The 60,948-nt window shown below is 43.5% G+C and overlaps 1 protein-coding gene across 3 annotated transcripts; it reads left to right on the top strand.

The window, feature by feature from the left end:
• Window positions 1-9,308: 9,308 nt before the first annotated feature.
• On the top strand, window positions 9,309-60,372 carry TMEM86A (transmembrane protein 86A). Of its 3 annotated transcripts, none has more exons than XR_004000103.1 (4): window positions 9,309-9,464; window positions 41,600-41,864; window positions 51,671-52,634; window positions 60,360-60,372. XR_004000103.1 is itself a non-coding variant. In XM_030560543.1 (3 exons), exons 1-3 carry the CDS (start codon window positions 9,444-9,446, stop codon window positions 52,096-52,098), a joined length of 714 nt encoding a protein of 237 aa, XP_030416403.1. In that variant the 5' UTR covers window positions 9,309-9,443; the 3' UTR covers window positions 52,099-59,637. The 3 variants fall into 3 exon arrangements, 1 of the variants encoding a protein (XP_030416403.1); XR_004000104.1 differs by lacking the exon at window positions 60,360-60,372 and adding an exon at window positions 58,682-58,691; XM_030560543.1 differs by lacking the exon at window positions 60,360-60,372 and having other exon boundaries at window positions 51,671-59,637.
• The last annotated feature ends 576 nt before the right edge of the window (window positions 60,373-60,948 follow it).

Raw genomic sequence — 60,948 nt, forward strand, 5'->3', positions numbered from 1 at the left:
TTGCATCAAACTTAGCTGTGTATATCGGAAAGGGGCCTGGAAATCCGAGCCCGAGAGGAAATGTGCACCACTGCAAATGATGTTACTGCAATGAAAGGTTATCTGATTATTTCCTTCTGTGCAGGGTCTGCAATTATTATATTGGTACCTAATATAGCAGGTGAATGTGTGTGCAAAACACACTCCCAGTACAGCTCCTGTGTCCCTAGGGTGACCCTAAGGAATTGTTAATATTCCATTAGTAAGGAGGTAATGAGAATGTGTGCAATAAATGGCTCCTAAAAATCAATGGAAATCGAGCTGGTATAAAATCCGTGTTTTGCTTGTTGCTGCTGGTGTATTTCTAAAGGAGAAATATATTGATTGAATTTTTTTTTGGTAGAATAGCTTGTATGAACTCATTAATGGCTTGGTTTGACCTCACAGTGGCCTGAAAAGTACCTACACTTGCTCCAACATCAAGATTTTCAAAAGTATCTGATGATTTCAGATGCTGTAATTTTTGGATGTCCAACTGAAGAAATCATAGAAGGGGGCTGTAGTGGACTGGCTGGAGCAGCAACCCCTTGTGGACCTTCCAGAAGAAGTCTTGGTCTCTGGTGTCCACCGAGGTCGCTGGTGTCCACCAGCTAATTGTCCCTTCAGTCCTATGTCCTTCTGCAGCAGTTGGAGGGACTTAGCAAAAAGCAAAGCTAACTCACTATTGGTCTGCCCACCAATCCTCCCATGCAGGCCCTCTGCTGTTTCTTTCGAGCTTGGTTCCCAAACAGTCCTTTATTAGTGCATCACTTGGTTCTTGGAGTCTAACTGCTCCTCCCCAGTGGCTGCTCTGGCTAGCAGGCCCATCTCCACACATCTCTGCAGGTAATGCTCCCTTCAGCCAGAGAGGCAGAGCTCCATTCTCCTTCATGGCAAGCCAGCCCTAAACTGAGCCAAGTTCTCTCCTTTAATTCCACTTCCAGGCTTGCCATTTGTTGCATGTATAGCAGGGATGAGGCTAACTGGGCCTATAGGCTCTCCTTAACCACTCCTCTCTGCCATATCATAGGGCCAGATTTTCAGAAACGCCCTGCACAAATCAGGCCCCCTGACGGTGTCTCAAGCCAGACACCCAAAATCACTAGCCACTTTTGATAATCTTGAACTAAATACTTCTGTTGCTTTGACAGCCAATGCATAACTTTTCTCAGTCTTAGTTTGTTTCCCCATCCACGTCTTCTTGTGCTTATTGACTCTGAACCTCGGGAAGTGTTGTTCTTCTGTGAGGACAAGAAAGGACTATCTTGGGCAGCACATTGTTTCGCGCTGGTATCTCCTGTTTTCTCTACGTGCTCTCATTCCCTCTGTCCTTACAACTGCAGTTTCTTTCCTCCGAAGGCTCAGATGGATTATTAGTGTTTCTGCACAATTCTGAGTAGATTTTTGTACAGTAGTTGTCCTGCTTTTATTCTGCTTTTCAACTTAAATGTTTAACTGCATGCAATCTTTATTCTTGTATATTGCTTGTCTGAGACAAGCCCAGCCTTCACTTCTGTTTGTCTTGGATGAGCAGTACAGCAGTTAACAGGACTTGTTGAGAATCATGTGGTAACTGAATCATTAGTGTACGGATAATTCCCTACTATCTGTTGTAACTGTAGGTGCATTTTACACAGGGAAATGGGGCACAATTTTTTTAAGTTGTAGTCAGTTAATCTTAGCTACCCATTTGAGTATCAGTGGATTTATTTGGCATGGACTGGGTTTACTCTGTTTATTTTGAGAGATTTGCAATTCTTGTCAACCTCCACTGATTGGTTACCTGTCTGTACTTGATTTGGAAGGGTAATACAAATATATCTGGTTTAAAAATTTAGATTTTTGAACCACTTTTGAGCTGGAAAAGAAAGGTTAAAAAAAGTGAATTTCCCTTAATATTTTTTTGTGGGAGGGGGATAGCTACTGGAACAAAATCTAATTAGTAAGCCTGCAGTCTTGATCAGGTTCAACTGTATTTGTGTGATGGACTCTAATCTTACATATAAAGATAATGTTTTTAACACTCATGGCTGTGAAGAAAACCTTTCAAAAGTGAACATATACAGTTATCGTCCTGAAGCTGTAGACAACCTAAAGCATTGGTGTGAACTTGCATTGCCCCCCATTCATTTTGTCATGGTGTTAAGTTGGAGTCTACACATGGCACATTATGGTTCGGTTTTAACTACTTTACTTTGATCATTTTAGCAGCTGGAATGGGGAAGAGGATGGGAGTAAAGCTTAAGGGGTGGAAATTGGGAAGGAAGAAAGGAGGAGAGACATAGGCAGGGAAGAGGGAGAGAAACAAAAAAGGGAAGAAATAGCACTGGTTCTAAAGATGAGCATATTTTCTCATTGAGTATCGCTGAAGTGATAAGAAGTTACTGAACATATAATAGATGAGGGTAACTAAGGGCATGACAATTGCCTGTGTGGAGCTCATAGAAGGATCAGGGTCCAAATGTTTAGGTACTTCACAGGGTCATAGTCCACTCTTGATCCCATTCACATTGTCATCATGGGAGTTCTGCTAAGGTAAGATGAGGTAATTTCCAGATTTCTCTGGGCTTTGGAAAAACACTTGGTACAAGAAGGAATAGCTTATAGTTGCCCTCTAAAGGAGAAAGCACTAGATTTCGTTGTAGAATACAAGCATATTGGTTGGTATAGAAACTGAAAAGAGTTTCATTGGACTCCAATGGAGATGGATATAATTAAAAATAAATATTTTCTATAATGTTTCCTTGGATAAATCCTGCGGGCCCTAGCATATGAAAGTAGTCTGGACTTCAGTAACAAAGTGCTCCAAATAACTGATATGAGAAGTCAGGAAGCAGCAGACCAAGGAATACCTGGCAGATGATTCTTTAAATAAAACATCTCTAGTACTTACTAGATCACACATCTGTTTTTGCTTTCTTCAGTGGTTTTGTTCCCAGGAGCTTTAGTATTAATAATAGATTTGAAAGTCTGAAACAGAATGTACACCCCTGGCGATGTTATCAGAAAACATAGCTTGTTCTAGCAGAGCTTGGGACTGCACACTAGGAAAGCTTATGGGACTTCCATGTTCTCAGAGGCACCTGGAGATCAGAGGTCTGTTGCTACTGCTTTAGCCTGTAGCTAGGGACAATAGATACCATTGGATAATAAGAAATTTAAATTGCTGGATTCTTATTCTCCAGCCGCTAAGAGTTCAGTTACATAAATATTCCTAGCCCTTCATATTACTAAGATAACCATTGTAATTTAATGTAATACATAAGCTCTTTGGGGTAGGGACCGTCCTTTTGTTCTAGGTTTGTGCAACACCTAGTACAAAGGGTCCTGGTTCATGGAGCGCCGAGTGCTAGGGTAATATAAAGAATAGCATACTCTGAGACTGACATGCACCATTATGGGCCTTATCCAGTGAATTTCTTTCACTGACTTCATAGTGCTTTGGATTAGGCCCTGTGTGCATGTAATTGGGAACCACCATTGACTATTTAGCCTAGAGAGACTAGCTCTCAGGTCAATGCTACCTGGATCCACTGATTCCCCACATAGGAGTCCACCAAGCGGAGAAAAGTAGAAGGAAAAACTTCATTATGAGACCAAAAAACAAATTCTTAAGAGGTAGTTTCTCTCTCTTTTCATAACCCACAAACACGGTTCACCAGAGTCATTTCCATACTGTTACACACACACAAATCCCTGAAGTTCTGTTTTGCAAACCCTGACCCAGTAAGTGTATGATCACATGACTATGATTGAACTCTGTTCATGCTTACTGTGAGCATGTTTGTAAAGAAAAAAAAATCAAAACTGCAATAAATTTCCTATTCAAAAATTCCCTAAAGCTGTAGTTTAAATAAAATGTTTGTTTTCGTGTGGCTCATCACAATCTCTCCTGCATCAGTCAGAAAAGTAATCCTAGAAGGAGGAATCCAGTAACTGCAACAACAACAAAAAAGCTACTCCCACATTCCAAGACCAAGTTTATCTCCTCATCAGCTCATTGCATTCTGTATTCCTTTTCTTTCCTTCACATACCAGCCAAAGTGACTCCAATGGTTGCCTGACATGCTGTTTCTCCAAATGGAGGGTGTTTGTGTGAAGATCTGTTCTGTGAGTGTTTTCATTATGATAAGCAGAGAACGTTAGTCTGGTGTTCCAAACCGTGATTTCCAGAATTGTACAGGACGTACGAGGAATGCTCATTTTACATTAGCACTTATTTTGATACCTTAGAAATAGACATTAAAGTGTTGGGAATAATGTATTCGGTGTCATGAAACTGGTGCGCTATTAATAATGTTGGGAAACAGTATTGTTTCATCTTATATTTTTATTGTAAACTCTTTGCAGCAGGGATCATCATTTCATTATGCCTGGCACAATACTTCCCTGACTGGGACTTCTAGGCAACAACCCATAACAAATGAATAATAGTTCTTGCAGGAAATTATCTTAAGATGATATGCCAGACCCACTGTATGCAATTCAACCAGATCATGTAATGCCCCATGCTAAAAGAGATGAGTTTTCACAGTACCGCCCTGGAATTGGGTAGCCAAGACATTTCCCCAGTGTTCCCCATCACTTGCAATAAGTTTCTTTGAGCTAGTTACTAAAATAATAAACCCATGTTACAATTTATACTATTACAAAGAACTATATTGAGTAGCTGCATGAATGGAGCAATACAAGATTTGCTGGATCAGTCTTTAGCCACAGTTAATATCCAACAATCCAGACAAAGGTAAAAACCTCACAAGAAACAATTAAAAGATGTACAAATGGTGACCCTGGTAGGCCCTTTGAGTGTCGTACAGCAGTAAAAGCCAATACCAAAATGTACAAAATAATGGAATATCTATTCCCTGCTGTGTTGGGCAAGTAAAGGCTCAAACAAACAGATGAGTTCGTCTAAGAATCAAGGGCCAGATTTTTGACATCACCAGCAGGCACCTACCTGCATCTTTAGGCATCTAAAAACCTTTAAAAATCTGGCCCCTAGTTCTGTTCCTTTGAAGAGGATAGCAAGAGTCAGTGGGGCTGGATTCAACCTTAATTGTGCAATGCTGTATATTGCAAAGAAATGTCTTCCTGATCTCTCTTCAGTTAATGCCCTGAACAATGAGATTTGATTGCATTTACCTTAATATATAGCAACTTATCTAATTAACTAGCCTAATTAAAAATCTAGCTAAAGTATTCAACTACCTAACCACCCTTTGTAGCAGTGAAATCTACATGTGATTTCATGCTGTGTGGAAAAGCATTTATTTTTGTTTATTTGATATTTACCTGTTTCAAATTTCATTGCAGAGACATTTTCTCTCTTAGTACAGATTTCAGTTCATTCTCTCTACTTGCAGAGCCCATCTCTAATTGGTAAATAATGCAAAGTGATTTTGGAAGGGCACATTCATGGTTCTGTAAAAAAGAATGAAACATTCCTCAGTTATACCATGTGCTGGTTGGCAAAATGCTGCCCTCAGTCTTTCATTGATATCAGTGGGTTTGCATGGATGTAACTGAGAAAAGATTTTGGCAATGAACAGCAAATTTGTTACCTGCTGACCTTCTGCCCTCAGTTACACCTTTGCAAGCCTCTTATAGAGTTTGCACAGGTTTGATGTGAAGATGGTTTTATGTCAGTGTGGTAGTCTAGATAATAAATATCCAGACTCCCATTCAGCAAGGCACATAAATAATCCCATCCTTATTAAGCAAAGCACTTAAACAAATTTGTGATGCCCATAAAGCAACTTTCTGCAGTATGTACTGACCTCAAAAAAGTAGCATCAGTGCTGAGCTGAGGGTACATGTAGAGAGAATCTGTTGATATGGGTTTGTTCCTGGTGTTTAGAAAGTGAACATCAAACACTAAAGAGCCAGAGACTAGCTGGAAAGAATAGACTCAGTCACATACCCAGCAGTAAACAGCATCAAAACACCCTTGTCTCTTTAATAAGTAAGACTGAAGGAAGAGGGAGACTGGTTGTGAACTGAGAAAAGAAGTTGGAGGAGAGAGGGAGGGAAAATGGGATACTAGTAGGAGAGGCTATGAAACGTCAGTCAGAGTGAAGAGGAAAGAAATTAGGACCACTGAGATATGTAGGCAGGATAGAAGTGGGGATTATAGAGAAAAAACAGGGTGCATGAAAGGCATGTTGGAATTCATGTGGAAGGTGGATGTATAAGTAAGGAAGGGAAGAGGGACTGAGAATTTTCAGGGTATTGAGTGAAGGAGATTAAACTAGGCAATTTGACCGAGGTTGAGGAGAGCAATGGGAAAATAAAGGGAGGACAGAGAGAAGGACATTTAAAAATGAAGAAATATTGGGCCTTGTTTTTCATTGCCCTGTACCTTGCATTGTCATATACACCTGTGTAAAGCGGGAGGAAAATACTGCTGAAATGAGCGGTGGCCATTCATATCAACTATACATTTACTTTGCACAGGTTTAAATGGCAACATAAGGTGCAGGGCAGTAGGAAATCAGGTCCAGTCAAGTTAAGTGGAGGGGGAGAATGAAGGTAAAACAATAAGTGGGACTCAGAATCCCCACTGAAGGCTAGTGCTAGTGAAGACCAGAGAAGCACAGATAGGTTTGGATCAAAACTTTTAGGGGGAGAGAGAGCACACATGCGCACACAAGCAGGAAGGAATGTACAAAAGTACTATGAGCCACCTATGATGGGAAGGTGGAGAGGGCAATAGTTCTGCTAAGGGACATCTTTGGACTCCCAAACTTTTTTTTTTTTTGGCAATTTTATCTGCTTGTTGAAGTCCAGGTCAACCATCTAGTTCTTACTCAGAACACACACAATTTGCCAGCTGTGATGCAGGTGTATGTGACTCACCACACTGGCACCTCCTGCTGGCCATCTAGGGGATTAGTTCTGCAGGTCAGTATGCCCTCTCCTGATGTTGCTTCTCCCACCATCACAGAAGCTTTCTAAAACACATCACTCCAGGGTCCGTGGCATCCTCTTCATGGCACAGCCCTCCAGCCATGTCACCATCTGTGCTCCCCCTTCCAGGGTTTAGTACTGCAGTCCAACTGTCCAGCCACTTCTCCAGTGGCAAGTGCAGGGGACCAGAGTGGTGGGTCTCAACCCAGGGACCCTGTAGATGACAGCCATATACTTTGTCCCCTCTAACGTCTCAGCACATTTCCCTGGGCCACTTCCTCACAGCCCCAGCACCTTCTTCACACTTACCTCAGGGCCTAGCAGTCAACCAGGACCTCCCTCTCACTCCCCCAGTCCCTGTTAGCATTGCTCTGTCCATGGTACTAGCTTCTATCCACCTGTTAGGAGTCTAGGCCTCCCTCCTTGAGTTCCAGGCAGTGACTGACCCTGTTCTGCCCTGCAATCCTTCTTATATGAGCCTGCTGGGCCTGGATTGATTGTTCCTCATAGCCTCTCTCATAGACCCATAGACTTAAGGTCAGAAGGGACCATTATGATCATCTAGTCTGACCTCCTGCACAATGCAGGCCACAGAATCTCACCCACCCACTCCTGTAACAAACTCTTAACCTATGTCTGAGCTATTGAAGTCCTCAAATCGTGGTTTAAAGACCTAAAGGTGCAGAGAATCCCCCAGCAAGTGACCCATGCCCCACACTGCAGAGGAAGGCGAGCTTCTCTTATTGGCTGCTTCCCATGCAGCCTCCCTAGGGCTATATTAACCCCTTACATGCCAGTGGGGGCGGATGCTGATCACACAATCCTTTACTGTTTTCCAGTTTAGGTTCTATTAAATATATTTCCATTGCTGAAGCTTTTTGGCTGTAGCTGAAACTCCATCTTTCCATAGTCACCAAGCTGGAGTCTTTCTAGACTACAGTAAATTATAAAAATTTATATTAAGAAAATTCACATGCTGTTTCTGTTAAGTGGAAGAGTCAGTTTTCTGGTCTGCTTTAAATGAGTAAGAAGGAAACCTGTTTGTATAAGAGAGCAGATCATTTATGACACATGGAAGATACATTATGTTGCAGTGGCTGTGATTGTACCATTGAGCATGTCTAACAACCTATGACTTAATGGATGTTTACCAGGATTTATCGAAGGATTGTAATTGAAAATAGCAAAGGAGGAGTTATTAGACTTGACATTATCTCAGAAACACCGATGATAGTATCCTGAACATAATAGTATATTCACCATGTGGGAGATAAAAACAGGAAGAGTAATTATTTAATTGATGCTTATAGAGTTGATATTCCTGTTTATCAAATCTCGTTTACATACTAATATCCGCAACATTGCCCAATCCTTATTATGCAGCTTTTAACCTTCTTCCGGCTTCTGATGTCCCCCATTGGCCTCACTCCATCTTGTCCTAAAATATTTCCTCAGTTGCGCTTTGCTCTGCAAATTTCACTTACAATAACCTATCCTTTAATATATCTATATTTAAATTGTGACCTCTTCTGGGTATGCATCATGGCTTTCCTGATCTGTAGTTTGCCTAGCACACATTTGGTGCATATAATAAGAAATGATAACTTACTGATGGCCATATATCTATTGTGTAATTCAGTTGGTGGTCTAACACATAATGATTAATGGTGTTATTTTAATATCATTTTCCACTATGGTTTACTTGAAAGGATTCTCTCACATATGAGCTCCTTGTTTTATGTATATAAAGATTGGCAAACTATAAGCAGTTTGGAGAGTTGCGCAAAAACTGGCAAGATCTGGATCTACTTTTTTGTTGCCCTGTAGCAACTAGATGTGCCATATTCCAGGAGACTTTGGCACACTAGTAGCAGGTGGGTGAGCCCTTTAGGAAGTGGAATTTGGGACTCTGAGCACAAAAACAGCAGGGTCCATCAGAATCCATGTCTAGAATAAGTTTTTTGCAGCACTATGGTTCCAAGATGTGCTGGATTCTAGAATTTTTTGGCACATAAGTAGCAACTGGACTGGACATTTTCTTTATTTGGGAGCTGGGTTGTGAAAATCAGCAGGCTTTTCTGTGAGTGTATGTGTTTATGCAGGTGTCTGTAAGCGTACCCATGTTTTTGTCTGTGAGTACGTGTGTGTATTTAAGCCTACTGTGGACATGAGAAGGGCAGGAGAAGAAGGGTAAGCAAAAAACTGCAAGCCTATTCCTCTCCTCTTATGAGCTGAGTCTATTCAGCTGCAGGTTGTGAGCCTACAGAAGAAGGCAGAGGGAGGGGCGACTGAGACAGAGCTACCCTGGGATCCCACCCCTAACCGCTCTCCCTTCAGCCCATTGGCTCCGGCCTTTGTGATGTCATTGCGTTCTAAAAAAGAACCCGAAAAACAATCGGCATTGAGAAAAACAGATATATTTTCCCGATCCTATTTAAAGGGAAAGCGCCAGGCACTGGGAACCAGCCGCAGAGCCAGGGTCAGGGAGTGCAGTTCAGCTTGAAGCCTACCGAGCAGACATGGTGTCGCCGGTCACAGTGGTGAGTGCACACGGTGCTTTGCATGGATTGGAGATGAAACAGGAATATAGTAACAATGAAACCCCCAACTTTTTTTTGAGAAGGGGAACCTGTATACATGGGGCGGAGTGTGGGTGGACGGGGACTGGCCCCGTGCTGGGTTGCGTGAAGGATCGCTGCCCCACCAGGGACTGGAGTAATGTGTTGGGGCTGCTGCCTTGGGTTGGTTAAATCGGAGTCTCCATCAGCTGGTTGGCTCTGGGGAGAGGAACGGAGTTGGGGCCAGAATCTAATTTCTTAGGCTCAAGGCTACCATCTTGTCCAGCCTGTGCTTTCCTCTGCTGGGATGTGGGGAGAGAATTACCACCACCTTTAACAGGGGACGGGTGGGGGGAATCCTGCGAAAAAGTGCATTGGATGAAAACACCGTGCACGTGACTAGGAAGCGTGACTTTGTTGATTTCATTTCTCTGGTCTCACCGGTTGGACGCTGTGATGGGGAAGGAGAGCCGTGCTCGGTCAGCCCCCCGCAGCAGCCTGAGCAGAGCTGCCCCATGATTTCTTTAAGGAGCAGCAGGCACTGTCCTATTGCTATTCGTGGTATGTTTGTGATTTATGTGACTGGGCGCGGGTCTGTCAAAATCCCTGTGCGCATTGCACATCTGGGAACCTCTGTGCAGTGTGTGCGCTGTCTGCCCCTGTGGGAGGGATGTGCAAGGTGTATGGACCAGCTCTCTAGCAGCGTGCCTGGCTGTGCATCGTAGGTGTAACGCAGCTTTGTCCACTCACCAGGATAGAGGGATCCTCTGGGGAGTTAAAAAATAAATAAGTTGGTGTCCTCCCTTCACATTATAATCATTTATCCCGATGCATTCTTTTCTTCCTCTCGCCATTCAATCTGGACGAGTAGCTGCAATAGTGGTGGTGGAAGAGGGGATTAGACTCTGTGCCTGGGTCGGCTAATTATCATGACAATTTTGCAAGGCTGATATCATGTTTGTGGCTGGCTGTATGTTTAGGCTTTCCAGTACTACAAAAATATCTCTCTATGCCCAGTTAAAGTAAACTAAAATATTCAGAAAACACTTAGTATTAGCCAGAAATGCTCACCAATATTTTTACATATTCTTTGTATTGTTTTTATGCAATGTTCAGACCATTAGTGAAAAACAAGATACTTAGTGTACCAGATAAATTTTCAGTTATACAAGTATCAATATAAAATATCAATACAACATTCATTGGAGAGGGTATCACACACCCGTTTCATAATGGGATATTCTATTTTACTGCACTTCGGTTCCTGTAGGATAATTTAAAAAATGCTGCATAGATGAAAGACCTTTTTTAACCCTAAAAAAGAAATCATTGTTAAATTTCAGTGTTTATTAACATTAAAGTTTATTGTTCATAGGGGATCATGACTGTATTGTCAATTCTATACATTGATATATCCTCAACATCATATGTTTGTCTAGCCTTTTGACGGGGGGTAGGGAAGGAAGCAAAGAGCAGACTATAACTTCACTTCATGTCAAAATATGAAAGAAAATGAATAATTATAATATATATTGCTATGAACATAAATAGAAATAAAAATATTGCTAGGAATGGACAAAATTATTACACCCATAAAATTAAGAGCAAAATTTGGCCCATAGTATGTGTGTAAAAAAAAAAAAATCTGAAAAACATTTCAGGGTCTCCCTTTGTAACTGACTCTTGCCCATCTTGTTATTTATTACTAGCAGAAGCCAGTATTAAGATGCCTAGTTGTATTTTTCTCTTTCCATTTTCTTTTGGCAGAGTCAGTGTCCTCAAAATATACCTGGACCTGAAATATTGCTTGCAATTCTGCCAGAGACGGGATTGATGTATCTGTTCCTTTTGCCACCTGAGTAATTGCAGGGGTTGAAAATTCTCTCTCTCCTGCTGAACATGATTCATAAATGCTCAAGACAGAAGTAAAAAATAGGTAGCAGCTGTTATAGGTAACTTTCCTTGCTGCCGTCTCTATATTCAGAAATCTTGTGTATTCCATCAGACAGAGTTGCTGTGATAGATCTGCTATTTTCTGCGTTTCTGCTGAGATTCTCTAGTTCCTTTCCAGTGATGTGGGAACCCTTTCTAAGTATAACTGAGTTTCAGTTGTTTTAGTAATCAGCTTTTATTGCCCTCTTCTCCCCCCCAGTGGCCTGCTCCCCATTTTATTCTCTGGACCCCTTAGTTATGTCCATGTTCCTTGCCCTGCCTTGGTTTTCCAAGTCGTTTTGAGCTTGGATGCTCACCCAGGATGCTCTTTTTTGGTAAGTCCTTTCAGAAGGAGACCATTTGGCTTATAATTTTCCTGTGGACTTTTGCCTTCACTTCTATGTCCATTTGTGGTTCTCATCTGCAGACTCAGTTGTCCAGATTATCAGATTTCTGACTTGACAGTTCCTCTGCTGCTTCTTCCTTAGAGACCAGTGAGGGCTGTGTTGCCTCAAGTTCACCTCTAATATTGCTCTTTCTCAGCTGTAGCTGGTCCAGATGGCGTTAGACAGCTGGGTACAGGAAACTCCTGTCTTCTTCCTTCACCAAGCCAGAAGCAGCAACATGGCTTTTGCTTTTTTTTTTTCCCCCCCAAATTACTATTATTGAGGCTTTCATCCTTTAAACTGATCAGAATGTCTATCTTTGAGACTTGGTCCCCGTCTTCCTCTTGTCACAAGGCATCTTTGGACTTTATGCACACATTCATTGGTGCACCCAGTATCATAAGATACACACACATGCACATGTAGGGACATATCTTCCACTACCTTGCTTTAATTTAAATAGACAACCCCACATTTACCCTTACACTAGTATACTAAAATAAATATATCTACCTAGTGTAATGGATTGGATTTTCCTAACATAATCAGTATTTTCATGTACTTGAGTGGTTCACAATTCAGTTGAAAATGGGTGAAAACCAAATAACTCTTGAAACCCCAGATTTTTTTGTAAAAATGAGTAAAAAAAGCAAAGGGCCTTGTCTATGTGGAATAGGAATACTACTACTTGCCTGTCTCACCTGGTAATCAAGAAGCTTAATAAATATAATCCATACTAATACAGTGTGCAAGACCACATGTAGATGTTTGCGTATGAACTATTAGAGCTGGTTGTTTAGAACTGAAGTAACAGTGGCTGTGGCTTTAAGATCTAGAAGTCCAGGTTCAGTCCCTACAGATGAGCCAATATAGGGTGTTATTACTTTAATGTGGAAAAGCACTTTGTGATCCCAGGATCAAAGAACCTCTGTGTATATCTTATGTGCCTCTATATGCCGTCCTCTTTCCAGGAGGCACAGAGTTTATCTGAATGAGTTTAACTGACAAATCTATAACTGCATCAGGAATAACTGTTAGTCAGCAGGTTAAACAGTCCCTTCACTACAGCACATAGCCCAGAGATATTAGGCACCAGCAATTGATATTGATTTGTCATCTTCCCATTTTCAAAGTACTCTGGCCAATGGCTCTCTTTGAAGTGATTCCCTTGTGCTTTACATCAAAGCTGGAAGTTCTTTGATCAAAACACTTCAAAAGCAGTAGGTGCAACAACTCTTTACCCCCATCTTTGCCAGGCCTGCACAATAGTTTCCTGCCTCACATTCCAGTGACTGGCCCTTGCAGTCAGTGCAACAGTAGTGAAGAGGTGAATAGGTCTTTAGAGCCTGAATTAAAATAACTTTGCAATATCTTGAAAACATTGTAAATTTCTCTTTTTACACTCTTAAGGGGCAGCCTTTGAAGTTTGCTCTTAGTGCGTTTGTTCTAGAACATGTTTAAAACCAGACTCTGTAGGCTAGGTAAAGGGGGCGGCTGCCCCTCACTGGCAGAAAAGGGGTTAAAAGCAGCCCTAGGGAGGCTGTGCTGGAAGCAGCCAATTAGAAAGGGTCTGAGAGGAGTAGCCAGTCATGGCCTGGAAAGGCCATATAAGAAAGGCTGCAGGCAGAGCAGAGTTTAGTAACTGACTGGAATGCAAGCATCTGGGACACTTCAGTGCTGTGAGCAGGGACTAGAGAGCTCCTGGCTGGCTGAGGTCCTGGGGTAAGGGCAGAAGAGGGTACTGGAACTGCATGGGAAGTGGCCCTGGGACAATGAACTGCAGTTGTCCCTGAGGGAAGAGGCTGGGTGGAGATTGCGGGTCCCCTGGAAGCGGAGAACGCAGTGTGGCACAGCCGGAGGGCAGTGTCATGAAGAGGATGCTGTGGTCCTAGGAATTGTGTCCAGGAGCAGAGATGACGGTGGGTGAGACTCTACCAGAAAAGGGTGCAGAGCTAATTCCCAGGACCACTAGTAGGTGGTGCTGCAGTGGTGAGTTGTACCCTGTCACAATAATACACAGGTTTTTCCTAAAGGAATGTTGGTTTACCTCAATTTACATATTAGCAACAAACAAAACCATCAAGCTAAACCAGTGGAAGTTATCCTCAGACTGAACTTGCGAGGCAGAGAATTAACATGGCTCCTGCACCCCAGAAGACCACTGGTGCCTGAATCCCCAGGAAGCCTTCCTGACTTTCAGGACAAAGACCATTCCTTTGGAGGAAGTATAAGGGAGAGAGAGACTCCATCTTTATCCTCCACTTGAGGAGACAAAGGAACCAAACACTTTGTGCTTGGTGTGTTGGTTCCTGATCAGAGGATCTAGTCAACCATGCTGGACAAAGACTGATTAGTGAGAAAACTACCTTGAGCGCTGGCTGTAGCTTGTTAAGTTAGGTCTTAGCTATTAGAAAGTGTATTTTTACTTTTGTAACCATTCTCCTTTCTACTTGGGATCACTTAACCTTGCTGAATTTTCACTGTAATCCAACCCTGTGCTGTGTTTGAATGGTAAGGTTTGTTAACGTCAGCTAAAATGATAAGCTGTACTTTTGTCTCTTTAAAGGAGCAATGAACCTTGAGTGTTCCAGGAGAGGGCTGGCGGCTTCAGGGCAGATGGTTTGTGGGAACTTCAGAACTGGGGGTGTGTTGGTCACCTTTCAAGCACTAACCATAGCTAGTGGAGACCTGGGTGGGGCTGTTGTGGTATAGGCCGGTGGTTGGGGCCAGAATGCAGAACCAGGGCTGCACAGCACACACAGGCGCAGGAAACTACAGGCTCATCTGTTGGAGATCAGGCTGTGAGCCACAGCAGCAGAGCATTTAAGGCACACAGGGCAGCTGGTAACACAGCTTCACTGGTCTGTGTTGAACCCCAAAATGTTGCACTGTGTGAAATTACATCTTAAAAGTGAATTGTGGAGCAGAAAATATAGACTAGGGGCCTTCAGTTGTGCTTGTGCAATGATAAAGTCAAGCGTTTTTAAAAGTTGTTTTCTGCTTGTTTCCCCCTTGAAATACAGTCTTCATTCATCTCCTTGTTTGCTGGAAAACTTCAGTAAAACCTTAGGACTGGAACAGTGATAACACATGAAGCTGTATCCAGAGCAGCAGCTGCTCCACTCTACAGTACAAGTGGGAAAGGAAACTGCCTAAAAGTCAATGTTGTGCTTCTCCACTGATCTTGTAAAAGTTGGTAGAAGAAAACAGTGAATCCTTATATTTCATAAGGGAGCAGCAAAGTCAAAACCAACTGCTTTGCAGTTCACCTTTACCAGCCACTTTTCACGTTCCTCTTTTCCCACAGACTTGGGTAGTGCAGTATGCTGGGATAGCTGACTAGCAGACTGAAAAGTGGATGTGGGATATCCTGGGCATATACCATAAAGGCATTATTACCTGATACAAGACCAGAGTAGCACATGGAATTGCATTTGGTTATAATGCATATCATCTTTTGCCTGCCTGCAATATTGGCCTGGGTTGGGAAAAATATTTGAATACAGCAGTTGATATGATTTTTCTCTTGTTTTCTTAGATGATCTTTGTATGTTCATTCCAGATGCAGCAATTGTCTTTGGCTACTCAGGAGTATCATTTTCTCCTAGTTTTTATTTTCCCTCATACTCCTACATGGAATGAAGCAATTTGTTAAAGAGGGAAGAATCCCCGAATGCAAAGAAGTTGGAATATTGGAAGTTTAATTTCCACTGCCACCACAATTTATTGCTTAAAAAAATAACTTATGGAGGCTTGGTCCTGTAAATAGGACATTTTCTCATACATACCATGCATATCTTGTATGCAAGTTATATTCTTAGATAACATAAATAAGGGTATATGCTGCAAAATATATTATGGCATAGAGTCATAGACTCCAAAAACAGAAAGGACCACTGTGATCATTTAGTCTGACTTTTTGCATAAAAGAGGCCATAGGAGCATGTTACAGATACATTACAAGCCATCTCTGCTAGAATCAAGTCTGGACCAGATCCTCAGCTGGTGTCAATCAGTGTAGCTCCTTTGACATCAATGAAGCCTCAGTTGGTGTAAAACAGCATAGATCTGGCCCAGAAATGGCTCATCTCTCTGCCAGGCCTATCCACTGTTCTTCAGTATTTTGACAATTCTGTTGTAACTGACCCTGTTGATGGAAGTTTTCTTACTTACTCTGGGATGCTGTTCCTCCCCACCCCCAATGTCTCAAAGCAATTTCTTTGCCTCCGTGGCATATACCACCTTCCAATCTTAACAGGTAGCTCTTATAGTCTCTTTAGGTATCTCATATCCTCTTGGCCTTTACTTGCTTGTGGTATAGCAGAAGAGAGTTAGTTAATGGAGGAAAGCCAAGATTCTGACCACGCTGGGCAGGTGAAGATTGGGCACATACTGAAGAGATGGAGCACATAGATTGTGACCACTTGCTTTGTGAATTGGGGAGGAGAAGGCAGCATGCCAGTTGCCCCACTGCAGATTATTACGCTAATGGGAAGAGTTAGTAAGTTCTGCCCTTGTTTCTGGAAGGGACTAGTACAGCAACTATTAACACCAGCCTTATGGTGGGTTTGTAAAACTGAAGGGAAAGCCAGCAACAAAACCCAGACTGAAGCGCTGTTTCCTTGGTCTAGGCTAGGATGGTCTAAGGGCCCCTTCTACTAGCAGAAAGAAAGGAAAACTAATGTAATGCATTACATGGAGAGTGTTTGTTTAGTAAGTATTTGCTGATTAATTCTATTCTCACTCAGTAGCCACTGCCATCAGTCTCAATGAAAAGAATGCTTTTTGAAAACGTATTGAAAGAGGTTTTGTCCTCTCCCACTTAAACAGTTTCCAGTATGGGTCTAGAGGGGCTCATTACTGAGAGCCACTGTCAGCTCATGCCTTCTAGCAGCCTCAGAGCCCCTGCTGTCTCTGGGGCCAGGGTATTATTTAGGCTTGACCTCACCCACCCACTGATAGCCTTGCTAGCATAGCTGTAGCTTCTAGACAGAACACTTTGACTTGTAGCCTGTGATTTTTCAAATGATCTTAAAGACATTTGGCCTCTAATGGGATTTAGGTGCCTAACTCCCTTAGACCTCTTAAAATCTAGTGCTGCTCAACTAGCAGCAGCAATGGTAGACTCTGCAGAAGGTTTAGGCAGTTTAACCCTTGCCTGTACTGGTGTTTCCCCCATCACTACCCCTGGCGGAGCATCACAGCTCTGATTGTTCCCTGGTCTTGACAAGGCTGAATTGGTTAGAAACCATTTTCAAGCATAGTAACACTATAATATGATGGGCCAGTTGGGGTCCATGTATGTTGTATCAGGGTTAAAGAACAGGTTACAACTGTATTTGAAGCCATGTGATAGGCTATGTAGCAGGTAGTTGGTCTCTAGCTCTGTTTTGGGGACCATGTTCAAGTTGTACTCTACACTTGTGCTAGCAATAGTGGTGGAAATCATGGCTTGCCAATATTATTCATGCCTTAAGAACTGGTGCCTAAAGAAGCCAACTCAACCTGCACTCCCAGGGCTTCTGCTCTAGTCCATTTAGGTTCATATACTGCACCCATCTCTGTGGTAGTGGGAGTCTTCCATTGATGTGTCAAGCAACATGACTAGCATCTGCCATTTGTGCTTTCTCCTCTATCCTTTTACCTCTCCATATGGCTGTACAGCAACATTGACTGCTTCTGCACAAAGAAATCAGTACCCTTAGTTCTCCAATGATAGCATCTGTGGAGTTGGGTTGGTGGTGAATGTATAGTCCTAATTTTCCCCTAGGCCAGACAAGGCCATTGTGTATGGTTGTACTGTATGCATAGTTTAGTTTATGGTCTCTGCACACTTGCCCTTTGGGGACCAAATCTTTAAAGGTGAAGAGTATCATGGGCTCCTAAAGTCAACTCCTATTGAAGTGGGATGCTGGTATCCTTCAAACAGTGCTCTTTGTCCTCAGAATCACATCACAAGCACTAAGTCATATGCTGAATAGCTTTTAAATTCCCCATGGGGCACCTTGAGCTGAAACCTACTTGTTTGCTCATGAGATGTTTCATGGTCTCTGCATGACTAAGGGAAGCAGGGTTCCCTTCCTGTGACCTGTTGGTACACACAGTTTTACTTCAAGGTCTGGAAAAAATAAGAACGAGGCAACACAAGACGGTTACCGAGAATTGCTGAGTATGTAGTGCTGCATATTTCAAAGGACTCCCATTTAGACAGACTGCACATTGGGCTTGCATGAAGGAGGGCTCTTCAAATATTTCCCTGCCTGGTAACTTTTTTGAATGTTTAAATGGTCTTCCAAAGCGCCCCCAAATCATTTCCTACTGTTAGTTGCAACCAAAACCACTTTGAGGCAAATGTTCATGCAGGCATGAACGTGGCACTTGTAATAGCAACACTTCTCACTCCACCTATAGGTGAAATGGGACACTTACCACATAGAAAAACATCCCCACACTGGGAGTCACTGCAAACAGGGCTGTACCTTCTCCTAGGCTAGCAAAAGCATGAATGAGTTTGCCACTGGGCATGCACTTCTCTTTTGGGAAAGCAAGACAAATCTACTATGGTTTTTCTCCCCACAGGATCCTGACAGTAAGTACCTGATGCTTCAGAAGAGCCAACTCCCTTGAGTGATGCCCCTAACTTAGTGCAATATAATACATGGGGAGGAAAGGCACATTCTTCTGTGAGCTTGGCTTGTGATCAGCCTGTGTCCTGATGAATATTTGTAGGTTGTTTTAACCAAAATTCCAGGCCCTTCTGTAGAGAACCTAGGATTTGTTTGCTTTGATTTAAAGGCAGTCATCTTCCTAGGCTACATCCCCTTCCTCAGAAGAGGAAAGCAGTAAAGGAAAGACTCTTGGAAAAATCCATTGCAAGTCTAATGGTAATTGGATTACCACAGTAGAAGGCTAGATCTCATTACAGCTGAAACCTTGTTTTTGTAAACATACATGACAGACGGGAACTACAAAGCATCTGATGGAGATAACATGTTGGGCCTATAAGTATCTAGATAGAGAGAGCTAGAAGCACTGTACGGACTGGTTATTCATCTTCCCATATGTCCTGGGCATCACCAGATCCTTCCAAGCCAATGTCACTGATCAGAGCCCGCTGACTTTCCCTTATTTGTGCTTGTGTGTACATGACTGGTGTTAATTTCTGTGCTTAGAGAATAAACACTGTAGAAAAGCGTGTTTCAACCTGTGGTCTGCAGACCCCTGGGGGTCCACAGACTATGTCTAAGAGGTCTGTGAACAGTTGTCATTACCATAGAACAATGGTATTTAACCTGGGCTCTGCAGACAATGTCTAAGATTTGTAAAGGGGTCAGCACCTCTGAAGTTTTTTAGGGGTCTGCAAGTGGAAAAAAAGTTGAAGACTACGGCTGATACACAATCTTCTACAGCTGTAATATTTATTGAGAGATGATTGAAGTTGTGTAACCAAACAACTCCTATTGCAAAGACAAAAACAGGGTTTCAACCTGCCTGGCTATGTCATAGGAGTGTCCCCATTATTTTTTTTACAGGGACATGTATTGATCCAGTGTTAAGGTTGAGAAATTAAACACTAATCTCAGGATAAAAAACGAGTTGTGATGGAACACAATCTTATTTCCATCTTGTTTATATCCTAATTCTGTTTCACTAGAGGTATTGATAAGTTTTTCCATTCATTCAATATACAATACAAACTAGATTTTTCTTATGCAGTAAGTTCACATAGTTACAGTAGTTTCCAGAATTGTCTTAAGGCTCAGAATAAACAACAAGCCAAGTTTAAACAAAAATGCAGTAAGCTTTTTCTTGACAGAGCTCTAATTACTGCACGCTTCCCTTTTGTAACTTCAATGACACAATTGTTTATGGATATACCTAAAGAGCCCTTGTCACCCTAGCTGACCTGCTATTGAGCAAAGCTTCATGGGCTAGATTGGAACTAGGCCAGTTTTTACCATCTGAGCAGAAAGCCTTATGTCATGACTTTAAAAGATTAGTTATCACTTGCACACTTTTTGCTATGAGAGTCATAACTTCCTCCCTTCCCACCCCCGTCTAGAGAGTGGCTCATGACTGAGTGCCTACCTCAGGACAGATTGTCAAAAACAGGGCAGACACCACAAACTGGTGATGTGTTCTGTAATTAAGTTGCACTAACTCAGTAACAAATGTGAACCTCTGGATCACTTTACGTCTTACCGTGGAGTCACAGATGGGTCCACTTAGGCTCTCTAGTCTGTCTCGCCACCCAGGCAAGCTAGACTTAGTGATAGTCACTTACGCATGAAGTATTCAGGTTGCTTCCAGTCCCAAGAGACCAGTCACTTACCGCAGGTAAATTTTGTATCTTTAATCTCATACCAAAGACAGCACTTATAACCAATCCTATAATAGTTAAACTAACTAAAAGGTTTATTAAGAAAGAGAAATTAGTTATTTACAGGTTAAAGCAAGCATATACAGTGTTACATTCAGTGGTTCCTAAGGATGACAGACGTGGTAATCTAAGTTTAAAATGTCTTTCAGGGGTAACCCACTGGGGATCTCTACCTTAGTTTAAGGTCTCCATCCAAGTGAGAGTTCAAACAGCAAAGAGATGAAAAATTTTCTTGTGACCCTGTTCTGTTATCTTTTACATTTGGCTTCCAGTCAATAAGACAAGCTCCCTTGCAATAGCATTTCCAAGGTGTGATAGAGCCATTCACCAGTCCTTTAAATTGTGATGTCCCTTAGTGGCCTGTTTAATCTTGATAGGCCTCTGAATGGGTGCGGCAACAATCCCCATGGCCAGGTTCACATGTTCAGAGCAAACATTTTCAAAGTTATAAAGGAAAATTTACATATTTCCTTATGGCAGGAAATACAGACATTACAAGTGAGATTAATGCATGCAGCAACTGGCAAGTTTCATAGAGTCTAAACACTAAATACGTTCTTATACGACTAATACCTGTTTTGAACAAAACCAACATACGGGAGAGCTGGTTTGGTTTCCAGCTATGAGTTTGTCAATTCTTAGCTAAGTCCTACTGCATTGGCCAGAGCTGGCACTTGGTTTATCAGCCTTACACCCCTCATGACAAACAACTAGCCTTAGTTATGAACAACTGAAACTGGAGAGTTATAATTAGGGTGACCAGATATCACATTTTTAAAGGGACAGTCCCATTTTCAGGGACTTTTTCTTATATAGGCACCTTATATATCCCCCACCCCCTGTCCTGTTTTTTTCATAGTTGCTATCTGGTAACCCTAGTTATAATAGACATTGCATTTATACCTTAATTAAGGCTGTTGCTCCCGCTCCCACTGTGGTTACATTTTAAGAAATCGGTGCTGATCACCACTGTCAACAATGCAGTGGAATTGAATTGCTTCACTTGCTCAAGTTTTTTTAGTCACATGCCCATAAATCTAAAAAAACCCAGAACTACAAAACACGTTTAAAGGATCCGGGTCTGAAGTCCTTAGACAAAACTCCTTTAGGATGGCTTTTCATATTCATTTTGAAGTATCTATATCCAAAGCAATACCTCAAGGGTCACAAGGGCTTCAGTCACCATAAACTTTGCAGATAATTGCACAGGGCTGAGAGCCATCCATGTTCTGTGGGAAAAATCCACTTAGTTAATGAGAGCATGAAGGGGTCCCATATCAGGGCTCTAATCCAGCTCGCCAGGTAGAATGAGCTATGCTTTCCTCTTGGGAGTTGTATCTATTTGGCTAGAAGTAGCACATTTGATAACCATTTGTTAAACACAGAGTCACTGATGTTTCCTGCAAGACTTTTCTACGTTGTCTCAACTATAAAGTATTTAGTCATTTAACATTTAGTGACAAGTGAATGTAAGACAGCAGAACAGTTCTCCATTTACACTGGTTTTAATGCCATGGGGCCAGATCCTCAGCTGGTATAAATGGACATAGCTCCATTGATGTCAGTGGTGCAAGTACAGATTTATATCACCTGAGGATCTGCCCCATTGATGGCGGTAGTTACTGAGGTTTACCCAGTTGTGAGATTAGACTTAGGCACATGAGGTTTAAATATCCTTGCAGTCTGGGTTTAAAACAATAAGGAATGCCAAAGCTGAGACAACTCATTACTAGGCAGACCATTTTCCTTCGGTGGGCTGTGATGTCCTCTTTCATTAAGACAGCAAATTAAATTACTCCCAAATCTGTAGTCTCAAAGGGTGAAGGGAAACTGGGCCAGCCATACCTTTTTAAATAAGAATTGGTGAAGCGGTATATTGAGCCTTTTGTAGTGTTTGAATGTAGGAAGTCCCTCCATACACCACCCAGAGCCCAACTCTTCATGCAGACAGACTTTAAATCATGTGAAATCAGAATAGGGGCTTGGCTACACTGGAGAGTTGCAGCGCTGGTGGTGGGTTTACAGCGCTGCAACTTAGTAACTGTCCACACCTGCAAGACACATCCAGCGCTGCAACTCCCTGGCTGCAGTGCTGGCTGTACACCTGGTCTACTTGGGGTGTAACAATTGCAGCACTGGTGATGCAGCGCTGCTCATCAAGTGTGGCCACCAAAAGCACTGTTATTGGCCTCCAGGGTATTAGGAGGTATCCCAGAATGCCTGCTCACAACAAACCGGAAGAATGGCTGAACTCTGAGCTCCCCAGAGCTACTTATTTAAAACACAAACACAGCTGCTCCTTGCTCCAGCGAGCGAGCAGAGGCAGGGGAATTGCTTTGGAATGTTCACAGCTGTTTGCTTGAGGAGTGAGGGGAGTCTGTGTTGAGCAGCTGCTTATGTGGTCTGAAGGCTATTTAGGAGTGCATAATTTGCATTTAGTGAATAAGAGAGGGGTGGGGGAAGGGGTCAAAACTTTTTAAATGATTGAAGGTAGGTGCTGTGTATCTTCCAGTCCTTAAACTTGCAAGGCAGGGAGCTGAGAACGGTGTCAGCTCCAAAAATCCACTCTCTGTCTCCCCCACGCTCCCTGTCAAACTCCACCCCACTCGCCAGTTTTGAAAAGCACGTTGCAGCCACTTGAATGCTGGGATAGCTGCCCACAATGCACTACTCCCAACAGCGCTGCAAATTTGGCCACACTGCAGCACTAGTAGATGTCAATGTGGCCACACTGCGGTGCTTTCCCTACACAGCTGTATTCATACAGCTGTAACTCCCAGCGCTGTACAACTGTAAGTGTAGCCATACCCTAACTTGGCATCAGGCGCAGGAATTTCCAAAGGTAACAATATACATTCATGCTAATAGCAGGAAGCTCCAGGTGACCTGTTGCCAAAGATTACAGGTAACTTTCAAATCAAGAGATACAGCTGAACTTCTTTCAGTGTAGAATGGATTAAAGAGACAGAGGGACAGATCCTCAGCTGGTGTAGGTCCAGTGACTTCAGTAGAGCTATGGTGACTTAGTTGTGGGACTGGCACAATTTTCTGCCAGGATCAGTAATTATTTTGTTCCTTGTGCTTTTGTAATAAATGATAGAAGTGTGATCTAAGCCCAAAGCAGGGAGCTAAGCACTCCTAGATTCTAACTCTAGCTGTTACATTGATCCCTTGGGTGGTTTTGGGCAAGTTGTGTAACTTCTGTCTATCTTCCCTTTATCTGTAAAGTGGGCATGATGAGGGCAGACTGTGTGGAACAACTAGCTGTTTGCAGGGCTGGTAAGGATGTTTTGCGCCCTAGGCTAAACTTCCACCTTGTGCCCCTCCTCCACCCCAAGGTGCCCCACCGCCCCCCACGGCAGCTCCCCACTCTGTGCGCTGAGGTGCCCCCTTGCGGCAGCTCACCCCTGCTCTGCACACGAGCACCCCAAATACACCGTTGCTGCTTCACTTCTCCTGCCTCCCAGGCTTGTGGCGCCTAAGCTGATTGGCGCCGCAAGCCTGAGCGGTGGGAGAAGTGAAGCAGCTCACCCCTGCGGGGCAGGGAGTTCCCCTGCATTCTACCTCCTCCTCTCCTTACTTGCTGCAGGCAGCCCTCCCAGCGCTCCCCTGCTCCAGCTCCCTCCGCCTAAATGCCAGCGGCGACCAGGGCACCTAGGTTGTCTAAATGGTTGCACCGGCCCTGGCTGTTTGTGAAACGCTAATTATGTTAGGATTTGGAACATGCACATAGCTGCACCATCTCATGAGTGCAGACCCCTCTCTGCCCCTCTTAAAGTAGTTTATTACCCATGCACATAATCATTAGAATTATTACCTGCAAAACCCACTGGGGTCAGTGGATTGTGCATGTTCAAAACACTCATTGCACTACATTATTGAAAGTGTTTGCACCTGCCAAGCTTGGCTACACTGGGAGGGGAAAGGGCGCATGAGAGGCCTGATGCTATGTCCACCGAAGTCAATGGCAAAATTCCCCACTGACCTCACTGGTGTGAGATCAGACCCATGCAGAGACTAGTGTCTGAAAGTGACTTGAACAAGTCACAGGAAACCTGTGGCAGAGTCTGGAAATTAAAAATCTATATCCCCAATGCCATACTTTAACGTCAAGACTGTCCTGCAAGCATGTCACAGTCAGGTCAAGAACAAAGACAGCTGCCATTTGTTCCTAATATTACATCTCACTGGGATATGCATCTATTGGGGCGCTTCAGTATTTTGCTCTCATTTTCTTCAGCACCACTGGCTTTCTGTGAGAAGAACGTGATCTGCAGTTAAAGCATCTATGCCTGTACTAAGTGTACTAATTCTGCTCTAAATTGGGAACAATGCAATCTGTGCTTCACTCCTAGTATGTATTTCCTATAACAGTGAATCACAGCTTGCTATTGACAGATTCTGCAGATCCAGACAGTACCCTGGTGCTAGCACCTTTACAGTAAATCTCCTTCTTTTACAGCTGTCAGCTCTGTAATGGCTTTCATCACCACTGAAATCCATTATCACCTTTCTTCCCTGTATATCAGATATCTCCTTTAACTTGCAAAGTCCACAGTTGCCAGGCACAGTGTGTGTGTGTGAATTCATTGTGTTAATCTAACAGAAGGAATGTTCCTTCAGCAGTCCCAGAGTCCGGCTAGAGAAAGTTTCACAGAGATAAGAGACTCCTGGCTTTGCTAGGGGAAGAGAGTCTCCCTTGGAATCTTAAACAGGGCTGTGATATGCCATTAGCATACAGTTCAGCCACGTCAGTATTTCTGTAGTCTGTCTTATGGGAAACTGCTATGTGTGTGTTTGAATCACCATTTTCACAGACTCGAATCACTTCCCATAGAATGTACACAGCAGGGACTTCCCAGTTTGGGATGGCCCCATTCCGCACAGAAAGGCCTCTCTTCCCTTTGTTTTAGGCCCCCACTCAGGCCTGTCCATGCAGGGGAACAGTTCTAACTTACACCAGTGGAGGATAGGACATAGTGGAGCGCCTCTCTGCCCTGCTCCTTCCTAACCACGGGAACACATTCCATGCCGGCCATGCCAGAGGGGTAGGGAGCGTACAGGTAGGGTAGGTACAGGAGCGTTCCCCTGCACGGTGGGGGAATTTGCTGCTTATACAGTGCAAATCAGACAGGAGCATCTGGTCTGAATGTATGAAAGTGGCAAAATATAGCATTGCAGCCTGGAAACTGAAATAGTGTATATGTAGAACAGGCACTGCACAGTTAGTAGCAATACAACTATCACCACAGCATCATGCTGTGTCCCATTGGTGAGACTGTAGTTTTGTCGTCTTTTTGTAATAATTCTTTGCCTTCCTATTGACCCTGCCAACAGATGCCAGTGAAGTGCCTATTGAAGTGGTTTAATATATGCACCTGTTCTAGTAGGAACATGGAGACCAAGTTATATGTGAAAAGAGTGATGACTGTTTCATTGCCTAATTGGTCACCAATAACTCAACAACCTAGAAATTAGTCACCTATATTCACCATTTTGATCCAGCAACCTAGAAACAGAGGCCTTATTCTCCCTTAAGTTAAGGCCCTTTTTACATCATTTTGGCATTGTAAAGGGGCCTGAAAGAGGGCAGAAATGCTCCCTTGAGAATACTCCTGCAGACAGCCTTCTCCGCTCCTGAAGAGGTAATGTAAGGACTCTATGGTAGTCCTGCTCCCAGACCCTGGCACGAGTGTGGCCAGAGTGTCTATAGTGTAGTGCAAGCTCTGCTTTCCAGGGGCCTGAGGAAGCAGAATGTAAGTTAGAGCAGCCTAGTTACACTGTGGACCAGACAGAACCCTGCACAACTCAAGAATATGGTTAGTGCAAAGTAGCTTAAAGCCATTGCTGCTCTCTTCCTCCATCCATGCTCAAAGTACAGGCTTACAGTTAGAAAGCAGGCTCTGAAGCTCTGTATCCCATTACCACTTTCTTGAGCCTTTCAGTCTTCTGCAAGGCAACATTTAAAAATTACATGAAACCTAACACTGCATATTTCTTTGATAATGTAAAATCTGTGTTTTTTGCAGAAGAATGTGATTATAAATAATGATGAGTCTCATGAGAACATGTGCTTGTGACCTGAAAACTCTCACCACACTCCTCCAGGAAGATTTTTTTTGTTCTAGATTGGCTTGCCAGGCAAAATGTATTTTTTTTCTGATAATGAAATTATTTTGAGGGAAAATGCACAGCATCTTCCCTGTGATTATTGTAAGCCTGCAGTCTGGTAGATGGCTGCTTCTGGCTCTACTGGAATTTATCATTTGCATTACATTAGTCCTCTTGGGTCTCAGTCAAGAACTCAGGTCCCTCTGTGCTAAGCACTATACACACAGAGCAATAGTCCCTGCCCAGAAGAGCTTAAAGTCAGCGTATGATGAGAAACAGGTGGATAAGCAGATACAGCTGTGGGTGTGTGGAGCACACAGTAACAAGACAGTTATGGTTAGTGCAGTAAGCAGCAGTTACAGCACATCAGGTCTTTAATCATTTCCAAGCTTTTTTCTTTTAAGGTATCACAGCAGAGGTGAGTTTTTAAGGAGAGATTTGACAGAGGCTAATGTACTGGGTTTACAAAAATATAATCTACAAAGCAAGAACTTCTCCCATGCACAAGGGAAGGCATAGGAAAATGAAAGCAATTCCTCTCCCACAGCATTTCACCCAACTTCGTGGTCCGCTAAGATAGGATGCAGTCTTGCTAACACCACTTTCTGGTGCTCAGTTTCCTATAACTGATTATAACCATTCAGAAAGTGCTGATTTGTCATGAGCTCACATACCTCTGGAGGTGGAAGGGAAACAGCAACACATTTTAATTTTGCTGGCTACTGGAAACAGTACACTGTTGACCACATGCAATGAATACTACCTCGAAAACTGACGCCCAAAGGATTGCGAGGGATCAGGAGTTAGGTCAGCCCCCCTTCCAATCATATTTCTGCTGCTGGCGAAAAAGGGTTTTAAGAGCCCTGTTTACAGTAGTACGTTAGTCCAATAAGTAGGATAACGTGACATTTGGTGCAGATAACCAGGTTAAGTACAAAGTGAAATGTGTGTTTCTGATAATCTGGCTTTATGAATCATTAGCCACAAAATTAAGGCTTTATAGTTGAGTCATGTTGGCTATACTTGAAGGCTTTCCTTCTCTCCCATTCAGGACTGCCCAGAGGGGCGGGGGGCAAGTGGGGCAATTTGCCACAGGCCCCGGGCCCTGCAGGGGCCCCCACGAGAATATAGTATTCTGTAGTATTGCAATTTTTTTTTTATGGAAGGGACCCCTGAAATTGCTTTGCCCCAGGCACCCTGAATCCTCTGGGCAGCCCTGCTCCCACTAAATTGTGGACAAATACGATAGTTACTTTTGATGTGGAAAAAAATTGAACTAGGCTGTTAAATTCTCATAGCAGTTTCTATGCTGCCTAATGTGCTAGGTACACTGGTCCCTGTTAAACAGCCAATTGTTGCTAAAAGTCACCATACAGTGTTAGCTGAGATACCACTCTTTCTTCCCATATTAAGAGAGGAAATAATTGACAACTGTGGTACCTGACATGGTAACAAACACTGACTTATTAAAATAGTGACACCTGGATAATCCAATGCCTGGAGTCACTGCATAATGACAGTACAGCTGCAACTTCAAGAAATGGCAGTGAGGTGGTTAACAAAGCAAAAACTGGTGGCAACTTGCATGCTATGTAATTATATAGGGTAATCTTAATGTGTCAAAATGGGGTGGGGTGGGGGTGTATTTGTTTAAAGTACAGAAGGTCACATTTTGGCCCTAAAGTAGTTGTACTCAATGGGAGAAACTTCCTCTAGCTTCTAAACACTTGATTTTGATTCCATGCCTGCAATTTTGCATCTGGAAATAATTGCAGCTATAGTTTTACAGGCACAAATAACTACAGATACATTTTCTAAGTCAGATATGCAACTGCCTGATTCCACCCACAAATAAGATGTTATATAAAATATGTACTTTTTTCCGAGTTAGGAAACTGTATGGACAAATCATAGGTTGAGCTGAAACCTATTAAATCAAATATTTTCCCTTTCTCTCATATTCCTTCAATACAGCATAGTAACACTTTTCACTCTCCTGACGCATCTAATGAATACCTGTTCCTTCCCTTTTGATTTAATTCTCCTCTAAGAAATTAGATACCTAACAATCAGTATCAACACAACTATCAGATTTTACCATGATGGTGCTTATGCTTGAGCACTTATTTGCTTTGTGGAGTAGTGGCAGGGCACATCCTGCATAGAGTCTAAGCAGCAATAGAATCTGCTACTCCTTCATTACTAACTTCTGTTACTACAACAGTCCTATCTCTGATCACTATACAAGGAGACCCATTAGTAATCTTCAATTTGTAGGCCTTTGGGCAATCCCTCCAAGCTTGTCTGACACCCATTGTCTCCTCCACTCCTCCTCTAATCCCATGTGCTATATATTCTGAATGGTGTCATTTTAAAAAGAGATGGAGACCTACCCTAGCGGAGTCCCTTTCAAAGATTCATTATTGATATAGTAGAATCACTGCATAAGTTTACCTGGGTGAGGAGAGGCACATCCTATGTAAGAAAGATATTGTTTGTGGTAGACCATGCCATCTGGTACCCTACCCATGAGATGGTTGAAAAGTACCATGCGTGATATCTTGGTTGGGGTTCTTGGATAAGGAGAGACAGCAGGCTCTCTTCCCGAAAAGTCTGAAAGCACAATGGGAGAAATTGACATCAAGTAACAGATGTTCACAACCACATTCCCCTTGGTCTTGCAATAAAGTAACAGGGATTAATTCCCCACTGGCATCAGTGAGTGTTGCTTCTTTGATTTTTAAGGGAGTTGCATTTGTAGGTTCCCCAGAGCTGACTCTGGTTTATAATACTTGATTTGTGACATCACAATCAATTCCTTGCCGGCAGATTGGCACCCCCACCTCACCCACCCACAGTATACTTAGCCTTTTCAATACCATCTGTCAACATTGTCAGGGCAGTGAGAGGCTGGTGTTTGGCAACACAAAATTGAAGTAGCTATTATTGCTGAGTTACACTGAGTTCCAACCGTGAGGTCGAGTGGCCCAGTCCTGTGGGCAGACATTGCACAGCCACAGGACAGTAGAGTTGACAATAGAGATTGTCTTAGTTTGTTTCCTCAGAGCTATTCTGCCAGAGATTCACTTCCCTCATGTTTGGCTGGGACAAGACATATGACTGGGACGGTTTTAGCTCTGTGTTCAGCCACAACGATTAATGCGGATCTTTGCCGTACAGAGATGAAACTGAAAGTCAAGAGGATGGCAAAATTTTGCCTTGTAAATTAAGCAATTTTTTGTGACTCCCATTTCAGAGCATAGCGGTGAAGGAATTCCCATCCACTTTGATGACCCCCCCCCTTTTAATGGCAATTTGATTAATTCTCTCCCACCCCCTCTTCTCCCTATACCTCCATTGAGGTGCCGGGAAAGGAGATTTTCTGAGACCAAGGCTACTCCAGCAATATATTCAAGTTCAGCACCCAAGGATTCCAAGGGCCTGTGCTAAAGGTTTAATTGTAATCTTTTGGCAGATAGCCACAGTCTACTCTTTAGGAAAAAGTCAAGCATTATTAGCTGCCAACTGCTTTGGTCAGTTGAGGAGCAAGGCTCTGAAGGGATGTGAAAGGCTTATTTTGCTCAACTGAAGGTATTGCTACTGAGCCCACTGTAGGAAGAGAACACAAATCCCATTGGGGTGCAGGGTGAGGGGTTGATTTGTGACATTCCAGGGTAGAAAGTATTAAGCTAATAAAGTCTGCATTAGTGTCCAGTTGGCAGGGGACTCCCACAGATTACATAAAAACTTAAGAATGGCCATACTCCATCAGGTCAATGGTCCATCTCGCCCAGTATCCTGTCTCTGACTGGGGCCAATGCCTGATGCTTCTGGCAGTTGGAAGCTTAGGGACACCCAGAGCATCTTGTGTTGCTGGACCATTGCTGGACCTATCCTCCAGGAATTTATGTAATTCTTTTTTAAACCCAGGCATGCTTTTGGCCTTAACATCCCTTGGAAAAAAGATCCACAGGTTGACTCTGCATTGTGTGATGAATTATTTCCATTTGTTTGTTTTAAACCTGCTGCCTATTAATTTTATTTGGTGCTCCCTAGTTCTTGTGTTATGAAAAGGAGTACATAACACTTCCCTGTTCACTTTCTCCACACCATTCATGCTTTTATAGACCTATATCGTATTCTCCCCCAGCTGTCCATTTTTTTAGCTGACCATTCCCAGTCTTTTTAATATTTCCTTGTATAGAAGCTGTTCCATAATCCTTCTCACTTTCATTTTTGAGATGAGGCAACCAGAACAGTACACTATATTCAAGATGTGGATGTACCTTTGATTTATACAGTAGATTTATGATATTTTCTGTTTTATCTATCCCTTTCCTAATGGCTTCTAACATTGTTACCTTTTTTGACTGCTGCTGCATGTTGGGAGTGTGTTTTCAGAGAACTATCCAGGATGATGCCAAGATTTTTCTTTAGTAACAGCTAATTTAGACCCCATCATTTTGTATGTATAGTTGGCATGTTTTCCACTGTGCATTACTTTGCATTTATCAACACTGAATTTCATCTGCCATTTTTTTGCCCAGTTTAGTGAGATCCCTTTGTAAATTTTCAGTCAGCTTTGGACTTACCTATCTTTAGTAAGTTAGTATTTTTTGCAAACTTTGCCCCTTCACTATATAGCCCTTTTTCTAGATCATTTGTGAATGTCAAATTGCACTGGTCCCAGTACAGAATCTTGGGGGACCATGCTGGTTACCGCTCTCCACTGATCCATGAGAGGACCTTCCTTCTTATCCCATAACTCCTTATTTTGCTTAGGAGTCTTTGGTAAGGGACCTTGTTAAATGCTTTCTGAAAGTTCAAGTACACTGTATTCAGTGCATCACCCTTGTTCACATGCTTGTTGACTCCTTCAAAGAATACTAGTAGACTTGTAAAGGGAAATCATGCATTACCAAAGGTATGTTGACTCTTCCCCACCTTATGCTCACCTGTGTCCAATAATTGTGTTCTTTACTGTAGAGTCAACCAATTTCCTTGGTGCTGAAGTTAAGCTTAGCAGCCTGTAATTGCCAGAATTGCCTCTGGAGCCTTTAAAAGAAAAAAAAAAAGTGCACTACGTGAGGTTACATACCACAGTTAGTGGTTCTGCAGTTTCATATGTGAGTTCCTTCAGAACTCTTGACTGAATGCCATCTGGTCCTGGTGACTTTTTTATTGTTTAATTTATCAGTTTGTTCCAAAATCTCAATCTGGGACAGTTCCTCAGATTTGTCGCCTCATAATGGTTCAGATATGGGAATGTCCCCCATATCCTCTGTTGTGAAGACCAATGCAAAGAATTTGTTTAGCTTCTCCTCAACAGCCTTGTCTTGAGTGCTCCTTTAGCACCTTGATTATCCAGTGGTCTCACTGATTGTTGGGGAGGCTTTCTGCTTCTAATGTACTGAATTTGTTAGTTTGTTCTTAGCTAGTTGCTCTTCAAATTCTTCCATGGCCTGCCTAATTATACTTTCACACTTGATTTGCTGAAGTTTATGATCCTTTCTATTTTCCTCACTAGGATAGGACTTCCAATTTTTAAAGGTTGCCTTTTTGCCCCTAACCACCTTTTCTCGGTTGTATGGTTCCCTGGTTCTAATTTAATGCTACAGTGGGGGATTTCTTTGGCATTCCCCCCCCCGCCCCACAAGGATGTTACATTTAATTACGTTATGGTTGATTACTAAATGGTTCAGCTGGGGTCACCTACAGGGCTAGATCCTGTAATCCATTTAGGGCTAAATCATAAATTGCCTCTTCCTTTGTGGTTCCAGGATGAGCTATTCCAAGAAGCAGTCATTTATGGTATCTAGAAATTTGTCTCTCTGCATCCCTCCCTGAGGTGACATACCCAGTCAATAGGAGGATAGATTGTAATCCCCCATTATTATTGCATTTTCCTGCCTTTGCAGCCTCTCCAGTCTCAGAGTATTTCAGTCATCATCCTGGTTGGTAGCTTCTTCCTACTGCTGTACTTTTATTGTTCAAGCAGGGAATTTCTATCCATAGTTTTTTTTGGTACAGTTAGATTCATTTAAGATGTTTTTGTTTTATTTAATTCAGCTTTCACAGATAGTGCTATTCTAGCAGTGTGACTTACTTGGTCATTCCTATTTTATATCTACCAAATGTACCTTGGTATTACCATATCCCATTGATTATCTTCATTCCACCAAGTATACACTGTGTCTATTCTATCAATATCCTTAATACCAGGCATTCTAGTTCATCCATCTAGCATGTATGCATAAGCACTTGTACATTTTGCCAATATACTGTTGGTTGCATTCATGCATTATATTTAAATGGGACTTTTTTTTTTTTTTTTTACACGTGACTGACTGTTCCTCACTAGCTCCTACCTGTACTTTACCAACTTCTTTCCTGTCCTCTTTACTAAGATATAGAGTTTCTTCTTTAATAAACTCATCCCTAAGAGATATTTCCACTCAAAATCATGTGCCTCCTCCGTATGGTGGCTTTCTCCCAAACTTTAGTTTAAAGACTCCTCTACAAGCTTTAAGTTTACATGTGAGCAAACTGGTTTGGTTTTGGTTTGGAGAAGGCTCTTTGCTGTATAGGTTCCTCCTTTCCCAAAAGTTTACCAGTTCCTACACCTTCATCTTATCCACAGTCTGAGATCCTGCTGTTCTGCCTGTCTTTTTTTGACCCTGTGAGTGGAACTGGAAGCATTTCAGACAAGGTTACCATGGAGGTCGTGGTCTTTAATCTCTTACCTACTAGCTGAAATTTGGCCAAGGACCTCTCTCCAACCTTTCCCTATGTCACTGGTACCTACATGCGCCACAATCACTGACTCCTTCCCAGCACTGCACATACATCTGTCTAGATGTCTTGTGAGATCTGCAACCTTTGGACCTGGCAGGCAATTTACTGTGCAGTTCTCCCAGTCATCACAAACCCTGCTATCTATATTTCTCTAATTATGACTGAATTAGCCACAGCAGGGACAAGTGTTTAATGGCACTGCTTCCTGCCACAGGTGCAATTTGTAGGAGAGGTATTGTGCCCCATAGCAATGTTGGCATGAATGGTCAATGTTAAAAATCTAGTCACATGACGTCTGGCCTTCATTTAGGCATGTACTAAATGGAACCCTCTGGTGCTCCACTACAAAGCATCACAAGTTTCTTTCACTTCACTAAAAACAAGACTTGCTCTACAGCTATCCCAAGCACCAAGTCCAATTAGAGGTCACAAGCCACTGTGTTATATCTGCCTGAGTTCTGTACAGATCAGTCACCCAGGGCACCGGAACCTTTGTAGAAGTGGGGGGATGGGGCAGGCAACACAACTGGCTAGTGGGGGGACACAACTGAAAGGTTGTGGGGTGCATGTGACTGCCCCACACATTGCCTCTGCCTCTATCCACCCGACTCACCTCAGCAGACAGTCTGCAAAGCAGGCAATAGTGCTAGGAGTCCAGCAACAGGGAAAGAGAAGTAGCTCCGTGGGGGGCTGCTCAGTCGGCAGCCAGGCACTCTGTTTCCTCCCTCCTCTCACTGCACAGACACATGGAGAGTGCAGCTGCCAGGAGGGATGCTGCCTCTTCATTGCTGGGTGTCCCAGCCAGAGGCATCCTGAGAAATCTGGGGTGTCACGTGACACTGCATGCCCACCACCCCAACACACATTGCTTCTGCCAAGGCCAAAGTGGATTCCTGCATCCTTTTTACCCTAACCCCTCCACTCCCCTCCTGGGCCTCTCTTCTTCCCTAACCCTGCACTCGCTCGTGGCACTAACCCCCTGCACCACCTCATCCCCGCAGGTATTTGGTGCAGCCATTCTCATCCCTCCAGCAGCTGCACATAGCTCATTGGGAACCAGCTGTGCAGCCTGTCCTTTCTGCCCTTCCCACCAGCCACTGTCCGGCACCTGCAGCTCTGTGATCAGCTCCCCTGTGGCAAAGCACAGCCCCTGCCGGTGCCGCTCCACACCTGCCTGTGCTTGCACTATGGGGGAAGCAACACTTCCCCTGCCCTCTCAAACTACACCTATGTTAAAAAGGGGGGGGGGCCCACAGTTCGTGCTGCTGTCAGTGACCCACCATAGGAGCAACCAGATGTAATGGATGGGATCATTTCAGCAATCACCTTCTCAAGTACAACCTGTGTAGCCATTCTCCTTTCCTGGTTTTATTAATTACCCTACAAGCTCTCCTTGCAGTAGCAGCGTGGGTGGAACAGTAACCTTGCCCTTGCCACAGCTGCTTGTCTGCATGTGGTACAAGGTTATAGTTATTGCACTGAACTCTTTAAAGGGGCAGGAGTCTCTCAGTCCAGCTTCTGGGACCTATTTTAGAGTCACCTCTACTGAATTGTGCATGCTTACAAACTTGTTCCTGTGGCAGGCCATGTGATCATGTATCAAGTGTTTTCCCAATAGTATTTCAAAGGCACAGAGGCTCAGACTGATACAAAGACTCACATGAAATACTGTGTTAACACTATGTAAGGTGGGAGAATGAATCTGCTTGTTCAGCAGCAAAAAGTAATCAGCCTCCGTCAGAAGGCTCTATTGGTCAAGGTTTTGTTCTTGTGTTAAAGGGCAACCTGGGGCACAAGTTAGTCCTTTGAGCACAGGTGTGAAACTTGCCCTTCTCCCCTGACAAGGAAGGAGCTGTTCTTCCTGAGGCAGGTTCATGCCTGCGCTGGAGCAGGGATGGAGGGGAGGTGATGTGAAACTCATTTCTTACCTGGTGAGTGGTTTGAACCTGAGTGCGGGTTATTAGCACCACTATTGCGATGGCTGCTTTGTGCCGCTGCTAGGGTGCGGAATTGCCGAAGTGCAGGACTGTTTGATCCCTCATCTCCATCCTCTGGCTTTCCTCCAAACTGCCACCTGCCCATCTTAGAATGCCACCCTATACCAGACAGGGAGAGGCTTCTGCAACAGCAGCACAGAGCTGTTCGCCATGGTAGTGCAGACCACACAATGCAGGAGTGAGAGTTTGCCCTATAAAATTTCCTCTGTTCCCTTTTGAGAGCCTGATTGGACCTTGTGTCTCTAGCCTTGCCTTCTTACTACACCCTTCAAAGTCTCAGCTAGAATTAACCCCTTACTTAGGAACAAGCAAGGCCTCTAAACCCTGTGTCAGTCCATCCTACTGCAATTTAAAATCTAGAAGACGTTGGTATAAATGCCTTCTGTACCTCCACATTGACTTGCAGTGGTATACCTCAATTGGTGCAAAAGGCAAAGCACCACGCATTTTCTGGAAGAGCATTTTCCCAGAGAGGATAAGAGGGATGATTTCTCAATAAGAGGGAGAAATAAAAATAATGGAATTTTAGGTACTCAGACCCAAAACAGAAGATTCAGCTGCTCAAACAGACTGAGCCAAAACGTTGGATCTAATCCCCCAGCTGACCATAAATTCCCTTGTTTTATCTGTTATGATACATACACACATCCAACAGGTTTGTTACACCACAGAGAAATGAGCTGGTGAGTAACAATGTGGGAAGGGGAGAGTCAGTGAGAAGCTGGAAGGACTGGCTTCCCAAGTTCATCTTCAGTAAGCCAGCAGCTGGTAGAGTTCCTAGGTGCATGCCCAAAGGGTGATCCTCTGAGTGTGGTTCCCTACTTCTGCACGTGACATGTTCCTATGGCTGGCCCTGCACAGATAGACCAACAGATGATTAACAATTGCAGATTGATTACCTCAATCTGCTTCAGGGAAAAGACAATTTACTACTGAGATCAGAAGAGCTTCCTTCCTCCTCCATGGTCTAGATTATTTCTCTGAAGCATCCAGTATTGACTAATGATGTAGGCAGGTGCTGTACTCCACTGGTTCTCAACCAGGGGTACATGTCCCCCTGGGGGTATGCAGAGGTCTTCCAGGGGGTACATCAGTTCCTCTAGATATTTTCCTAGTTTTATGACAGGCTACGTAAAAGCCACTAGCAAAGTCCCTATGAACTGCAATTTCATTCAGACAATGACTTGTTTATACTGCTCTATATACTATACATTGAAATGTAAGTACAATATTTATATTAAATTGATTTTATAATTATATGGTAAAAATAGTAATAGTGTCCTGCGACACTTGTATTTTTGTAAACAAGTAGTGAGGTGGAACTTGGGGGTCAGGGCCGGCTCCAGGCCCCAGCGTGCCAAGCGTGTGTTTGGGGCGGCATGCTGTGGGGGGCACTCTGCCGGTTGCCGGGAGGGTGGCAGGCGGCTCCAGTGGACCTCCAGCAGGCATCCCTGCGGAGGGTCCACTGGTCCCGTGGCTCCAGTGGGAAACCCTATTAATTCTTGTCTCACAGGTGATTGAGGCATCTTGAAAGTTCTGATCCTGCACAGAACTACTTGCATTTTTAGCTTTACACACAGTTAGCCCCAGTTAGGTCAATGGAATTATTCTCCTGCATAAAATAAAGTACACACATACTTCTTTACAGGTAAGAGGCCTTGACTTCCTGTTAGCTTGCCCAGGTTTGGGAAGGTTTTATTAGATTTGGCTGCATACATATAGTTGTGATAATATTTTAACTGTAATTGCACAGATATAGTGAAAGTATGTTAGAGCAATTTAATTTTTAAGGCCTCTAAAATCAAAGTAATTTGGAAGTCATGAGCACAGGAAACATCCAGAGCTAATATATAATTATGCAATTCAGCACGTATAAATACAATTCCTCTGCAATTTTTATGTTTTACATAGTAAGTTTCAGCTCAGAGTAAAGATGGCAATTGAGTTTATAAACCCCAGAAAAACAGCGTTTGAAAGAATAGTGAAGAAAATAGAAGCGTATTTAAACTCATGACTGACATTTAAACTAATGTGTATATAGTCAGCAGTAGCAGCTTCTTACCTTACCAGCATCCAGACACAGCCATCATAGGTGACTCAGTTTCCCCTCACTCTTGAGTAGCTGGATGATTTGATATGGTCTAGCACTCTAGCCAAACAATGAGATCTCCCCTTTTGGAAGGAACAGAAATCCAAACACCTGACATTCTTGGCCAACACCTGGCAATAGCCTTCACCTGTATGGACATAAGGTTGATTAATACTAATAGGAACTGGCCCTCCATAGACAAAACAATTGCCCCTGCATTGGTCTCAGTTGGCAATGAGTGAAGGGAGACTGAACATCTCAGTCATGTACCCAAAATGGGATTCTAGCTTTACTTTTCAGCCCCTCTATTTCCTTTTACCACCAGGTACTTACCTCATCCTTCCCTAGGGTCCAACTATAGCTTGCCTGTGTTTAGACTGTCTCAGCTCTAGTAGGAAAAAAGAGAACTACCTCCTTCTTACCTGCAGCAAGGCTACTTCCTATATGCCATGCCATTCCTTCCCAGCATGCCTTAGTGTCCCACCCTATAGTCACCTGGTCCGTGACATCATCTCCCATTAGTCCCTGCAAACTACTTTCCCAGACTGCACTTGTTTGGGGCTGGGGCTGAACTAGAACCAGGGCCGTAGTAGGTCAGCAGGTGTACTTAAAGAGTCACTCCATGCTTTGTTACATAACTAGAGTTACCACCTGTCCAGATTTTGTCCCTTTTTAAGGTAGCTGACCTGGAAATCTGTAAGCGTGCTCAGCTGTCCAGTTTTATGGGCTCAGGATCATCCCAGATGCCCCTTTATTGTACCTCAACAGTGGCACTCTATACAGAACCCATTTAAAATAATGCTGGTCTAGAAGATGTAAAGGATGAACTATTAACAATGTGGCATCATACTGTGCCTCTCTATTGGCAGAGGGTTATCCTTAAGTAGGGGGTGTTCTGACTACAAATTCCAGGTATGCTGTACACCAGAGTAACTGAGATCAGAATCTGGCCAAAAGTGTTTGAAAAATTCCAAAACTAGGATTAAGATGAAATTTATATAACTATAAAACTTCATTAAATGAGTATTTAGGTTGCAAAATCAAGCATTCAAAAGTTAGGAAATACCAGTTTTAAGGTTGCACTGCAAACTTAATTGTGCCCTTTTGTGCAGCTATACTGTGCACTGAAGGAGGCAGGGGCCCTGGGGAAAATAATGATTGTGTAATTAAAGAGTATATGATAATGTGTATACACACAAGGGGGGCAGATTAAGATTGCACAGGTAACCTTAAATCTTGTAACCTAAGTAATGTTCAGTTAATGTAGGGGTTTAAAATGCAATTTGCCAGATTTTTGTAAAAGTTAAAAACAAGTTTTCTTATGTGCATTTGTAACCACTTCTCCATCATGCATCACAAACAGGGCTGGGCTTGAACCCTGACTTTTCAGCACCAATATCTACTACTTAACCTACAGGAGGACAAGGCTGTTATTCCAGAGGTGGAAAGGACTGCAGGGGCCTAATGCTGGGCCTGGAGGATGGTTGGGTATCCTGGCCTGTGAGTGTGTGTCTCCCTCTCTCCCCACTTCAAGCCAGCAGTTGAGGAAGCTTTTGCTTTGTATGGCATCCAGAGGAAGGAGGATGGTCTGCTGGGGCCATACGCTGGGTTTGAAGGAGTGGTTGGGGGGGAACCCTCTCAGCAATCTCTCCCTCTTCCTCCTGCCCCTCTTGTTACAGATGCTTGGTAGCTACTAGGTGTTCCCAGTACAATGTCTTCTGTTTTGATGACACATGTATCTGGCCTTAGAACATTCATGTCCTCTTAATATTTTGGTGCCATCATTTTCCTGAGAAGCACAAGTGAGAGAAGGAAAATAATGATTTTCCACAGATCTTTAAATCTAAATAGAATTTCATGGGACAAAGAAAAGGCATTTCTCCATTCCCTATTTCAAAGGTTTGTATCAAGCAACAGAGGAGTAAGAGCATCTCTAAAACATTTCACAAGAATCTTTTATACTGGGAAGTGTTAGGCAACCCAAATATAGGAGTCGCTACCAGCTTCCCCTTATAATGTAAGAAGCTAATGTGCTGTGAGAGAATGAGTTATCTAGCCTAGTTGCTTATTAGAACATTTAAAATTTTTGTTGGCAATATAAATAACGTACTCAGAGGTGTTACAAAATTTAACTGCTGAGGAGCTGCTGCTATGTGGAGGAACTTCCCATTCAATGTGACAGCAGTTTTGAAAGCCTTATCTATTGTGACAAGCTCTAGTTTCCTAGGATTGCTCATTTGCTGTGGTCCTGTTGCTTCATCTTTTACCCATACAGATATTGCATGTGAAGAGACTTTCCACCTCAGTATTCCAACTCTGCTCTACTCCACTGAATGTGTGGGGAGTTTGGGCTTCAGGGACTTGGCATTGCACTAGGAAGATGATGTAACCACACACCAGAAGAGCCTGTCTTCTAGGGTCCTGAACCAAAGCACATTGAATCAACGGAGGGACTGGCATTGACTTCAGTGGGTTTTGCCTAGGTCTTACAATCCTCTTTCCAGCAACAGAGGGCCTAATAAGTGGTGAAGAGGCCAACCCTCTCTTCTATACTTCTGGAGCAGGCGTTCTGTAACTGGGTTTTTAACACTGTGACCCATAGAACATCACGTTACAGAGCTGTTCTGGCTTTGCTGGACATCACAGCTGGAAACAAACTGTTCCTCTCCCATATTTACCCCAACATTCTGCTCTGTTGCATCAGTGACAGTCCATATTCTGACTGAATGAATGATCCCCAAACCATCAGTACTGGGGAGCTACATCCATTTAGCAGTGGCCATGGGGACAGTAAATAGAAACACTTGATCTAGGGCCTCCAGAAAATTAGGAATATTGAGAGCTGTAAATCCCTCTGTGGTGGGCATGAAGGTCGGTGCCTTCTGAGACAATTAGGGTACATGCTCACTGTGCTGAATACAGCCTCCTTATTAACACTGCTTGGAGACACACAATATAATCACCCCTGGCCACTTGAGAATACATGACATTTGTAAAAACAATGTGGAGTCCAGTGGCACCTTAAAAGACTAACAGATTTATTAGGGCATAAGCTTTTGTGGGTAAAACCCCCACTTCTTCAGATGCACAATGCATGATGTTTGTGTTTCTCATTTGTGGGCCAGAATCTAGTCTCAGTGACATCCGTGTAAAGCCAGAGTAACTCCATTAGAGGAGATGAAAGCAAACATAATTTGGGAGATTTTCCATGAGCCGTCACATATCAGTGGATGGTTGTCTGTCCACTGTGGGGTACTTTGTTTGTTTTAACTCCATCAATGACCCCTTCAAAACCATCCACCAATGGCTCTGCTGGAAGTTCTGCTGTGGGAGCTGGTTCTCTCCCAAGACTCCAGAAGCTGTCAGGCATGATTGCAGTAATAAACTGACAGCTGTGCCAGGTACCCTCCCTTTCCCCTGCCCAGCTGTGTACAGGATTGAAGATCCTTTTATCTCTTGGGTATAACATGGTTGGAGAGAAAAAAAAAACAACCTGATGTGTTTTTCCCTATGTGGCCTAAAGTGGAGAGAAACACTAGGCTATGGCAGCATAGCATAATGCTTCCCATCATACCACCCCACCGTTTAGAGATGGGCTCAAACTGGATCACACACTCAGACTTGGAATAAGTTTGGATCTGGACTGAGAACTTTGCCCTGTGGGACTCTCTTTATGGTGGGCAGAAGCTGGAACACCAAATCCAGATGCTCGCAAACACTGGGATAGCTCAGATCTGGACTCTGCGGCTCTCTCCCACATGCACTGTTTTTACCATGTATAGTTCAGCTGCTGCTCTGCCTGCTGCACTTTGCATCTGGGGTTACATAATGGGACCCTGACCTAGTCGTGGGCCCTCGCTGCTATTGCAGTGCTAATAACCCTCATCAGCATCTGTTCCAAGAGAATTTGTGTTTATGAAGCTGTGTGGGGTGAGGGCACGTCTATTTGATACCAGGCTATAACTCATGCTGTGGCTCCCAGGCCACAAGATTGGGGAAGGGGATGCTAAAGAGAGTCTGATCCAAAACCTATTTAAGTTGCTGTAAATCTTTTCATTCACTTTAGCAAGCTTTGGCTCAGACCCTCATTCCCCCCGCCCCCCCAAGGTAGTAGAGCATTTAACATTCTTGCAATGAGGAAGAGAAACCTACTTCTCCTCCCGCTTCCACTCAGAAGCGGACAAACTCTTATTTTTGGCACAGAGGTGCAGGGCAGCTCCTTGGCTGAACAGCTAATGGGAGTGAAGAGTGTGTTAGAGCTCAAGCAGCCTTTGTCTGATGGATAAATACTGCCAGTTGCAGGGGCTCTCTGAACTAGAAAGGAAGCAGCCTTTCAAAACCAAAGGGTGCATTCTACAATGGGGTTTATTGTACTGTAGCCTCTAATGATCCTATTGATATTTTTTTAAATGACTTGTTTCTTTTAGGTGAAGAGTGAAGGCCCCAAGCTGGTGCCCTTTTTTAAAGCCACTTGTGTCTATTTCGTCCTCTGGCTGCCAACTTCCAGTCCTTCCTGGTTCAGTGCCCTCATCAAGTGTCTGCCCATCTTCTGCTTATGGGTTTTTCTGCTGGCACATGGAATCAATTTCTTAGTCGCACATCGAAGCGCCAGTAGGATCTTAGCAGGGTTAATATTCTCCGCAGTGGGGGATGCCTTCCTCATCTGGCAGGAGCAAGGCTACTTTGTTCATGGTAAGTGATGCACCAGTTCTGAAGGGATGTAATAGCAACCAATTAGCAATGTAGTGCTGAATTTCTCATGCAGAGGGTTTATATATTTTTCATTTTTATTTAATGTTTAAGCCATTGTCATGGCAGTAGGAAGGACTCATCCCATGCATAAATCCCTTGCATTGAAATTAGAAGGGGTGCACCATGGCTGGGTATGACCCCTGTCGTCCTCTGTACTCATATTTCAAGAGCCTGGGGTTGGCTGGTAGCCATGTCATGGGGCTGGCCCAGGAATGATTCTCAGCATCTGTCCTCATCCCCTGGACTGTCAGGACTTGGGAATGTGGCAGAGGCAGAATGACCTGACATCACCCGGCAGTTGGCTGGGCTCTGTGATGTGCACTCCCAAAGCCCCAGTGTAAAGCAGCAAACAAGTGAAGGGGAAAGTGGATCCTCAGCATTCTAACAGGGAAGCATGTGAGTAGGGAGCAGGGTGTGGGCAGTGGTTAGAGTCCAGCACTTGGAACCAGAGCTAGGGTTAGAGTCTGGTGCCAAGGGAAACGTCAGAGCCAGAAACCAAGTCAGGAGGAGAAGCTGGAGTTAGAGTCTGGGGTAGGAGCAAAGACCTTTAGCAATGCAGGAACAGATGGTGGTCTGGGATAAGGAGAATAGGGACCAGAAACAGGAGTGGAAGTGGGGGAAGAAGTAGGCTTCTCTTCTTCATTGCAAGGCAGAAAACAGGAGTCAGGCACACAGGTAGAGTGTGTAGTAGCAGCCAACCAAGGATTCCTCTAGTCACTCAGACAACTTCCTATGCCTCTTTCTGGCTTAAGCAGTGCATCTGGGCCAATTAGTGGGGCTGGACATTAGACATCTCCCCCCAAATCAGGAGCTTTGTGGGCAGGGCTCCATGCAAGCTAGAGCTTCACTAGCCTCCTTCTCCAATCAATCATTCAGGTGAGCTGCTGGGTGGTGGCTGTGGTTGAGGCCTGTGATCCTCCAGTGCCCCTGGGGCTAGAGGTGGGTGATAGAAACCAGTAGGCCTTCCCCCAGTTGGAGATGTGCTGACTTGAGTCACAAGCTATCTTGAAAATGCAGGACTTTCAGCAAGCTTTGATCAGGTCCCTCTCACCAAAGGCTCTTATGCAAACTAAGCATTCTTGGCATAAAAGGGAAGGTCATCTCATGGTTCAGTAACTGGTTAAAAAGATAGGAAACAAAGGGCAGGAGTAAAGGATGATTTTTCACAGTGGAGAGAGGTAAATAGCAGGGTCTCCCAAGGGTCTATAGTGGACCACTGTTGAACATATTTATAAATTATTGGGGATGTGGGGGAGTAAACAGTGAAGTGGCAAAGTTTGCAGAGGATACTAAATTACTTAAGATAAGTCCAAAGTGGCCTGTGAAGTGTCAAAAGGATCTCACAAAACAGAGCGACTGGGCAATAAAATAGCAGATGAAATTCAGTGTTGATAAATACAAAGTAATGCACATTGGAACTCGTAATCCCAGCTATACATACAAAATGAAAGAGTCTAAATCCGTATCAGAGGGGTAGCCGTGTTAGTCTGGATCTGTAAAAGCAGCAAAGAATCCTGTGACACCTTATAGACTAACAGACGTTTTGGAGCATGAGCTTTCATGGGTGAATACCCACATCGTCGGATGCATGTAGTGGAAATTTCCCAAGGCAGGTATAAATATGCAAGCAAGAATTAGGCTGGAGATAACAAGGTTAGTTCAATCAGGGAGGATGAGGCCCTCTAGCAGTTGAGGTGTGAAAACCAAGGGAGGAGAAACTGGTTTTGTAGTTGGCAGGCCATTCACAGATTTTGTTTAATCCTGAGCTGATGGTGTCAAATTTGCAGATGAACTGAAGCTCAGCAGTTTCTCTTTGAAGCCTGGTCCTGAAGTTTTTTTGCTGCAGGATGGCCACCTTAAGATATGCTATTGTGTGGCCAGGGAGGTTGAAGTGTTCTCCTACAGGTTTTTGTATATTGTCATTCCTAATATCTGATTTGTGTCCATTTATCCTTTTCCGTAGAGACTGTCCTGCTTGGCCGATGTACATAGCAGAGGGGCATTGTTGGCATATGATGTCGTATATTACATTGGTGGAAGTGCAGGTGAATGAACCGGTGATGGTGTGGCAGATCTGGTTAGGTCCTGTGATGGTGTCGCTGGTGTAGCTATGTGGGCAGAGTTGGCATCGAGGTTTGTTGCATGGTTTGGTTCCTGAGTTAGAGTTCCTATGGTGCGGTGTGTAGTTACTGGTGAGAATATGCTTCAGGTTGGCAGGTTGTCTGTGGGCGAGGACTGGCCTACCACCCAAGGCCTGTGAAAGTGTGAGATCATTGTCCAGGATGGGTTGTAGATCGTGGATGATGTGTTGGAGGGGTTCTAGCTGGGGACTGTATGTGATGGCCAGTAGAGTCCTGTTGGTTTCTTTCTTGGGTTTGTCTTGCAGTAGGAGGCTTCTGGGTACACGTCTGGCTCCGTTGATCTGTTTCCTTATTTCCTCGTACGGGTATTGTAGTTTTGAGAATGCTTGGTGGAGATTTTGTAGGTGTTGGTCTCTGTCTGAGGGGTTAGAGCAGATGCGGTTGTATCTCAGTGCTTGGCTGTAGACAATGGATCGTGTGGTGTGTCCAGGATGGAAGCTGGAGGCATGAAGGTAGGCATAGTGGTCGGTAGGTTTTCGGTATAGGGTGGTGTTAATGTGACCATCACTTATTTGCACCATGGTGTCTAGGAAGTGGACCTGCTGTGTAGATTGGTCCAGGCTGAGGTTGATGGCGAGGTGGAAGCTGTTGAAACCATGGTGGAATTTTTCCAGAGTCTCTTTCCCATGGGTCTAGATGATGAAGATGTCATCAATGTAGCATAGGTAGAGAAGGGGCGTGAGTGGACGAGACTACAATACCCTCACAAGGAAATAAGGATAGTTCTCTGCAAACATCCACTCAATCTGCAGCAGCAGTAAAAAAAAGGGAGCAGAATGTTAGGAACCATTAGGAAAGGGGGAGAAAATAGAAAATAAGGTTGTTATATAAAGTCATTATACACCCACACCTTGAATACCATCTCTAAAAGAATTAGAAGGAGTGTGTGGTGGGGAGTAGAGAGACAGGCAATGAAAATTATTAGGAACATGGAATAGCTTCCATATGAAGAAAGATTTAAAAAAAAACAACCCCAAGTATTTATCCTAGGAAAGAGACAACTTAGGGGGTGGGCTATGATAGAGTCTATAAAATCATGAATGGTGTGGAGGAAGTAAATGTTATTTACCCCTTCACATAACATAAGAACCAGGGGTCACCCAATGAAATTGATAGGCAGCAGGTTTAAAACATAAGGAAGTAATTCACACAATTCACAGTCAACCTGTGGAACTCATTGCTGGGAATGTTGCGAGTTAAAAAAATAATTCTGGAGTATAGGTCTATCAAAGACTATTAGCTAAGATAGTCAGGGCACAACCCCATACACTGAGTCCCCCTAAACCTCTGACTGCCAAAAGCTGGGAGTGGGGATGATGGGGTGGATCACTCGATAAATTGCCCTTTTATTCTTTTCACTCCCTCTATAGCATCTGGCACTGGTCACTGTCAGAAGACAGGATACTGGGCTAGATGGACCATTGGTCTGACCCAGTGTGGCTGTTCTTATGAGTACCCATCAGCCAATTTTCTTCAGGAGCTGCTGACAAATTTTGTCTTGCCTCCTGAAATGTTTGAACTGAGGTTTTCAAAGCAGTCTGGGCTAGTGGTTGTCAACCTTTTCACAACCCTTTCCTATCAATGGCAAAAAAACAGCATTAACACAGAAGTAAGCTTGCCTGGCTGAGTTGAGCAAAGCTCATTCGGAAAACCAGGAAATGCAGAGTTAATGTTGCCCATGCAACTTTGAATATACCCTCTTTTAGGAATACCCTAATATGACCTGTTAACATAAGTTTACTCTGCCAACTCCACAGTTGCTGAAATGTAAGAGCTCTCCACCATCATTTACAACCCATTCACTTTCACCACGGAGGATTTTAGAGTACTACCAAGAGTTGAACTGTCGCACATATAAAATGTTAGGAATAGAAACCTTTTAGCTGTATTTCTATATTAGCACATGCACACTAAAAAAAAAAAGTACATTTTCTTAAATATGGTTCTCGATTTCTGTCCTCCAGAGATTCAGTGGGGACCATGCACTACTTTGGGTGAAACTCAACAGCTTGAGTCCATTTTTACTTGCATCACATTAATAGCTTGATCTCTAGCTCTGCAAAAAACAAAAAAACCAAACACCCCCATAATCCACACACCCTAGAAATTTTACAAAATGGCTACTTTTTCCAGGACTTATATCTTTGCAACCTGTCTCAAATGACTCCAAATTTGGGTCACTAGCCCTACCCCTTCCACCTCCCCACCCCACCCCACAGCACACCAGATTTCAAAGGAATCCAACTAAACATGTAGATTTCAGAAGATTTAAAGTGTGATCCTTAAAGAGAAATTGCTTCCTTAACCATTATGGCACCGCTGCACCACTATAATAGTGGGATCATCTTGAGACCAATTTCCCAAATATCTGGAATAGGTCAGTGATCCCATCCCACACATTTAGCAATATGGGAAGTGTGGTTGCAATCTCTTGACACCTGATTTAAGTGCCCATGTTGAGAACACATGGTCTAGGGGATTTGGACACATCTCCCATTAATTTCAATGGAATGGGTGTCTAATGCTCCTAGATGGCTTTGAAAATCTGCCTTCATATTGTTTCCCCCCTCCCTCCCCAAAAACAGGCTGAGGTCAAACATTTGCCATTTTGAGCCACCTCAGGAGTCTTTAATACTCTTTCCAGTGGTGACAGACAGTAGAGGAAGATTTCAGCTTCAGCCATTTTCAGACAAAGTGTCATGCACCACTACAGTTAATCTTTGACCGACGCTAGAAAAAGTAATTTCTCTTTGTTTAAAAGTTAGTAAGTCGGTGCTGGTTGAGGAAAAAAAAACCCTTTAAATTCAAAGCGTTGACAGCATTCTTTGTGGAAATCTCCATAAAAGTACATTTAGTCTTAGCAAACATTTCATTTCCATCTCTATAAATATGGCTGTCAGTCTGAAGACAGCTTTGGAGTTGGTCTCCTTTGGACTGCTGTTGGCAAGAGGAGTTTGGTAAAAGACGTTTGTGACTTTATAGGACGAAAGTCCTGATGAGCTCTTCTTGCTGTGCTGGTTTTGTTGCCTCATTTTTTACTATTACAGCCAACAGGGAGCTGTTTTCTGACTAGCATCCTACTGTGTCTAGCAGATATTTTGTAATTGAAAATGCATCTCACTTGATGACAGACATTTAAAACCAATGTGAAGTTTCTGGTCTCTGCTTATACTAGCCTTTTGCACTGGTGGCTAGAGACCCACATTTCAGATGGGGATGGAAGGCATAACAAAAGGGACTCTCGTTCACTCAGGGTATGGGTGGGTGGCTCTCCACCTGGGAAGAGACAGAAAGGTAACAGAAATCAGCCGCTTCCATTGCAGTTGGTCCAGAATGAAATGGAGAGTAAAAACAGATGCAGAGCGAAAAAGGCTGAATTAGCTGGAAATCTGGATTCCCAGATCACATTCTTGCACATCCAAGGACTTGATCTGAGCACATCTTGTAATGGCAATACACACGTACTGGAAGGCTGTTGAATGTTTGCGCTGCCCCCCCCCTCCTCCCACACACACTTTAGTTAGGTGGGGTGGGGCCTCCTGCCACTTCCAAATGCCTGAATGAGCTCTCTTGGAAGCAGCCCATTTTCTGTCTGTGACTAACCTCACAATTTATCACAAACCTCTTTCCCATCTCTGCTTCTCCTCTCGACCACCATTTTCCTTAGCAACGCCAGGCCAGACTCAGTGGAGTTACACTAGGAATCCATGTGATCCATGGTCTATCTTTTCTGTCAGACATGCACAGAATCCTGTGTCCATCTAGACCAGTCGTTCTCAACCAGGGGTCTGTGGGCAGGTTTCAGGGAGTCCACCAAGCATGGTGGTTGTTAGACTTGCCAGGGACCAGGGCAGAAAGCCAAAGCCTGGCTGCGCAGGACTACAGCCTGGATCCCCAAACCCCCCCAGCCCCAGATTGAAGCCAAAGCCTGGGCAACTTAGTTTTGCAGTGCCCCTGTGGCGTGTGACCCCAGGCAGTTGCCCTGTTTGCTACCCTTTGACGACAATCCTGGTTTTATATGCAGAAAAAAAGTTGTGGCACAGGTGGGCCATGGAGTTTTTATAGCATGTTGGGGGGGAGGAGGACGCTCATAAACCCCTGAGAACCCCTTATCTAGACCTTCCCATCAAGCATGTTTTCTGACTGTATGTATTATATTCTTTGATTCTCTATCCCTGGCTTTTCCACATAAAGCCATTGAGCCTCTTGGAGAAGAAACCTCTCCTGACACCTGCTCTAAAGTATCCTCACATCCCTTAACTTCCCCCTAAAACTGTGCATGAGATTGTTGTAGTATAAAAAGCTCTTGTCCTAGATCTTTGGTAAATTTCCCTACTTCTCATGTTTAGCTCATTAAGTCTTCCCTCCTGTTACCTGAATTAGTCCTGAAGCCATCATTTGATCTCTCTCCTCTCCCCATCCCATTTCATCCTTCTCCTTTAGTGCCCTGTCTCATCTATCTAACCTTGTGTCCTACATGTGGGCTCTGCCTCTCTCTACCAGTTCCATTCTGTGGATGCATCAGCAATCTGACCTGTAGATCAGCTGGACATAGCACAACAAGACACTCCCCAGTGCAGAGAGGGCTGTGCCACCTGGTTGAGTTGTTTTAGCCCAGTGTGTTGGCTTATGAGCATGACAGACATGGAGAACAAACTTCTCACTGGTGGATTTTAGTTGCTAAGAAGCTCCTGTTCCCCTTTTGCTAGGGCATCACGACATAATTTGCAGCTACTGGCCTGCTAGGGCACTCAGATTTCCAGATTCTTTTCAGTTTCATTTATGCATGAAAACATCTAGCCAAGTTAACAAATCTGTATGAACAGAATGGAACAACTTTCAGTATATGTAGGTCTGTGGGCTGAGGGTGGGAGAAGGGAGCTGAAATTGTTTTGGAGTCCATCATGTGAGACTGGCAAGACCAACTAGTAATCAGCACCTGCTGCAACACATGGTGACATTTCTTGTCAGATTGACTAGTGCAGAGGGATTAACATATGGGCAGTTCCTTCCTACACCAACATCTGGGATTTCTCAAGGGTGTTTTTCTTCAAAGGAAAGCTTGTTTTGTTTTCTCAGATCAATTCCACTCTTGAATCATTTGGGTCCTGCAAGTAGCCATAAAAAAAGTTGGCAGGTTTAACTGGTGTAATCCCTGAAATATGCTTGCTGCTTCCTTCCAGTTTATGATTCTGCTAGCAGTGGGTGGAGGAAGTGATGTACAGACCTGGATCCAGCTTAGGCCCAGATTGGAGTTTGGGTTTGTGGCTAAACAAGGCCAGCATTTGGGTCTGAATTTGGAGGCGTTGAAATCTTTGCTAATTGATCTCACAATATTTGGATTGCATCTGGTCTGGGAAAAGGTTCCTTCCAGTTTTGGCACCACCCAGAAATGAAAAAATAAAAAAAAAAAACCAAAAAACCACACAGCTCTTCAGGTGTGTACAGATCTGGGATCTCAGACTTGCCTTCTTCCACTCTGAAATTAAAAAAAAAATCGGTCTGAAAGACTAGAGTTTTGTTTCTTTCTAGTTGATCTGTAGAGTTAGCAGAAGTGGTTGGCAGAGCAGAATTATCCTCACTGTGACTGTGGGTACTTCAGGACATATTCCTAGGGCAGGAACAATCTGACCAGGGTGACACTCTACAGATGTCACTATATTAAGGTTTTCGGGGTTTTTTTAAATAAAAGGATGGGATTTTCAGAAGGGCTGAATGTTGGCCTACCTCTGCTTCCACTAAACTCACGGAGTTTTACCACTGGGAGCAGAATTGTGTGACTGTCTCAGATTGAAGTGTCACTAGAGGAGATTTTGGAATTAATTGATAAATTTAAAATTAACAAATCACTGGGACCAGATGTCATTCACCCAAGAGTTCTGAAATAACTCAGATGTGAAGTTGCGGAACTATTAACTAAGGTTTAAATCGGCTTCAGTACCCAATGACTGGAAGTTAGCTAATGTAACGCCAATATTTAAAAAGAGCTCTAGAGGTGATCCTGGCAATTACAGACCGGTAAGTCTAACGTCGGTACCGGGCAAATTAGTCGAAACAATAGTTAAGAATAAAATTGTCAGACGCATAGAAAAACAAACTGTTTAGCAATAGTCAACATGGTTTCTGTAAAGGGAAATCGTGTCTTGCTAATCTATTAGAGTTCTTAAAGGGGTCAACAAACGTGAACAAGGGGGATCCAGTGGACATAGTGTACTTAGATTTCTAGAAAGCCTTTGTCAAGGTCCCTCACCAAAGGGTCTTATGTAAATTAAGCTGTCATGAGATTAAAGGGAAGGTCCTTTCATGGATTGAGAACTGGTTAAAGACAGGGAACAAAGGGTAGGAATAAATGGTAAATTCTCAGAATGGAGAGGGGTAACTAGTGATGTTCCCCAAGGGTCAGTCCTAGGACCAATCCTATTCAATATATTCATAAATGATCCGGAGAAAGGGGTAAACAGTGAGATGGCCAAGTTTGCGGATGATACTAAACTATTCAAGATAGTTAAGACTAAAGCAGATTGTGAATAACTTCAAAGAGATATCACAAAACTAAGTGATTGGGCAACAAAATGGCAAATGAAATTTAATGTGGATAAATGTAAAGTAATGCACATTGGAAAAAAATAATCCCAACTATACATAAAATATGATGGGGGCTAATTTAGCTACAACTAATCAGGAAAGAGATCTTGGCGTCATTGTGGATAGTTCTCTGAAGATGTACACGCAGTGTGCAGAGGCTGTCAAAAAAGCAAACAGGATGTTAGGAATCATTAAAAAGGAGATAGAGAATAAGACTGAGAATATATTATTGCCCTTATATAAATCCATGGTATGCCCACATCTCAAATACTGGGTACAGATGTGGTCTCCTCACCTCAAAAAAGATGTTCTAGCACTAGAAAAGGTTCAGAAAAGGGCAACTAAAATGATTAAGGGTTCGGAGAGGATCCCATATGAGGGAAGATTAAAGAGGTTAGGCCTCTTCAGCTTGGAAAAGAGGAGACTAAGGGGGGATATGATAGAGGTATATAAAATCATGAGTGATGTTGAGAAAGTGGATAAGGAAAAGTTATGTTCTTATTCCCATAATACAAGAACTAGGGGTCACCAAATGAAATTAATAGGTAGCAGGTTTAAAACGAATAAAAGGAAGTTCTTCTTCACGCAGCGCACAGTCAACTTGTGGAACTCCTTACCTGAGGAGCTTGTGAAGGCTGGGACTAAAACAATGTTTAAAAGAGAACTAGATAAATTCATGGTGGCTAAGTCCATAAATGGCTATTAGCCAGGAAGGGTAAAGAACGGTGTTCCTAGCCTCTGTTCATCAGAGGATGGAGATGGATGGCAGGAGAGAGATCACTTGATCATTGCCTGTTAGCATCACTCCCTCTGGGGCACCTGGCATTGGCCACTGTCAGTAGACAGATACTGGGCTAGATGGACCTTTGGTCTGACCCAGTACGGCCGTTCTTATGTTCTTATGACTGTTTAATCTGATGTATTCATAAGTCTCCACCCACAGGTTCCTGACTGTGGTGGGCTACTGTGTTAGTTATTCCCATTAAAGCTCACACTTGCTCTGTCAATGCCTCTTTCCAGGTCTGCTGATGTTTGCCATCACACACATCCTGTACTCCTCAGCATTCGGGATGAAGCCTTTGGACCTGAAAGCCGGCTTTGTGATGACCCTTCTTTCCAGCTTCTGCTACACCTTCCTGTACTGCTACCTCTCAGGCCCCTTCACCTACCTGGTAGCTGTCTATATCGCTTTGATTGGCTTCATGGGATGGCGCGCCATTGCTGGCGTGCAGCTGTCCAATGATCTCTGGACTTGGACCAAGCTTTCGGCTTGTATTGGCGCAGTGCTTTTCATGGTGTCAGATTTGACCATTGCAGTTAACAAGTTCTGCTTCCCAGTGCCCTACTCACGTGCCATCATCATGGCCACTTACTATGCAGCCCAGATGCTCATTGCACTCTCAGCTGTGGAGAGCAGGGATGAAGATGACTTCAAAAGGAGGAATTAGACAGGACACCAGCAGGCTCATGAACTGCATGGATTATAACTGGGGTGCTGTAGCAGCATTAGTCGCTGAGGGATCTCTCTATCTCTCAAGGTGCATTGATGATAGAGATTTTGCTTCTTTGAAGCATTTTCTTTGGGGATTTTTAATCTGACTTTCCTTGAATGTCATTTACTTCAGTGTGGAGACCACATTGGAGAATTTAGACTGCTCCTACAATAGCTGCTCATTGACCTTTTCCTCTTGGACGCTTCAGGAGTCCTCTTTAATACCACATCATATTTGTTAATCTTGAAGGTGGTTCTGAATGTTATGGAAGGAGAAGGCTAATTTAAAGAGACCATGAAAAGAGGCTAGGCAGGTTAAGAGGCTTGCCTTTGACCCTGGAACATGTCCAAATCCCAGCTAAGGTGATAGGGTGACCAGACAGCAAATGTGAAAAATCAGGACAGGCGGGGGTGGTGGTAAGAGGAGCCTTTATAAGAAAGGCCCCAAAATCTGGACTATCCCTATAAAATTGGGACATCTGGTCACCCTAGGTGACAATGAGTCTAGGTGGTGACTAGACTAGATCCCACTTGTGGGCATTACAAAGCCACCACACAGGGTGCAGCAACTGACTGTCTCTGCTCAAAGAAAGCCCAGGAGTAGCATAGCCGGAGGATAAGTAGTGCAGGTGAGGGCTGAAGTACATTGGTAAGAATTGGGTGGTGAGAAACTTGCACTGTACCTGATTCTAACCAGGACTCTTCTGAATTCCAGATTCATGCAACTTCCTATTTAAATGCCATTCAAAGTTTTTCTGCCCAATATGAATGCTGCTGAGCATTTAGTATGTGATACATTTTCAGCAGCAACTTCAGAATGCAACAACATTCCAAACTTTGAGAAAATGGGAAATGAAAGGCATTCTTTAAGCAGGCGGGGTTATGATGAAAGGAGACATGCATCTAAGTTAATGAGCAGTTTTAGCAGGCAACTTTCAGCATTTGCTGTGTTGGCCTAGGGTAGTCCTGTGGCCGTGTGCTGAGATACATGATGGAACAATGGATCTGTCTTTCAACATCAGACTGCACCCCATTACCAGTAGCTTTGTTGACTGAATTAATAAGCCAGGCAAACCTCCTGCACCTCCTCTGTAGGTGTTGAGAGCTCTTGAATCAGTGACAATGCTTGTGTCAACTCCAAAACAAAGGCAAAGTATTAAAACACTATGGGATATGGCATACTTTGATCACTGTGAAGTTACTCCAGACCCAAGTTTATGGATGCATCATTAGTGGTAATAGGCAATTGTTTTAACTGGGAGCTTGGTAGCTTTTCAGGGAAACCTATTTATTCAATTAAGGCCAGTATATTTGTGTATGTCTACACACTTGACCCAGTACATAGGTGCACAGTAGTATGGTATTAGTAGCCACCCTATGCAACCTGAGCTGGGGTATTCTGTGCTTTGCCCCACACCTTGGGAGATGCATTCCACTAAGGAATCAATTTATTTCTTCTGTGCTCACATTTGTCCATAATGTGGGAATTGGGAGACTGGAATTTTTCATTTAAGCATTTATTGCTCAGTATGTACAGCCACTAAGTGAGAATATCTGCATATTTGCACATAATATTTAATATGCCCCTTACTCAGGGTATTTGTTAGCATTTTCCTCTTACCTCCAAAGCCAGCTACGTAGAACAAGTGTCTGTTTGTTTTTTTACCAGTCAGTGGCAAAGCAGCAAGTTTGTGCCGCTTGACTTTGCAAAGCCCCCTTGGAGGCAAAGCTACCTGAAAAGAACAATTCTGTGCATTCAAACCAACTCACCCCATTTCGCCTAACGCCCTGGAGCCTATAATAAAATCAGAACCATTAGAGATGGGAAAACCAATTTCCTACCAACCCAAACTGTTTGGCCATCTTATCTTCCCCTCTGCCATAGCAAGGGTATGTCTTCCATTAGACTCTGTTAAGGATTCTGGTGAGGTATTTTTAATTTCAGAGTTATAATGTTACTTTCCAATAGTTCCTTCCCTGCTGCATGCTGGTTTTAATTTATTGGGGGTTGCTCACAAGTGCTGAGCTGTTGCTGCCCTGGATTTTTCTTTGACACATGACAAATGGATGGGGAGGCATTTCCTATGGATGTACACTAATAGTGCATCGAGGGGGCTTTCCTCCCCCTTTCCCAAATCTGATGGTGTCCCTTCAATGTTTATTTTGTGGCTCTTCCTCTCATTGCTCAGACAGGTACTCACATGAGTAGTCCCACTGATTATAATGAGACCACACAGGTGAATAACTGTTCCTAAATGTGAGTGAGGAGTTCACAAGTGGGCCCTGTCAGAGGGTGCTCTACTCACCACAAGATGGCACCTCCTCCTGGTGGTTCTGAGGATTAGCTCTGCCAGACCAACGCCTCTTCCCATGGTTGCAATCCACCTCTCTGTCTGCAGCCACTCTTTCACTCCAGGGAGCTGCTGCTTCCTCTTTGAGATTCAGCTGTCCAACCAGGTCATTAAGTGGCTTCTTCTTCCACTACAGTCTTTCAAAGTCTCCTTCCACACCCACTGCCCTCACAACATCACTTCACCAGTCTTCCTCTTCACTGCCCTTAGCGCTACCACTCTGCAGTGGTTGGTAGGGGAACCCAGGCCCACCGTCTATTCAGGGCTCCAGACCAGGGCCATATAGTGAATAGTTAAGGCCTAATTCTGTACCAACCTTACTGCTCTCACCCTTGGATTCCTTCCTACTGTGAGTGTTCTCCCCTACCTCTGGAAGTGGGACAACAGACTTTCTCCCTACTTACCTGCTTATACCAGCTCCAGTCTCCTGGTTTTGTAGAAGCCCCACCTGTCCTCTCACAGGTGATCTTCCTTCTAATTAGCTTCCTCCAGTCTATATCTCCCATTTCCAGCCTAATTTGGTTGATTAGGCTTGACTAGGCCTAATTCAACCCTTGCAGAGTTAGCGTGGGGAGTACATCTCATCACAGGCCCTATGCCGTGAGAACTTTGTTTTTGCACCTGGCATTTCTGAGATTGATCCTGCAGGTTTCTTGAAGGCCAGTTGCAATGCCCTGACTAAGGACTGTTTACAGGACTGCAGCTGCACTGATGCAGTGCACAGTTGTAGCACTTAGTGAAGACACTATCTATGCTGACAGGAGAGTTCTCCCATCAGCGTAGGTACTCCAACTCCCTGAGAGGCAGGCTTCTCTCGCCGATGTAGTGCTGTCTATACCAGCAGTTCAGCTGGTTTAACTGCGTTGCTCAAGGGTATGGATTTTCCACACCACCGCATGACGTAGTTATGCTGACATAAGTCTGTAGTGTAGACCAAGCCTCAGTTTGTGCCGCAGCCCTGCTCACTTCACCCCCTGGAATCCAGTAGTAGTCACTTTAGTTCACTTTAGTCCTGTAGCCTTTGTTCTTTGGGGGTTTTCCCAGCACTGTTCAAAGGCCGCTCCTGTTTTCCCTGTTATTAAGATATTGAAAGTAAATGGCAGGTTTTTCTGGACCGTATATGACACACACAGATGCTGGTCAGCTCCAAATTTGTCCCCAAAGTAGAGTTAATAATGGTATCCACAACTGGTGTAAATGGGCCATTGCTTCCTGTGGAACTTTGCCAATTTACATCAGCTGTAGATTTGTCCCACAGTTTGCAAAGCCCTTGGGGCTAAAACGTGCTATCTAAGTAGCAAGACAATATTAGTAACTGAATGATCTGTGCATTAAGTCCATGAATTGAAGGAAAATGGTCTTTATCAGTGACTGGTTGCAAGGGTGAACGCACCACCTGTGCCAGGGAAATACTAGATGGGTGAGCATCTCCTAAGTGCAGCACCCTCTTCTCTTGTGTGTCTGTCTCAAAGGGAGATGCTGGGAGAGAGGCAGGCACTGGTAGAACAAACCAGACTGCAGTGTGTTTAGTTAGAGAGCCACATGGGTGAGCACTCCAGAGTCTCTCAACCAACCCCCTCATTTTATATTACACCCAAACTCTTCCGAGCCAATCACACTGATGCGGTGGCATTGTTTTGGACTCTTACCTGAAATTGATGCAGTTTAGGAAAATATAATTCCACTTTGATTTAACTTCCTATAAAATATGTGGGCCTCCATTCTCTGGTGCACCCAAGGAGTGCTTGGCACAGGCCGGAGAGGAGGCAAAGATCTCCTGAAGATACTTTGGCACCTTGCCAAATCTGTAGCCCTCTGGCCACATGGTCGGGCTCTAGTGTAAGTTGAAGTGGCCTGAAAGCTATTCTAATGTATGCTAGTTGCCAGTGGTCCTGTGCAGTAGTTCTGGCAGCTGAGGGCTGCCATAATATAAGGGAACGCTGATCATGCTCCCTGTGTGTGTGTGTGTTAGCAACAGAGGACAGCTTCTGCTCCTCTCCTTGGCTTGGTGATGCTCCCACAAATCTTCCTTCTCCTTGGCTGGTGCAAAGAGCCCTCCTTCCTGTGTTATAATTTAGCTCACAGAGTAGCACTGAATCCACGGGACAACTGGCAGAGTAATGCACTATTCTACCTGAGCACAGCTGGCAGGACCAGTGGGCAGTATTAGCAGCAGTGCACGCTAGGCTCCTGGCACTGAGAACACCCCACACTTTCTTTACTGAGTAGTTGTCACACCCATCAGTAGCACAATAGTATTATTTAGGCTTTTGACTTCCATTGAGTTCAGTGAGGATCTGTACCTTCCTTCCAAAGACTCTTCATATTTTAGAAAATATAAGTACCATTGCAAAAGGCTGAGTTAACAATAGTGCCCCTCCAGAAGTGTCTGCTGCTTTATAAACATACACCATAAAGGTTAACTGCATTATTGAGGGGGAAAGCATTGTAAATAGCACAAGCCCCTGTAATCTCCTCCCTCTAATGCTGTTGCATAGTATTGCCAGTATTCATTCACTCAAGGGATTGCTTCTGCTAGAGGCACCAGCTATAGGAGGTGTGCAGCATCTCCATTCATCAGTTTTGCTTATCTCATGATCTGCAGCTTGGCCCCTGCATTGCTGCTCTTTGTGGATGAAGCCCTCTTCCTGCCATAGAGCCAGCTAGAGAAAATATGCATGTTCAGTGCTATAACCATCGGCTAGGGCCAGTGCGAGCAGGATGAGAGTGAATGGCTAATTTAAGATTTAACTCTCTCCTGGACTATGTCACTTTGGCATATCTATTCTTATCTTCTTCAAGGATTTCCCCCCCATCCTGTAAGAAACACTGACATGCTAAGTAAAGAGGCTAATGGCTACCTTCATTTAATGTTATAACCTCCCCCTCTCTGAGGTAGGAGGGTGTCCCTTTCTTCACCTCCAGAGAGTATTATTATTCAGTTTCGTGAAGCAGTTTTAATGATTTTTCTGTAATTTTTTTCAGTTCGGTTTATTTTACTATCTGCCAATCTCAGGCCTTGATCCTGATGATGATTGCAGGGCGTTCAGTGGGCGTTAATAGGTGATCTGTCATTTTGACATGAGGGAGCTAATGTAATCTGAGCATGGGCACTGTAAAATGCACTGCATCTGTTGTGGGCCTGCGCTGGAGAACTCTGTGAGAATCAGTCAAGGGTTGCTCAGGATGTCTCAGGCTCAGGCTGTTAGAGAGAGTCACCCTGGTCTCTTGCCTGTCTCCCTCTCCACATCCCTTTAATCCACATTACTTGAACAAAACCCTTTTTTCCTGAGAGAGCCTTTCTTGCTGGGAAGAGGCCAGCTGCTATGAGCACAGATTTGACACAGCCAGCTCTAATTCTTCTGATTAAGCCTGGGAAACATTGACCAGTTGCTGGGGGAGGTGGGCATCTGTATTAGATACTGTTTCCTGGGACAAAAAAACAGTTCAACACTGGTAAAAGCAATCTGGGATTTGAAAGGTGGTGGCAAAGTAGGAATGGAGAGCACACAAATGTCCATCTGAGTCTTTTCCACTTCCTTCCTTCCTCTCCCATTGTCTCTCTTTGCCTTTTACATTTGAAGGTATTGTTCTCCTTCCCTTCCCCCCACTCCAAACACATACATAGACTTTTCCTTTAGAAGCAAAATCTTCAAGGATTTTGTTCTCGAAATTCTTGTGCATAGTTAATTGAGGTTATATATACAATACAAACCACATCTTCCAATACTGTACTAGCCATTAAGTGCCAGCAGATCCACTAACTCCTTCTTCAGGGAGACTAAGAATGTGTTGAGTCTACTTGTTCTGCCTAGCCTTTACCATATATAGGACCCAACTCTGAACTCCTTTGCTCACAAAAAGCTCCTCTTGAAGCCAATTGGCCTGATTTTCACCTCACACCATTTTTATACTCCTGTAACTCCATTGGGCTGGACTGGACCATACCAATACCACTGAAATCAGTGGAGCTACACTGGTGTAAAGCTGAAGTGTTGAGGAGACTTCAGCAGAGCCATTCTTGATTTACACCAGTGTGAGATCAGAATTGGGTTAAGTGGGCCTTTAGTATTTAATAGATGGTTTAGAAGAAGGACTAGAAGGCTTTCACTACCCGCCCCTTCTTTCTAATGTAGCTGTTGGCCTTGGAGGGGAAAGTGGTCAAAACAGAGCCAATATAGAGCTCAGTGGCGGATGTCTCTTTCTCTAGTTTGGGTGCATGGGAGTGCCGAATTGCCTAGTTTTGGCATAGAGAGAGATATGTTCTTTTATCTGGAGAGGCAGCAGAGCTCAGTGGTCTGAGCCCAGGACAGGATGTCTACAACTCCTAAATTCTGAGCCTGGCTTTGACACCTGTTCCTTTTGGGGCCTTGGTTAAATCAGCTGGTCTGAAAGGATGTAATTCTCATTAAAGTCAATAGAGGTATGCCAGTTTACAGCAGTTGAAAACCTAACTCTCTGTGTCTGTTCCCCCTGTACACCCCCCCCATCTATAAAATGCTTACCTACCTCACAGGGGTGGTGTGAGGATTAGTGCATGTTTGTAAAGTGCTTTGAAAGGTATAAAGCACTAGATAAGTGCTAAGTATTATTGTTATACTATAGTATTCAACATTAAAATGCTTCTAGGAACATGCAGAAATTCACTTGAAAAAAGGTGACACGAATAAATGCCTTTTCATGTTTCAGTTAGATTTCTGCATCAGATGGAAAGCAAATCAAAATAGTCATTTGCATTATCTATTAGGGATGAGCCCAAGCCAAAATTCTGGACCCAGACTTCAAGGGAAGTGTATTTTTAACACGTCTGAACTCGGATCCCAAAATTGCAAATGGTCTTTAGTCTTTCTAAAAGTCAGAAGCAAAACCTCAAGATGTGAGCACTACGTCCCAGTTTTGCAACTCGGGCTCATCTCTGAATGAGCAAGAATAAGACTGATCCAGCCAAAACAGACTATCCTAACTCTAACTTGATTATTGCTGAAAATGTCGAAGTTGAAAATGCTGTGGTTCTGTTCACCTTTTCTCATGCAGAAAGTCAATTATATTTTAAGGAATGAGTTACAAAAGAGCAACAGAGAGTCCTGTGGCACCTTGAAGACTAACAGATGTATTGGAGCATAAGCTTTTGTGGGTGAATTGCGTCTGACGAAGTGGGTATTCATCTACGATAGCTTATGCTCCAATACATCTGTTAGTCTTTAAGGTGCCACAGGACTCTTTGTTGCTTTTTACAGATCCAGATTAACACAGCTACCCCTCTGATACTTGAGTTACAAAAGAGAGATTTAATTTTCTTTGATCATAAACTTTATTGACTTTAAAGCCAGTGGAGAACGAATGCTCATTTTGGAATTAATTCCTGTCCCACTGTATGTAGGGTGTATAAGATTTTCCAGATGAGAATGTGTTTGTATAAACAGCTATTGGACTCAGAACAAATCTATTAACAGAATTATGGCTCCAAAATATGACTGGATCTCTCAAATAGAATAAATTGGCATAACTCTATTGATTTCAAATCAGGCTCCCAAACTCTAAATTATTTTTTCTAGTAGCACCTACAATGTGCTAGGTACTGTACAAACACAAATGAAGGATGAAGCGCTTACATTCTAAAAATGTGTGTATACCTGTGAAATGGACCATAATTCTCAAGCAGTTAAACTTACAAAGGCAAATACAATGCAAATTTTTATTGTTTCTTTAAATGTTTGAAAGATATTTGTTTTCTTAGTTTGTAGGAAGTTCCGTTGATGATGTATTTTTTTCCTTTTAATGTAAAAATATAAAAATTATGTCTCTATACTTATAGATTAAAAAAATTCAAAAAGTGGCCAGTTGGCTGAAATGCCAAAATTTTTAGTGGCTTGTATTGTGTTGTGGTGACACCAAATTGCTGTAGAAATAAACTAATTAAAAGAAAAGGTGGATGAAGTACAGGCGTGATGTACTGTGGCCAGTGATAATTTTCTACTTCAGAACCCTTGCAAGTAACTCTGTGAAAGAGGGGGTTTAGGGCCTGCTTCTGCTCCAATCATACATCAGTGGGAGCAAGATCAGAGCCTAGGTTATATTCCTACTGGCAGTAAAATAGAGAGACCATCAGGAAATTTAGCACCAATAAGGAAACCGTTATCTTGGCAACCTAATTAAAAAACAAAAACCAAACCCCTCCCACACTGGTTACTTTGTTGAATCAGGACAATTTAGAAATCCAGGGCCCAAACCTGCAGTCCTTACTCAGGGCCTATGCAAAAATAGGCCAATTTTGTTTCCCAGATAGGACTGTTCATGGAGTATGGTGCTATTTGCTGTTGGGAAGGTTGGTAGAATCTTTCCCTCAGTGAAAAAATCCCATTGGGATAAGTGGTAGTTTTGTCTGGGTAAGGACTTCAGGATCAGGCTACAAGTCCTGACCTGTTAATCTCAATGACTCCTATATGAACTGAACC

The sequence above is a fragment of the Gopherus evgoodei genome, chromosome 4 (genome assembly GCF_007399415.2).
Source record: "Gopherus evgoodei ecotype Sinaloan lineage chromosome 4, rGopEvg1_v1.p, whole genome shotgun sequence".
NCBI lineage: Eukaryota > Metazoa > Chordata > Testudines > Testudinidae > Gopherus > Gopherus evgoodei.

Excerpts from the sequence above, each read along its gene's own strand:
- TMEM86A (XM_030560543.1), top strand. The coding sequence starts at position 9,444 with ATGGTGTCGCCGGTCACAGTG. Across the intron at positions 9,465-41,599 it reads TGGTGTCGCCGGTCACAGTG|GTGAAGAGTGAAGGCCCCAA; the intron begins GTGAGTGCACAC and ends TGTTTCTTTTAG. Across the intron at positions 41,865-51,670 it reads GCAAGGCTACTTTGTTCATG|GTCTGCTGATGTTTGCCATC; the intron begins GTAAGTGATGCA and ends GCCTCTTTCCAG.